Raw genomic sequence first — 72089 nt, 5'->3', positions numbered from 1 at the left:
AGAGCCTGATTGGTTTTGTGAGTTAGAAGAGGCACAGATAGATTGTTCGCTCGATTTTTGCTCGACCTAGCACTCGAACTAAGCTCAAGTAGTGAGTTCTCTCAAGGTGTGCTCAATAGTTGCCTCAAGCGAAGCTTGGACAAAAAGCTTGTTCTAGTCCACTCGAGCTAATGCTAAATTGGCTATTCGCTCGCAGCACGTTCGACATATGCTCGAGTGAAGAGCTCTATTTCGCCAAATTAGGGTTGTTAGCGCCGTTTGCTATATATATGTATGTTATTTCATATGTTATGTATCTGTGAGTGAGTGATCGAACAAAGAGTGAGGCAAGAGGTGTGAGAGCATATTGTGAGATAGAAAAAACTCTATTTTGAGAGAGTTGAGATTGTGTGAGTAGAGGGAAGCTCTTGTAACTCACTATGTGATTGTAATCTCCTCTAGAATAAAATTTCCTGCAACTCTTTGAATATAGGCACATTGTCGAATTATGTTAAATACTGTGTGTCGTGTTTGTGTGTTTGATTCCTGTGTTTCTGCAGTTATTTCACTATTTGTCTCATTATTATTGTGTGTGGGTCATGTGGTGTTTTTAACAACACATTCTTCCAAAACTTTTTAAAATCTTATGTCCAGGCTTATCATATGTTGCAACTAAAAAAAAGAGGATAAACTTTGGAAACGAGTTATATATATATATGAGTTATTAAAGAAGAGATAATCATATGTGAAGGATAAACTAAGTTTTGGGTTTTTTAAATTATGTATAATAGTAAATTATATTAAAAGGTTTTTAGTAATACATGAATTACATACTGAAAAAAAAAATGAATTACATACTGTACGTGTAGCTAGATATCCTGCCAGATGCAAATTTTTTCATTAAAAATATTTCATTGAGATAATTATAAAGTTTAAAAGAGAAAAATATAATACTAAATTATAACTTTATTCAAATTAATTACAATAGACAAAAAAAAAAAAAAAAAGCGACTGAGACCTAATGCTATCTTAATGCTCCTGCATGCATACTTTTGTACGTACAAATAAGTTGAGAAACGGACATTCCGTATAAATCAATCGTTAAGAAATTTAATTTTTTTTAACCTTATTTAGGATAATTGAGAAATAATATTTGCAATCATAAAGTGTGACATGTACTTCTTCTGAAAAGAAGTGAATAAATATAAAATCTACATGAAAAAATTAAATTTTTTAATAGTGAACCCAATTCTTTTTCAAAAGGAATATGCAAGGATTATAAAACTCGTAACAACATGTAACATTACTCATATGATCCAACTTTGATAAACATCCAGCTGCTTAATTATGAATTTGTATCATGAGCTTTAATTCATCGCACATGCTGTTTCACCCTTGTTTCATAATAGGGTTGAACAAAAATCTGAAAATCCGATTCCACCTCCTACTCCGCACCAACCCCGATAAGTTGAAGTCGGAGTTGAAATGTTTTTAACCAAAAAAATCTGAGTCAGAGTTGGAATTGAAGTTGGAGGTAGCAATGTACCGACTCCGGCTCCGATATTATACATATTTTATAAAAATTATGCATTTTTTATATATTAATTATATATATTTTGTATAACTATAACTTATATAATTACTTAAATTCAATAATATAATAGTATAAGTAAATTATTATAAAATAATATACTTATACTATAATATAAATAGATTAAATTGACTATTACTACCATGTAACACTAATGTATAATAACATGGAATACTAATTATATAACAACTATTGCATTATGTATAAACACAAATATATAAATTTATAATAACATGTAGTACTAATATATAATAACTAAAGTATAATAACATGTACGAGTAATGTATAATAAGATGTAATACTAATGTATAAACATTAACATATCATAACATATAATACTAATGTATAATAACATTAATTTGTATAATGATTTATTTTTTCAACTTTTGTTATGTTCTAATAAAATTGAAATTGAAAAACTATTTAAAAAAAAAAAACCAAAATCTGGAAGTCTAAATTCGATTAGTGAGAGCTCAAAATTGTCAAATGGACTAAGAAAAATAAATCTAGTACAAAAGTCTAAATTTGACTCTGCTCTGATAAGTTAGAGTCGGAATCGGATTGGAGGCTATACAAATTAGAGTCGAATTCAACCTCCAACAAAATCAGAGTAAGAGTCAGAAGTAAGGGAGCCGACATTGTGGTACTCAGCCCTACTTCACAACGTAGAAAAGGGCAAAAGCAAAACAAAAAATAAAATATAAAATATATGCAATCTTGTAGCACTTTTGTTTACCTGATAAAAACATTTAACTCATGCATGCGGTGTGGGGATCGAATGGAAATAATAATAATAAAGGAGTCAAGATCTGATCTTGAGATCCTACCTAATCCATGTTGCACCTCTCCATCGTTTAATTAATTAATTAGTACCCCAAGGGCCATAAATTGTACACGTTTTTGCCAAATAGGATAGGGTAGTTTGTTTGCTTTGTTTGGGGTTTAAAATAATCATAATAATAATAAATCCCTTTGCCAACACCCATGTTTATTGATTATATATGGAATGTCCCAGTCAACATGATCAGGGTGTACCTTAACTTGTATAAGAATAGAAAAATCCCGCACGTAATACCTAATATTTCATACGTGCAAATAAATAAATAAATGACCTCGGGTTGTTGCATGTCTACATCTGCCTTGATAACAATCTATATTCATGCATAAAAAACTAGCAATTAATTACAATTATACAAATCAAAGTCAAATTACTTGGTTATAACCAATATGCAAGACATCTGCAAATCATTTTCCCTGTTTGAGTATCAATTATTAGCATAATGAGCCAAATAACTTTGCTTGCTACAACCCAGAGTGGCCCTCGGTGTCCGTGTGAAGTTTGCCATAAGAAGATAGTACAATATTATACAATAAATGATATATTTACTCTCAATTGTCTTTGGTGGTTGAAAGCGTTCGAGATCTGTTTTGGTGGTAGTTGAAATATTATACAATAAATGGATTAGGTGATTGCAGAAGAGTCTCGTGCTGATAAGGAATTGGTAGGTGTGGTTTTGGTAGGTGGTTTTGGTAGGTGTGGTTTTGGTAGGTGCACACGTGAAATAATATCAGAAAGATGGAGCTGCTAATTATTGATCACGGCCAGTGCATGCCATACCCGGCCTGAATGTACCGCTGGCGCGTACCTTGGTGTGTATTTGATATTTTTTTTTTTGAAACCTTTTGTTGTTTATCAATTGTGGGATCCAATCCCAGCCAATTTCAACCTTTTCTATTTGCTTTGTTGAATAGAATTTTATGCAGTAGCTGAGAAAGAAAAACACAAAAGGAATTGAACGACAAGGGCTCATAATCACGCATATAAGGGTACCTACTACATATGGGGAAAGAACTTCATTTCATCTTGCATGTCGGATGACAAGTCACCTCAAGAATTTGATATCATCTGCAGCACCCGGCTCCAAGCATATATATATACACACACTAATGGAGGCGCAACGTGCAATGCACGTTTGTCTAGTTGGATTTTTTAATTGTTTTATAGAAATATATATAGAGAAATGTTAAACAAAGTTAAACAACAAGATAAATTATAAACCTGTTTTTTCCCTATCATCATTGTAGTTCTAGGTCATATTGGACAGGACCAATTGAGTCAACATTGAAATTTTTGTGTTGTTATTGGTTGAATTTGTCTGGGTCTGTTGTAAGTTGAATCATCCACTGTTTTTTCGAAGCTTGTAATGCCATATTTTCTATAAATGGTAAATGCTCCTGTATATTAAATATTTAATGAGATTAAATAATCAACAAATGTATGAATAATTTGCACATAGAAGAAAATTGAAAACTGAAAAAATAACACTGTTTTTTTATAAGCAATTTAATTATATTATTAGACTTTTTAAATTTAGAAATTTAAGTTATTATTTATGGTTTATATGTTAATTGTTGTAATATATAGTTAAATTATTTTATAGAAAATATAAGAGATGTCGTAAAGTATAATTAAGTATCTTTTGTTGAAAAGGAAAAAGTAGTAAAAATGAAGAACGTTACCTTTCCAGTGTGATTCATGAAATCAATTGTTGTGCAACCTAATGCCTCCTTTGCAAGTTCGCCAAACATAACCCCAGCTAATTTTCCTGTCCTATCATCAAGCTCAACATATGCCCTACAACTACAAATAATGAGAATATTTTTTTTTGTTAGGATTGGTAAAAATTACACAGAAAATTTTTTTTGAATGAATTATTAAGTAGTGAAGTTTGAAGAATATATACCGTGGTTGAGCAACACTTTGACGTTTGCAGTGATAATAAAGAAAGCTTTCATTTTGGTCATGCCCAGTTCCTTTGTTACAATTGATGCATGACATGTAAAAGAATATTTGCGCAAGTTGATAATGTTTATCTTTGCTTAGATCTAGAATTTTGCTTTCTATATTATATTAGAAACAATGTTTTACATAGCAAGAATGAACAAGAATCTAAAAATGGCATTGAGAAAAGTATTTTATCTCCATTGGTTGCAAACTTTTCAGCAATGCAGCAACATCTCAATTTTGTGTTATTTCTTGAACATCAACAGATGATAAGGATGTGGATGGATATTTCAAAGATTTTGCAATAATACTTTCAAACATTGAATCATTAATTGCTGCCCTTAAAAATTAAAAATGACATTTAATTTTAAAATGGAAAAAAAGTTTAGATCTTCAATGTATGTAGTTAAGTAATTTAAGATTAATCAATATTAATATAATTGTGCTATTTTTAACGCATTAATAAAAGTGAAATATAGATTTGTAACTGTTGATAAAAATATACTAATGAAGAATTGCTTAAATATGGATTATCATCTTTGCAACGGCTCTACCTCAGGAAGAAGAGGATTAATTGTAAATATACTTGCTGGTCGAGATGAGAGAGATAATCCTGTATTGTAAATACAGATAATTATTAGTTAGAAAATATATGATTCAGAAGAACATTTAAAAATGTTAATTATTAAAAGTATCATTATAAGACCGAACTCTTAGCTTTGTTACAAGTATAATTGGTTTCGCATCAATTATCTCAGAAATTTTTTGGCATTCGTCTTGAACAAAACGGCCCCACATTGTTAAGCAGATGGGATTTAGACTACGACATATAAAGTAAAAGAATCAATTGAAAATTTTAAAAATAAAGATTGCAAAGTAATTTTAAAACATTAAAGTGAATGAATTTTTTTACCTCTGATCTATATCATAGATTTCTTGAATTACAGTTGGTCCACTTGTTAATGTTATCTCTCTTGATGGCTTCATATGAATGGCAATCGCTAACAGGTCTGATTAATAAAGTTTAAATTATTAGTTTGTTGTTAATAAAAAATTTCAAAAGAAAATAATAAATTACCTATTTCTACAATCGAGTCTTTATAAGGATTTAACTCTTCGATAGGAATGAGATTGTACTTTGGCATTCCTACTTGATCTTCATTCTCTGGCACTTCTTCAATAATTGATTTGGAATTTAGAATCCATTGATATTCATGACTTTCAATCCTATATCTAGAATCCAATGGCTTAACATATGTGTTTGTAATATAATAAGATCGAAAAATCTGTAAAGAATCATTCCGTGATTCAATATCTGTACCAAACAACGTTGTTTGGACTCAATTTCCCTGTATCACATAAGAAAATATGAATAATTACTTTTTATGATAAAATATAATTACATAGAAGGTAAAAGATATATAATAAAAAATATAATGATTTTTTTATTGTAAAAAGAAGGACAATCACAAAAATAAATGAAGTACCTTTTGATCGACCAATGTCAAATTTTGGTATTTGACTGGTGAGTATTGCCCAGTTTGTTTGGGGGATTTTTCAGCCACAAGCATTTTTATTTTCCAGTTTCTTGTGGCTGGAGAAATATCTTTAATTGATGTATAAATGGTCCGTATGTTGAAAACTGACAACCTAGAAACAAATTAAATTTTTAAGTATAGGATATAAATTATACAGTTAATTAAAGTGCATCTAAAAAGGAACAGAAAAGAACTTTTTTTTATTGATTGACAAAAAGAAATTAGTAAAATATGCAACACAAAAAAAATGTAATGAACATTTAATTTGTTCGTAGTGGTTAAAAAGGAATTTTATAATTTTATTTAATTACCTGTATAATATCAATCAGAAAATGCCAATGTTAATAATTCTGTATACACAATATTTTTTATGCGATTGTTTTCTGATTCTTCAGCTGAGATTGGCTTTATTAAAATCTTGATTGCAGAAATAGTTTTAGCTCTTGATAAAGCCACATACAATTGTAAATGTGAGAAAACTGGATGAGATAAATATACCCCAACAAAATCCAATGTTTATCCTTATGATTTGTTTATATTCATTGTAAAGCTTAATTTAACAGGGAATTGAGTTCGCTTGAATGAGAAACCACTATTTTCATCAGGATTTGGTAAGAATTGGATTCTTGGAATAAAACTTTTTTTGCCACTGTGATGACCAACAACAATTTCTGCATGAATGACGTTACAATCAAAATTACGACAGTTAAATCGTGTTCCATTGCATAATCCTTCTGAAGGGTTAATGTTTCTGAGCAATATGATTTGACAACTTTGTTTCAGTAATAACTCATGAGGAGGAAGTCCATTTAGTGTTAGAGTATTCAAGAAATCTTCCATAACTGCTTGTTTAGATGCATCAATTGATTTATCAAAATTGTAATATCATTTTAGCTGCTCGGAAAATTTCTGAATTAACAAAGTATTTATTTCATCAACATAACTATTCTTTGGTGTCAATATAGCTTAATTCATCATAGTTGAAATATTTACTGAATAATCACAAATATTATAAAAAACAGCATCCACCAAATGATTCAAAGAAGCATTATTTTCATATAGGATTAACATGGCTACAGGGATTTTGACAAGTTCATCAATTGTGATTGGTGGCATCCCATTGCCTAATTCCAATATATATTTTGAAAAGTCTGGATCTAATCTTGCACGCATATTTTCAGTCAAATGAAACTTTGTCAATATTGGCTATAGGTAAGAAGAAACCAAGCTAGCATCAATTTGTTGTTGTCTTGTGCCTTTTTGAACCACAGGTAGAATTTGGTGAAATCTCTACCGAACACAACAACCTTTCCACCAAAAGATAGTTTTGAATCATTAACGTTTTTCAACATTTTATCCAGTGCTTCTATAGCTTCTTTTCTTGACATAGGAGTTTCATCTCATATAATTAATCTTGCTTTTTGTAATAGTTTTGCAAGCCCACTTTGTTTACTAACACCACAAATGGCATTTTTGTTAATATCTAACGGTATTTTAAACCGTAAATGTGCAGTTTGACCTCTAGGTAAAATTGATGCAGCAATACCAGATGAAACAGTTGCAAGAGCCACTAATTGTCTTGACACTAATTGTTTTGATCTTACTGTTGCAATGAGTGCTTTATATAGGAATGTTTTTCCTGTTCCGCCAAGTCCATCAATAAAGAATACAGCAGTTTCGTTTGACAAAATTTTTTTCAAGACATAATTGTAAACATTCTGTTGTTCACTATTAAGTAGTGTTGATGCAAGAATATATTCTTCTGGGATTGGAACAGCCAATTCATCATCAATTTCTCTAGATAAAAATTCATCTTCATCAAAATGAATGTTTTGGTCAATAAGATGTGGAAAGCAACACGGTCATGACCCTTGTAAATATATTTGTAAAAATACTTAACTACTTTTATTGTAGAACATATTTCGATGTTAATATGACAGTCAAACATCACAAGCAAATAAGGATTATATGGAACAACCCAACGATTATCCAAATCATGACCTCTAATTCTGACTGTTGTTCCATTGTTTGAACGTCTATACATTGGGAAGCAATAATTTCCAACAACAGTGTTTGACGCAAACTGTTTCGGGTAATTATTCTTGCAACAACCATTTTTTTCATGCATACATTTGTTGGATTTAGAATTCCGCACAGTTCATACATCATATGTTTAACAACAGCTGTATGTAGATGTCAATTCTTGTCTTTATCGGGCAACTCAACAGAGACAATCTCATCAAAAGATTCCGGTGAGTATAACTTCCAATCTTGACGCAATATAATCAAGAAATGCACATGTGGAAGTCCTCTTTTTTGGTGTTCAATAACATAAATATATGCCAAAACTTTTCCAATTATCTCCCATTTGAATAACTGATACTTTAGCTCCTCTAATTTTGCTATGAAGATTCGAGCAATTAAATTAGGTCGATTTTGAGTTTCTTCATGTGGTTGCAATTCATTTGAAATTTCTTTCCAGTTTGGGTTGCATGTGATTGTCAAAAAAACATCTAGTTTGCCGTATCGTTGAATCAAAGTCATCACTTCCATATATCTTTTTTGCATATCCATTGGACCTCCAATAAAAGATGAAGGCAGAATCACACACTTCCCAATTCTAGAAGCATTTGTCTCCCCAAGATTGACACTATCAATAATACCTTGATATAATACAGATCGAATGTATTGTTGATTGCTACGAAAATAATCTAACCTTGATGTTTCAATCTTAACATACATATCAACAACAAATTGTTGACGAAGTCGACCAGATAGTAGGAGGATGGATTTGATATTTTCTTTCATTTGTAACTTGTAGCAATAATATTCACGGCAAGAAACAATTGGATCTTTTCTTTTTTTTTCTTAACACTATAAAAAAAATAAGAAATAATTTAGAAAATTTCATTCCTAATGTGTAAATGGTGGGTTGTTATATAAAAAACGTAATGTAAAAAATTTAACATTCTTGTTCTCTTGTAAGTAATTTTTCTGCAGATGTTGATTGATGATGATCAATTGATTGGACTGTACAATTATCAGCAGATACAGATGGAGTTCTTTTGTTAATTCTTTATATACCTTAGTGCCATTCGACATCACCAAAGGGGAATAACAACGGATACCGAAGCATATCGTAACATCCGAAATAATATTGATTAATATGACTCCCACCAACATGGTTAAATACAAAAATATCACGAGGTGTTAACTGTTCTAGATCATCATTTTCAACCCAAATTGCAGCAACTTCTAATGATGTTGGGGCATTAAATACCCGTTGATCTAATCCAGGATCTAATCTTATACGGATTTTCTGATATTCTAAATCTGGTTGATCACCAATAGATCGAAAAAAATATGGAATATGGATTTACACGAAGAATATCCATGAGCTGAGTAATAATTGATGAATCCATTGTAACTGAATCAAGAATGCGATTTTCAAATTCATGTTCCGTATCATAGAAATACAATTGCAAATTAGAAGGTCGACCATTTGAAGGAACCAAATCAGAAGAGTAGTGATAGATTTGACCTTGAGCTCGAAATGTGTAAATTTTACTATTTCTTAGCCATAAATTTCTATCAAATTTAACTCCGAACGATGTGAAAGAAAATTTGTTGTTGTACGTTCGAACGTATGTTCGGAATTGTATAGATTCAGGAGTGTTTGAAACAAACAAACTATAAAGTTGATTAGGAACATCATTTGCAACCAAAGAAATTGACCCATCAGCACAATAAAAACTGTTTGTCTCATGGAAGAATCTCTTTGCTTTACAATGCTTACAATGTGGCACATCCGGCAAATAATTAGCTTCATATGGAATATTTTGTAATATTTGTCTATGCACAACAATATAAGAACGCGATGCACCTATTAAATTGGGGTAAAATTAAGACAATGAAATAAAGTTAATTAGAATCAGATGAATGATTTTCGCTTAGATTGATACTTTAAGTATGGTTAAAAGTAGAACGCAATGTCATAAATAAACCAATTATATTTTGACTCCTTACCAAAAAGACTTTTTGGTGGAGTCCTTTGAGAAGGTGATTGGATTTGATCAACAGAAAGAGCCTATTTTGGAGAAAAAATCATTGTTGAATAGAAAGCATATGATAAGATACGACAAAAAAGAGGTTAAATTAATAAACCTATGGAATTGTATGTTGTTCAGAAACCTCTACTGTTTTTGTCAGGGCATTTGTTGATTTTTGTGTCAACAAATCTATAGAGTAATTCAAACTTGTAGAAGAATCCAATAAAATATTTAATTGTGTAAATCCTTCTGAATCTGGCCCAACAATATCAACATCCGGAGGAACATTTGCATCTTGTGAGGAGGTCATTCCAACAATGTCAACATTTCCATGGGAAATTCGGTATCTTTTTCGTCGAGATTGTTGAGCATTATAATTTTGATCATTGCTGATAGATTGAAGATGATCATTTGATGTGCCATCAATTGATATAATCATTTGATCAGCATTAGACGACATTGAATCTTTCAGCTCAATCACATTTCTTTTAGCAGCCTTCCTCTAAGCATATTTTTCTCTAGCTTTTTGTTGAAGTTCAGTTTTTTTCTCTTCAGGAAAATCTTTATACGGGATTTTTTTTGTTGAATGTTTTTTAGAAGCTTCAAAAATATTTTTCTAAAATTTAAATTCAAGGGAAATTTTTTACAATTTATTGCCTTAATAAATTTTTTATAATTAACTAATAAAATCTTACCGCTCATTATAACAGGAGAGCAAACCACGGGCTGGAAATTACAAATTACAATAAAACTAAAAGCTAACCAATCAGTGATCACGATTTAATGTAAAATTCTCAACGAACAATGTAGTTTAGATTCTCTAAAATCTGTACTCATTCCAACCTTGAACAATACATAATAAATATGTCTAAGCATATAAAACTTGAACCAATATTATTTCAAAATATAGAAATAATTGGTAAATAAATATTATAGATTCAAAAATGCATGGAAAAAAAAAGAAACAATTTGTAATACATAACACAAAAGTACTTACAGTTTCTTTTCTAGAAGGAAACAATATTTTGTTGAATTTGAATCTTCTGGTTGAGTAAATAAACCCTATTTTTCAAAAAAAAAAAAAGTTATTTAAGAAAGAATATTTTCTTTATAATTTATAAAACAAAGGAAATTTTTTAAGTTCTTATAATTAATTTTGAAAGCAAATAATAAAAAAATATTTATAAAAAAATTTAAAAAGAATTGAAAAATAAAAGTTTAAAATATATTTTTAAATTAATCTAAAATATTTGTTCCTAAAATATCAAATCCAAAACAGAAAAAATATTTCTCTGTTATGGTAAAAAAAGAATATATAAATTATTTTTTAATTTATTATGCAAAAACGATATAAAATCTGCAATTTTAAAAATATTGATAATTTACGGGATTATTAGTTGGATTATTAATTGTTTGTTGCAATTAAAAACGTACAATTAAAAAATAAATATTTTGTTGTTATGAAAAAACGAAACTTGCAATTTTAATTTTCTAAATTGTTATAATTAATTTTGCAAACAAACAATCAAACATTTATTTATAAAAATTAAAAAATAATTAAAAAAATAAAAATTTAAAATCTATTCTTGAATTAATCTAAAATATTTGTTTTTCAAATATTAAATCCAAAACACAAAAAATATTTCTCTACAATTGAAAAAAAAAAAGAATATAAAAAAATAATAAAAAAATGACTTAAAGTTTCTCTGGATTGTAAATAAACAATGTATTCTGAATCTTTTAAAGTGTGTGCTAATTTTAACACTGAACAGTACATAATATGTATGTTTAAGCACATAAAACTTGAACCAATATTATTTCAGAATAAAAAAATATTTGACAAATCAATATATATATATATATATACATATATATATATATATAAATCTAAAAAAGCATGAAACAAATGAAACAATTTGTACAAAATAATAAAAAAATACTTACAGTTTCTTTTCCAGGAGATAACAATATTTGGTTGAATTAAAATCTTCAGAAACAGAAAATAAACTTTATTTTTTCAAAAAAAAAAAATTATGTTATTTTTGGGTGAGAATATTTTCTTTATAATTTTATAAATTTTTTTTAAGGTTTTATAGTTAAATTTGAAAGCAAACAACAAAACAAATATTTATAAAAATTTAAAAATGAATTACAAAAATAAAATATCAAAATCTATTTTCAAGTTAAATATAAAAAAAAAATCAAAAAGAATTTATGTTCTGAAATATCAAATTCCAAGAATAAAATCGGCCATATTTTTGAGAATGATGTAATAATAATTTAAATTTATAACGTTCATAAATTAAAATTAAAAATAAAATTGATCATGTCCTTAATAAAACAATTTTGGAATAAAACATTTGAATGGTTAAATTATTATTATTGAAAATGACAGTAAATATTAACAGTGTATTGGTTTGATCAGATGGTTACAATTTGTATAATGAATTTGAATTTGTTTCAATTTTTAATTCTGATCAACATATTTCTTCTAAATAAATTAATTTTATACCTGTAACATTAATAAATTGTATTTAACCATTGAGTTGTTATGGCTTGATAATGGCAAACAAAGTTGTAAGATATAAACGTACAATAAAAAATAAGAATTACACAGCAATTTCATAATTCGTTTTTCAAATAATAAAATTTTGGTTGAGTACAAAATGTAAGATTATGATTTAAAACTTGTTAACTTTCCACAACAATTTTAACGAGGAGAAATCAACCCTAATGTTATTTTAAATACCTCTTACAATTTATAAAATTCATGAAATTATGCTTAAGAAAAAATATATGTTTGTTCAAAAAACACTCATACATTATAAACACTCATACTAATTTCAAAACCCAAAATCATACAGATTATAGAAAAATGTTTAAGTAGACAAAATAGTTCAGGACTACACAGATTGCACGAGTGCTTTGTAAATAAGGTGAGCGATGATCTATACAAAATAATTTTTTGGCCTACTCTTCCATACGTTAAAAAATCTTTTTTGGAAAATGAAAAAGTAAATTGTAAATATTTCATTGAAATTTACACGAAACAAGAGGCAAATCACATTGGAATTTACATTTTAACTTTTGACAAAAATTTGCTTTAATATCAGTTTTTCATCCTAGTGTACCATTAACCATACTTTTCCAAACCAGTTGTACGAAATTTACATTAACAAAATTTTATCTTTGTTAAATAAAAAAAAAATTAACTTGAAATAATTTGTAAATTGTTTATTCCACATAGAAATGATAAAAAAAAAAAAAATACTCCTGAAAAATTAAGAATTTTAATCAAAACTGAAAAAAGTTAAATATTAAATAATTTTATTATTTTTTTAAGCTGTTTACAGATGACTACTTAGCAATACAAATAAAATTAAGAAAAATGAAACCATCTGATACATTGGGCTGTAAAAATGGAAAATTAAAAGAATACAAATAAATAACATTACAGATGCATTGAACAAAAGAAGTAATTGCTCCATTGCAACAAAAATCATTATAATTGCTAAAGCTCATTATAAATGCATTACAGAAAATACTGAGAACATTCCTCCATTACAGGAAAATGAACCTCTAAATAAAAATTGTTTGTCTGTTTTGTGAAAGTTTTAAACAGTAAGACGAGTGTCAATTTGAGTTCACAAGTGAATAAAAAAATGAATTTTACTTGACATATTTTTGCAATGGAGAAACATCCCAAATGTCTTATGTAATTCCATTATAACATTAACTCTTGCATTATAATGTATAACTAATATAACCATCTTAATAATAATAAAATAGATATTTCTTCTCTTTAGAAATCTGCTTAGTAAAAAACATTACCAAGCAGATTTTTTATACATTGATAACATATTAATTTGAAACATTCTAAATTTCTACACTTGCAATCGGGTTTTCTTCCATACAATCCAATCCTTTACATAAAAATACCAAATAAACAATCTCTCATAGAGCATAAGAGTTAGATTGTTTATGCATTTTGCCAGAATGCCATAAATTAGTATATCACAACTTAAAGAACCCAATAACTGGAGGATTAGTAAAATCACAATTATATCACTAAGGCGTAAATAATAATGCCTAAAACTATATTTACCTACCCAAAGATGTAGGAGATCAATGATAGGAAAACAAAATAGACAAAAACTTGAAAATTGGTAGTCAATTCTTTCACGCCTTTTTTGAACGTTTGGAAAAGTATAAAAAATTTTAGGATATGGCTTTTTAGCAGTATAGACGCTAAAATAAAAAGAATAAGCCAATCAATTTAATTTATGCTATTATGTAAAAATCTCTCATTGAACCAAGCATCCTTGCGTAGAAATGATTTTTTTGACATCATTTATTTCTTGCCACTGTTAAATAATCATGATTTTATAAATAATCTAGTCAAAACCTTAAACCATAACCTTGTTTTTTCATACAAGTTTAATAAAAAAGCACACAAAGGCATGGAAAGTCATGATTGGATATTAGCAAGTTAAAGATGCAAAAGTAAAGAAAATTACGCAAAGGCAATGCCTTCTAGGTAACGTAATCTTTTGTAACCATTGATAACAAAAGGTCATAACACAAAGAAAAACTATATAATATGTTAAAACATATTTGCATCATATAACTATAGATACAAAATTAAAGAAAATAATATAAAATATTTAAATATTTCAAAAATATTTAAAAAGGAAGCAATGCTTTGTTCTGAATAAGCAAACCCAACAACATAGAATCTTGGGAACAGCAAGTACAAAAAAAGTAAAAATGAGATTCAGCAAAACAAAACTTCCAACCATGTTAGACAAAGAACAACTTAAATTCAGAACACCAGTTGTTGATGTAAAAGTTTGTTGGCTATGATTAGATGACTAAGACATATTTGAATTATTGGATGAATGTAACTTGTTTTTATCTTTATCTACAAATATTTAAATTCAGAGATAAATAGATTAATAGATAAAGGTTTGTCTTTATTTTTATCTATGAATATTTGAATTCTAAGATAAGTGGTTAAATAGATAAAAGTTCAAAAGACTTTTGATCAAGATTGAATGTTCGAAAATATAGGAGATATCAAGTGATTTGAATAGAAGATTCAAAATGAAGATATCAAGCAGAAAGAGTTCGACCTATTAAGAAGTTATCCAAAACAGAAGCTGAACAGAAATTAGTTACTGCAGAAAAGAGTTATCGCGACATGTCAGCAATCCGTCAGAAGACGTCTTCGGGCAGATTCTATCCGTCAGCAGAATCCTACTGAAATTGGAACTCTTTTCAGATTATTTATTTAAAGGATCCCACTGGTTTGGATCCATAGAGATTCAGATCTATATATTTTCTAGAGCACTTTCTAGTGCATTGTTTGGTGAGAAAATTCCTTAGTGAATTTTCATATTAGTGATCTCTCTTTGAGTGTGATCGTGCTTCGTGCGTGAAGGATCGTGTGATTGAATTTCAGCCCCTAGAGTTATAGGAGGAAAGGCAATATTTGAAGATCGCTAGAGGTTCTGGCTGCTACCGCGATAGAAGACAAACGGGTCATTTGTCTGGATAAGTAAGAGAGTCAAGTTATAAAGGTTTTATAATTGATGAGTACTTGTAATTGATTTTCAAATAATAAGATTGACTTTCCTGAGTTTGGCTGCCCCGTAAGGTTTTACTTTTAAAGAGTTTTTTAAAGGGTTTTCCTTCGATATCAATCTTAGTGTTATGCAATTTATTTATTTTATGTTATTGTTTAATTATTAAATTAATTGCATGCTTGAATACTAACCAATTTGTTGAGTGAATTGGTAAATATTTCCGCTGCATTACAGGGGTACTTGGGTAATTTCAATTGGCATCTGAGCGTGGTTCATTCATTCAAGTGTGATCTGTGCCCCTGCAATATGTCATCCTTGCATGTCCCGCCACACTTTGATGGGAAAAACTATGCATATTGGAAAGTTTGTATGAGAGATTTTCTCAAATCGTTGGATGAACAAGTGTGGTATTCCATTGAAAAATGATGGACTAAACCAACAACAAGTATTGATGCTTAGACAAAAGATGAGATCAACAACTGTAATTGGAATAGCAAGGGACTGAATGCTATATTCATGGCTGTATCTACGGAAGAATTTAAGAGAATCTCCATGTGTGAGATTTATAAAGAAGCACAAGACATCTTGGAGGTTACACACAAAGAAACAAAAATTGTGAAAAATGTAAAATTACAATTGCTTACTTCAAAATTTGAAAAGATTAGAATGATGGAAGATGAAGGTTTTAATGATTTTTATACTAAACTTAACGTTATTGTTAATTCCGGGTTTAATCTCGGTGAGAAGGTGGAAGATTCAAGAGTCGTAAGAAAGATTTTGAGGTCTTTACCTGAAAGATTTCGGCCTAAAGTTACTGTCATTGAGGAAAGTAAGGATTTGGATGAAAAAGGGTTGAAGAGCTGGTCGGTTCCTTACAAACGTATGAATCCTCACTTCCTCAAACAAGAAAAGGTAAGTCCATTGCTTTAAAAACATTAAAAGATGATCAAAATGATTTTTTTGATGAAAAAAATTTTAACAGTGAGGATATAAATTTCATTGCAAGAAAATTCAGAAAATTTTTGTTTAACAAGAAAGCTAGTGGAAAACAAAAGCAAGGTAAAGAATTTTTTGCAAAGAAAAACTATTCTGAAAATTGGAATAAAGAAAATTTTGATAACAAAAATAAAGTAAAGTGCTATGAATGTTCGGGTTATAGCTATATAAGAATTGAATGTCCAAATTTCAAGAAAAGTAAAGGAAAAGCGTTGAATGTCACGCTTAGTGATAGTTCAATTTCTGAAAGTTCAAGCTCATCATCTGATGATGAAAAATCTTTTATAGTTTTTCCTTCTATTGTGAATGATTTTCTTAAGATTGCACTAACAAAATCTGAAAGTGGTTGTGATTACAGTGATTCGGATGTATCACTTGTTGATGCTGACCAAGAACTAAGTTTACATGAAGCATACAATGATGTGTGTGAAGAAGCGGTCAAATTAAAGAAACTCAACAAGAAGCTGTACAATAAGTTTACTACTGTGGAAAATGAGAAAAACAATCTCTCTAAGACATTAAAAACTTCTGATGTTGAAATATCAATATTAAAATATCAAAAGGTTGCACTTGAAAAAGAATTGGAAAAGTTTCAGGAGTACAAGCAGAAAACAACAACACAGAAATTAGAAGAGATGTTGAGTTCTCAAAAATCTAGTTATGATCACATGGGTTTGAGGTATATGACTTCCCAAGGTATGGAACTTAAAGGCTCATTATTCGCTGCCACTTCATCAAAAAGTATCATGTTTGTTAAAGGAAGTCAAGATGAGGAACCTCCAAAGAATGTCGTGTCTAAAACTCATGTTCCGAGAGCCTCACATGATAGATCAATAACAAAGAAGCCTAACTAAGGTAAGTCTGAAGGTAAGTTTACTCCTACTTGTCATCATTGTGATATTCTTGGCCATATAAGACCATATTGCTTTAACTTGAATAAAGTGAAGAAAAATGAAGGTGAAAGAAAGTTGAAAAGGAAGGAAAAGACTCTAGAAAATCAAGTTGATGAGATGAATCAATAAATTACCTTCATAACTCTAAAACTTGTTGAACTAGCAGAATTTTACTTTTACAATAAAGAAAAGATCATGCAAAGTGGTATTAATGAAAATAATATGCCAAAATTTAAAGCAAAGTGAGTGATCAAAGAAGATACCGTGTCACATTAATTGATAGGACCACTTGCATGTTCTTACATTCTTGCATTTCATTTTATTAGTCTAGGATATGCATTTTATTTTTTTGTTTTTAAGTTATGTTTATTTTTTCAGCTTTTTTTTTAATAAGAAAAATAATATAAAAAAAATTCTAGTTTGTTTCTAATTTTTTTTAGGAAGTACATGCTTGATATATTAAAGTTTTGAGCACATATGTTTTCACAAAATAAAATTTTGAACTTATGCATCTCTCGACTTTGTGCAGTTCACTTTGTGCATAGTAACCCTTTGAGTCATCTTGACAAAGATCATTTACAAAGCACTGTGAAAAACTTATGTGTATGCACCTTATAATTAAGTTTCATATTTATTATTGAGATGCTCACCATAGAGGGAGTTCATACCTTGAATTGACTAATACTAATTGAACCTAGTACAATAATAGATAGATCTTCCCTTGCCAAACATAAATAATTGATCTATATAAAAAAAGTCGATGTTACATCATTATGGAAAAAGATAAATATCATACACGGATCTATCCCTTAAATCCTTATAGAAAGAATCGTAGCTCAAATCATTGTGGAAAAAGATAAGCAAAAAAAATGGACATAAAAAAAAAAGGGTTGTGCAAACTAGTGTTTGGAGGAGATACTTATGTATCTAGGTCCTAACATAAAGTTTGACTTTTGAGGTGAGTGACAATCTCTTGGGAGCATCTACAAGAAGAAAATACTCATAAATAAATTTATCAAAAATATATTGAAGAGAAAAAGAAATAAAGAGTAATTTTCTATATAAGTTTGCTCACTCATACACTCACATGAACTTTGACATTGATGACCTTATGAGGTGTGAACATACATAGTGATTGTTGCAAGAGGGTGTACTTTATTGAAGGTTTTTTGTGAGTGATACTATGTTTAAATTAATATGCATCTAGGCATGTTACTTATCTCATTGCTTATATATATATATATATATATATATATATATATATATATATATATAAAAGATTTTGTCAAAGTTTATTTATTTATTTATTCATTTTTTTCAAACTACTTGCATTCATGCTCATACATCAGATGCATTTAACCCATGAAAAGTTGAGACACATGAGAGTTATGAGTCTTGTCAGATTAGTGACAAAAAGGGAGAGATATATTGGAGTATTGGTTTACTTCGGGTATTGATTTACTTCAGGTATTATTAAATTCGTATTGTGAGTTTTAGGGGGAGTTTGAATAAGTGTGTTGTTGAGGGGGAGTTGAATGAATTTTTATTGTTCTGATTAATAAAGTTTAATATTGAGGGGGAGAACTAAAATATGGATATAATTCAACTCCAAGACTAGAACATGCTTAGATTTTAAATCTTCTGAAATTTAATATTAGTTGTTGTTCTATGTTATTATCTTTTACCTGGAATCTCTACTCGGTCTCTTGGTCTACTGTTTGTGTTGTTGATAGGTTTTATATTACATTCATCAAATTGGTTTTGTCACCAATCCGCCAAAGGGGGAGATTGTTGATGTAAAAGTTTGTTGTCTAGGATTAGATGACTATGACCTATTTGAATTATTGGATGAATGTAATTTGTTTTTATCTTTATCTATGAATATTTAAATTCAAAGATAAATAGATTAATAGATAAAGGTTTATCTTTCTCTTTATCTATGAATATTTGAATTCTAAGATAAGTGGTTAAAAAGATAAAAGTTCAAAAGACTTTTAATCAAGATTGAATGTTCGAAAAGATAGGAGATATCAAGTGATCTGAATAGAAGATTCAAAAAGAAGATATCAAGCAGAAAGAGTTCGAACTATCAAGTGATCTGAATGTTCGACATGTCAGCAATCCGTCAGGAGATGTCTTCGCAACAGATTATATCTGTCAGCAGAATCCTACTGAAACAGAAACTCTTTTCAAATTGTTTATTTAAAGGATCCTACTGGTTAGGATCCATAGAGATTCAGATCTACATATTTTCTAGAGCACTTTCTAGTGTATTGTTTGATAAGAAAACTCCTTAGTGAATTTTCATAATTGTGATCTCTCTTTGAGTGTGATCGTGCTTCGTACGTGGAGGATCATGTGATTGGATTTCAGCCCCTAGAGTTCTAGGAGGAAAGACAATATTTGAAGATCGCCAGAGTTCTGGCTGCTACCTCGATAGAAGACAAACGGGTCGTTTGTCTGGCAAATAAGAGAGTCAAGTTACAAAGGTTACTTGTAATTGATTTTCAAATAATAAGATTGACTTTCCTGGGTTTGGCTGCCCCGTAGGGTTTTACCTTTAAAGAGTTCTTTAAAGGGTTTTCCTTTGATACCAATCTTAGTGTTATGCAATTTATTTATTTTATGTTATTGTTTAATTATTAAATTAATTGCATGCTTGAATACTAACCAATTTGTTAAGTGAATTGGTAAATATTTCCACTGCATTACTGGGGTATTTGGGTAATTTCACCAGTGAGTGAAACTTAAATATATATACAAACACAAAAATCATTTCAACATTAAACTAGAAACTAAGAAACAAAATACATAAAAATTAGGAATAACTACAATATATACATTTAAATTGAAAACATAATATCCACCGTAGGATCTGAAGTATATTCAAATCAAAACATCTAAATCAAAAAGACCAACGCCAACATAACAACAACATCTAATCTGTTTAAATATCAAACCAAAATTAAATTCAATTAAAGAAACATCTAATATAACACAAACCTTAAATGAACAGACCGCGAAAATAGTACTTCAATCTTGCCTGCAACAAAGATAAACAAATTAGAACAATTAAAAGTAGATAAGAAATGAAGCAAATTTCAGAACCAAGCCAGCACGAGCAAAAAACGACAATACAAAGATGCCGAATAAAAAAAATGTATAGAAACATCCACAAAGATCTTCAACTATAAAAAAGACAAGAAAAATGTTGAAAGATGTTACAAATCTGAATGGAATAACATAACTAAACGTTTAAAACATGAAAAAAATAATTCAAATGCAAAAATGTAAGAAATGCAAAATACAACAAAATTGCCATGTGATCTTAGACATAAGCTATATCACAAAAGAAGAGATAAACTGTGGCCTAATATATAAATAATGGAATGTTAAAAAAAAAACTAAATAAAACTTAAATTTTCAAAACTGCAAGTATTTAGAAATGAACACTGCACAATAGACAAACAACAAAAAATATTGAGGAACTTTAACAACAGAAAGCAGACACACAACACAAATAACTGTTTCCTATTATGAGTAGATAATAAGAGAGAATGATCTTGAATAAATCTCTAAATTTTAGCCTAATTACTTCACTGTCACAAACTCCCCAACCTTGACAACTCTCAAAGCTGGAGAGATTTTGAGAGCCAAGCAATTTGACAGACATTTCTTCAAGATAATTCTCCCCTATCGTCTATAGACAGGAAATTTCAAACATTGTTTGACAGAAGAAGAGATAAAAAAGTGGCCTCAGATTTAAATAAACAAATGTTAAAAAAAAAAAACTCAAAAAAACTTCGTTTTTCAAAATTGTAAATATTTAGAAACGAACTATCCACAACAGACAAACAACAAAAAATATTGAGGAACTTTAACAACGTAAGGTACAAACACATAACACAAATAACCAGAGTAACAAATCTGAACAGAACAACATAACCAACATTAAACCAAGAAAAAAACATATTCAAATGCAAAAATATAATAAATGAAAAACACAACAAAAATAACCCGTGGTCTCAGACAGAAGCTATTTCACAAAAGAAAAGAGATAAACCGTGGTCTCAGACAAAAAATGAAATGTAAAAAAAAATGAATAAAACTTCATTTTTGATAACTGCAAGTACTTAGAAATGGACTCTACACAACAAATAAACGACAAAAAGAACTGAATAAAACTTCATTTTCCAAAACTGCAAGTATTTATAAATCAACTCTGCACAACATACAAACGACAAAAAATTGAGGAAGTCTAACAACAGAACGTACAAACACACAACATAAATAACCAAAGTTACAAATCTGAACAGAACAATACAACCAAACATTAAACCACCAAACAAATATTCAAAATGTAAAAATATAAAAAATGATGAAAAACACTACAAAAATAACTCGTGGTCTCAAACAGAAGCTATATCACAAAAGAAAAGAGATAAACCGTGATCTCAGCAAACAATGGAATGAAAAAAAAAAAAAAAAAGAGGATAAAACTTCGTTTTTCAAAATTGCAAGTATTTAGAAACGGACTATACACAACAAATAAATGTTAAAAAAATCGAGCAACTTTAACGACAGAAGGACAAACACACAACACAAATCCCAGGTGGTCTCAGAGAAAAGCAACATAAAAAAAGAGCACAGATAAACCGTGGTCTCAAATATAAAGAATGGAAAGTAAAAAAAAAAATAGATGAATAAAAGTCTCTTATTAAAACTGCAAGTATTTACAAATGAACTCTACACAACAGATACATAACAACAAAATGGAGGTACATTTAACAATCGAAGGTATCGCAAAAATGAATGCCAAAATAAGGCCGCGAAAAAAATACATCAATATCACTGAAAGGCAATTTCATATACAGTTTTTCAGGAAAAGGGAGTGCATTATCGACCTCACAATCAAACTGAACATATCAAACGGTAATAAATATAACCTCCAACGCATAGAAACAAACTGTAATAAATCCAAGGGTAAAAAAAGATAGCACAGAGTGCACAAAAAGATAAAACGGAGGGGGCGGAGAATTACTGTAGCGACACTGTAGTTCAGAACTCCAAATCTAATCTTAATTTTTTAATACAAAACCCACGACCAAAGAGAAAATAGTGGAAGAGAATAAAAGAGCGAGGTAGTGTTTGATATACTCGACCAAAGAGAAAATAGCAGGAGAGAATAGAAATTGAGGTAATGTTTGATAAATGATATATAACAGTTTATATACTTGTGGACATAAAGTATGGATCCGGAAGGAAGGACGCACAAAAACAAAAGTAATAAAACAAGAAAAGACTTTTGCACAGAAAATACAAATTAAATTATTCAAATCTCCTTTTCCCATTCCCAATACACTGGCGATACAAAAACCCAAACACTCAACCCATCCTCTCAACCTGGCAAACATTTCAGACAGATCTAGAAAAGGACAAAGATATTTCAGAAGCTTCCTCGGGAACTCAAATTCAAAAACTGAATGTCACATACGTATAAAAATGAAACGAGAATGCACCAACCAAACTAAAAAAGAACAGTAGAACCAAGAAACTAAAAAGCTGTCAAATCGAATATTAAAAAAAAATCTTGAAAATTAGAATGTAGCAACCAAACGAAAAAAGAATAGCAGAACCAACAAAATAAAAGGAACAAAGAAACTAACAAGCTATCAAATCGCATATAAAAAAAAAAATCTTGAAAACCGCATAAAAAATATCTACATGAGTATTGAGAAAACATCTCAAAAATACAATTCTCAAAGCCACCAACAATAACCGGTAGACTTAGAGCATCATTAATGTGCTGACCACAGGATGATACATCCATTTAAAATAGACCCCCACTCCGTATATATGTAATAGGTAAAAATATAACCATAAAAAAATGAAAAACCATAAATAAAACAATTGTCTAAAATCTACAAAAAACAATAGTAACAAAAGGCATAACTTCAATAAAAATTCCTAAAAAAAAAAGTACATCATTGACCACGGAATCAATACTCAGACCCATAAGCAAATCCAACAAATCCATAAACAACATTCAACCACCACACAATAATACGACGGATAAAATACAAGAAGAACACGGAAAGACAATCTGCATTCTATATACTGCTTTTCACCAAAAGAAAGTGTATCATCGACCACAAAATGAAATCGAAAATAACAAAAAATGTAAATTTACTAAAACTAAAATAAACCAAACGATGTGCATCATTGACCACAAGATCAAAGCAAAAAAAACTTCAAACCCTTCCAAAACTAGTAAAAAAACCTCAATGTACCACAAAAAAAAAAAAAAAAAAACACAAGATACACCCAAAAAAACCCAAAACCCTTAAAACTCTTCCAAAACCAACATAAAAACTTCAATTTTGAACCCACAACAATACCCCCACTGAAACAAAACCGCAACTTTCAACCCACAAAAAATCGCAACTTTCAACCCGCAAAAAACAGCAACTTTAAACCCTTACTTTTCGACAAGCAGTACCGAAAGGGCAAAATGAAAAAAAACTAAAACGTTCAAAACAAACCCACACAGCACCAAGATCCATAAGTAGAAATCGGAAAGACAAAATGAAAAGCAAGGTAAATGTTCCAAACACCTTCAAACCGACCAAAATGTACCACCAAAAACCTCAAAAAAAGGCACAAGACACACCAAAAAAAAAAAATCGAAACCCTTCAAACTCTTCCAAAACTAGAAAAAAACCTCAACTTTGAATTCAAACCAGTAAAAAAAACCTCAACTTTGAACCCACAATAGATCCCCACCAAAACAAACAATCCCACACAAAGAACCACACAGAGAGAATGGCAGAGAAGGAGAAGACAAAACCTAGAGAAAGAGAGAGAGAAGACCAAATACAATGGACGGACGAAACGCCAAAATCAAAAGCCACCCAAACATCCAAACAAACCCACCTAAATATCCACCAAGGAAAAGACAAAAAAAACCCCCCATACACGGAAACAAAGGGAAAAAATGGAAGGACAAAAAAGGCAAAACGAATACACACGGAAGAAAAAAAGGAATGAAAAATTATTGTAGCGAACTGTAGCACACCAGTTCGCACTTATATAATAACTATATATATATATATATACATATACACGATTAACATATTTTTATTTAAAATTGCAATTGTTTTTTGAAGAAAAGGTTGTATTAAGATTTGAAATGCTCATGGACATCTTTTCTTTTAATCTTTTTGTTTTGTGCTCTCTCCATTTTCGTTGCCAACGAACGGCCTAGGATCCTTTTCTAGTCTTTGATAGCATCAAAGTTCTTTTCCTTTGGCCTTTTATAGGAGAAATATTTTGTCTATAGAGGGATCTTATAAAACTTGATTTATAAATTGAGATGACCTGATGTGGCATGCCAGACTGTGAAGTTCCCTTTAATGTATAATGAATTTGTGCATGCAGATGTATCGTCAGAGAATTTCAATGAGTGGATGAAAATATAACCGTTTAATATTCTAATTCAATCAATAAATGGGCGTTGAAGACCTAATAAATGGGCATCAAATTTGAAAATACAGCCGTTTAACGGAATGGAATAACATTTAACGGGAAAACAATGTAAACCGTTAAACCACGAATTGCCGTTTCATAGCCTCTTTATATATATAAAGATATATATGTTATTAATCACATCTTAGAACCAAAAAATAAAGAAAATCACTCAAATATTATTACTAAATTTTGATGACCTAATAAATTCTCAATATGTTATTTGATAAGTACATAAGACATTAGTAGATTAGTAATACTAATATTAATATATATTAGTATATAATTTATATTAATTATAATTTACATTTTATGACCTAATGCTAATAGTCTAATACTATATTTTACTATTTGTAATATACTTTAAGTCTATGTACAAATTAGTATAGAAATCACTTTACTAAATAATCACATAAACAATAATGATATAGTAATACTAATACTAAATTACTATTCTAATACTATCACTATAGTCTATCAATAATATAGTTATAATAAATTAAACTCACTATAACAATTAGCAAATACTAATATATAGTTATTCTAATCACTATAACTAATACTAATATTTATAATAATATTATAGTCTAATACCATCAGTAAATTAGTAATATACTAATTAAGTCAATGTATAAATTAGTATATAAATCACTATACTAAATAATCACATGATATAAAATAATGATATAGTAATACTAATGCTAAATTACTATACTAATACTATCACTATAATACTATCAATAATATAGTTATATTAAATTAAACTCACTATAACAATTAACAAATACTAATATGTAGTCTAAATCACTATAACTAATACTAATATATAGCTATGCTAAACTGCTACTACCTAATATATATTTATACTAATAGTCTAATATTAATACTATTATATAGTCTAATATATAATATAGCTATAACTAATATATAACTAATACTAATATATATACTAATACTAATAGTCTAGGATTAATACTATTATATAGTCTAATATATTATATAGCTATAAATAATACTAATAGTCTAATATAAACTATAGTTATACTCACATTAATATAGTTATATTAAATCACTATAAGTCTATAATAATTTTTTTAATAGGTTAAATCACTATAACAAAATATATATAACTATATATATATATAGTTATATTATTATATGGTATTAAATCACTGTAAGAAACGGCATCGTTTCCTCCCAAACCCTTAGATTTCTTTGAATTCGTTTCCCCCAAACCCCCCTCCCCCGAAGGCTTTAGTTTTACTTTCAGTTTCAGACTTTCAATTTCCCACCCCCTCCCTCAGAAACCCTAGATCCCCCCTCCAAGAATTGTGCTGCACATAACAGGCTAACACTAACAGCCTCCGTTGCATCCTCCAGTCCCTCTGTCGGCGCACCTCTCTTCCTCACTTTTTGCCTCTCTGCGACTCTGCCTCTCAATTTGCCTCTAGTTCCTCTCCGCCTCTCAGTCTCTGCCCAGTGCCCTCTTGTCTCTATCTCTTTGCCTCACTTTCTGAGTCTCTACACAGTCTGCACTTCCCCTCACTAGCCATCGCACATACCATGAGCTCACGGCTTCGATTCCTCACGATAATTTTTCATTATTATTATTTTTTTCATTTCACTTATTTAAGTTATTTGAAATTAGTTTGAAACCTGATATGAATCATTAGGGTTTTGTATTGTGTTTCTATTATTAGGGTTTTTGAATCCGAGATTTAGGATTTTTATGATTGATATATTGTGTTTATGTTATTAGGACTTTTGAATCCGAAGTTTTTGTGATTGACAGATTGTGTTTGTGTGATTGATAGATTGTATTTCTATTTTCATGATTCTCAGAAAGTTCTATGACTAAAGCCTAAGAATCTAAGCTTGGTTTTAAAAGATTAACTGGGTTGTTAATGGTCGAAACAAAATATGGTTCCTTTTGAAATAATCATTTATTCAAAACTAAGTTGTTAATGATTTTTATGTAATGGGTCTCATTTATTTTTCGTATTTTGCTTTGAATGTAATTGGACATTTTAAAGCAATTATATATATATATATATATATATATATATAAACATATTTTTAATGACAAACTTACATAAAACCAGAAAATCTGACAGGATCGGACCAGAAACTGATAAAATCAGAGATACCAATTTAGAAAGATAACCGGTGCATAATCGGTTTTGGAAAATGCAAAACCGATACCTACCGGTTTGGTCCTAAATTTTGTCCAAAACTAGACCGGACCGGACCGGTTACACCCCTAGAGATAAATAGTAGACTTAATGAAGCGTTTTATATATATATGAATACATATATATTGTTTTGGCTGCTGCAAAAAATATTTTATTTGCAAATAATCATTTTCAGCAATTAAAGTTGGTCGCAAATGATCATTTCTAGCAATTAAAATTGGCCAAAAATGATTATCTGTGACAATTTTTATTCGCTACAAAAAACCATTTGAAATTAGTTCTCTAAACAAAAATCCGTTTAAATGGTATTTTTGGCATTTGAACGGCTATAGAGACCAAAAAACTGTTCCAAACAAATCTGTCCGAATAGTACTATTTTTGGCTTTCGAACGCCTATTAAGGAAGAAATTTTTTTGGATCGCAAAATAATCGGTTTGAATGCTATTTTTGGAGTTCGAACGATTATTAGGGATGAAAATTTTCTCATCCCCAAAAGAAAGTCCATTTGAACAAAACAAAAATGACAAATTACGTCCTAAAAAAACTTATTGAGATGAAATTAATGACAAATTTCATCCAAAAAAAGCATTTTGAGATGAAATGACAAATTTCATCCCGAAAAAAACATTTTGAGATGAAATGACAAATTTCGTCCCAAAAAATTTTTCCGACAGACATCTTAAGTCGAATTTGCGACAAAAAAGATTTCATTCCAAAAGGTTTTTCGAGATGAAATTGAAACCTCTTGTAACGAGAATTTAATTGTCCCAAAAAGGTAATTTTGTTATAGTGCCTTCTATTGAACATGATGCATGTCTGTATTCTCGTCATCTAAAGATCAAGTTCATTTCGAGCAGCGCAATCTATTAATTTCATGACTATTTTCTCCAATATTGATAATAGCTCGATCCAATTGAAAAAAAAAAGGAGAAATAAATGCATAATTCTGAATGACAAGCTGATGATCAAAGACATGCGGGTGATTCTGCTCTTAAAAAAATGGGAAGGAAAGAAAGACAATGGATCGACATAATCCCGCGAATAAATTATAAGGTGGAACATAGTACGCCAAAATCTGAGTGAATAATACCTAAAATTAATATTAAACATATATATACTTTCACTGCCCAAAGTCTTGACTTTCTTGAAGCTCAACTACATATTTAGGTCACATTTAGATAGAGATACTGTTTCATTTTATCTCATTTTATAATTATAAGTTTTTTAAATTCTCACATAAAATATTATAAATAATTTAATTTTTTCAAAGTCTAGAACAATAATAATATTAAAAAATAATATTTTAATAATATTTTATTTAATTTTCAATTTTTATCTAAAACTATCTTATTTCAATAATATATCACTATCCAAACATGTCATTAGTCAATATATTGAGCGATTCAATTATCTTTATATAAGATGTTTTGGCCTGTAATATTGAACTTTGAAACATGGAATAATATATCATTTTCCAGCAAATTATACGTACGCACGTACGTACCACGACCATATAGAATTTTGATTTATTTGGATATATTATTGACCACCGTTCAATACCGCAGCAAGATCCCAAATTCTGAATACAGATTATTTTTTTTACATATCCAACAAAAACTAAATGATATGGAAAATAATCATTTATTGCAATCTCTCAACCAAGAAGGAAAAAACAGAGAGAGAGAGAGAGAGGGGAAATAAAAGACAAGTTTTTGCTTTTTCACAGCAATTAAATTACATGCATAGATAATCAAAGCTGAGCGAGAATATTAGTCATTCCGTGGCGTGGACTGCAAACGGCCTCCAAAGGCTTAGCCTTTGCCAAAACAAATCCCGGATCCAAGTTCATGTCTACCATGATCTCCTTCTCAACTCTTTCCCAGTTAAAGCTCTGAATAAGTGCACCCATTGCCAATGAATTTATTCGTAGTGCCAAGCCTGCACCGGGGCATTGCCTCCTCCCTGTCCCAAACGGGATGAATTTGAAAGCGTGATCTCTTTGATCTCCATTTATTTCATCAAATCTCTCTGGCTTGAACTTGTCAGGCTCCTCCCATAGCTTGGGATCTCTATGCACAGCCCATGCATTTGCTAACAGCATCGTCCCTCTTGGTATTTTATATCCCCCCACAGTGCAGTCTTCTGCAGAAAAATGGGGTAATAAAAGTGGCGTTGGGGGATAGAGTCTGAGTGTTTCGTTGATGACAGAACGAAGATAAGGAAGCTTGGATAGATCAGAGTCATTTAGCAAGCGCTCATGTCCAACATTCTCGTCAATCTCTGCTTTAAGCTTCTGCAATACCTCCGGATGATTCAGCAGAAGTGCCATTGCCCATTCCATACTTGTTGCCGTTGTCTCCGTTCCCGCAGCAAACATCATCTGAAACATTAATAAATGATCCAGTATTGTTAGAAAGTAGATCGAGTACTTAAACGGCCGCACCACAAAGCTATGCTAACTTCTTTAGTAAAGAAAATTCTTAACAATAAATCAGACGAATAACGTGAATGAGAGCTTCAGATGATCATCTGGGAAGGGAAATCTGTCTTTGCAGCTTCTTCTCCGTATATATGTCCAATTTACTCCCCAATACTTCTACGTACAGTCGCTTGGTGCAAGCGGTGGGGAGTCGCTGACACCACATCAGCCGAAAAAAAAAAACAAAAAGATAAAATGCGCAAAATAAGAACAGAGCTTTCGGGTTTCAGCATATGGCTGCAGTAAAGTGCTACCCAGACAAATTGGGTTACGGAGAAAGCAATTTTTCAAACAATTGGTGAAAAAAGTTTGAATTTTTTAAAGAGAAGTGAATCAAACGAACAAGAGAAAAGAATATTTTTTAAAAGAAAGGACTAGCCTCTAGTAGTGGAGATCTAAGAAAAACCCAAATTACTCAAAATTTTTTTTTTCTTAATAAATCTCACCTTATCTCAAGAAAAATACTCAGAAAATACAAGAAGAAAAAACTATAAAACAGATTAAGGATTGACCGAAACAGCTTCCAAATTTTGCAGATCGGTGTGAAATAAAAGAGAAAATAAGAACAAAGCACACCATGAAAGTAATTCAATAATATTACCAAGAAAATTAAAAATCAATCTTGAAAAGAGAATCCAGTCCAAGTTTGAGGACATCCACCAAACATGGAGTATCCATACAATGCGAGGAGAAACCCACCAAGAGATGTCTAAAGCAACAATAATATCAACAAGCTCAAAATCTCACACATAAACGACGAGCCATGTACTCAATAGATTAACTATTAAAGCTACCAAAGATGCCCAAGCAATCACAAAGGTCTTGAGCTGGGACTGCAAGAACAGCTGCACTAGGAATAGAAACCCAAAGTGAAAAAGCAACAGTAAGAGCCAGAGAGCCACCAACTCCGATAGCTCTGCAACTTCGTCGGACTATCCTAAGGGTTTCAGAATTGGAGCGGCAAAAATGTCTCCAATGCGGTTGTCATCCCTAACTGCATTTCCAGCTCTCAGAATATTTATTCAAATATCAAAGAGATGATTCCAACAAAAACAGAGTACTGGAATTTATGAAGTCAAACTAAACGGTGCATTTTGGATTTTTGTCACATTAGTCGTCGTTTGCACGACGCTTATAACAGGCGAGTGTATATAGCTTTTTTCTTTACTCTCAGGGTCAAAGAAGGATACACATACAATTAATGGCTAGTTTGATTTCGAAGATGAGATAAGATGAATTGAGATTAAAGTAAAAAAGTTGAATAAAATATTATTAGAATATATGTTTTAATATTATTTTTGTTTTAGAATTTGAAAAAGTTGAATTGTTTATTTTATTTTATATTAAAAATTGAGAAAATTGTAATGATTAAGTGAGATGAGATGAAATATTTTCTAAAAACAAACTAGGCCTAAGAGAAGAAGGGTAACTGTAGCTACCGTACTTTCGCTGCAATTGACTCACCATTAATAGAGCAGGGTTTGTTTGACGTGACTTTGACCTATGATGTATACGTCAAGGCATCGTTTGAGCAAGGTCAAGGCATTGTTTGATTTATAATGCGTTTGATCTCATCTCATATGATTATAAATTTTTTAAATTTTTATATAAAATAAAATAAATAATTTAATTTTTTTAAATTAAAAAATAATAATAATATTAAAAAATAATATTCTAATAATATTTTTTTTAACTTTTACCTCTCATTTAAAATCACCTCATCTCTAAACCCAAACCAACCTACTTGCTGAAACTCGTCGTATGACAGTTGTGACAAGGATAACGTAATCTAAGAAGAAGAAAAACATTTCTCTTGCTAATAATACTTGCTTACCTTAAATAGGATAATGCTTTTACTTAAATTACATTAGAATAATGTCCAATAAAGTCATAGGTGTGCAAAATTCGCATACTTTCTTTAAGAAATAGAGAAATTAAAATGTGTGACATGTATGAAAAATATTTTTTGGTTGACTCCATCTTTTAAAGAGACTGTGCGAGATTTACAGTACATCTTATACTATATTTAAGATTACTCTTTACATATTATTTTCATTGCTAAAAAGTGCCGGGAATTTGTTTTGAAAAGTAAATACGATTCAAAACCCATCCCGAAGAGAAAATATAGTAAAAAATATATCAAAGATTTTCTAAAGTTTTTATTCAATAATAATAAAACTTAGAGTGCCATGAGAGAAACTTCGAAAGATCTGTTTTATGCACATGTATATCTTTATCTATTCTAGCCTCTACGTCCTTGAAGAGAACTTTAGGATCTAATCTATCGTGAATATATAACATTAAGTAATAATTAATGAAAAATACTTATAGCAGTATTCACTTACCAAAATGATGCTTTTCATGACATCATCTGAATAGAATTCAGGCTCTGATTTATGAAGAGATGATAGAGCTTCAATCAGAGTCTTCTTCTTTCCCACGTCCTTTACGGGAGCGGTATTCAAAGAATTGGTTTGATTCTTTCGCTTAATCTCTTCTATCAGAGGCCCGAAAAATCCCTCCCTCTTCCTGTGCAACTTCATCATTCTCTTCTCCAACCCTTTGAAACCAATCCACCTCAAAACTGGAATGAAATCACATATATTCATTCCCAAGTTTGCAAAGAAAGTTTCCTTCATATCTTTGAGATGTTTATTTCCCATATCCGTGCCAGCAGCCTCCTCTCGTACACATTGCTCATCATTGACCATCCTCATCATTACATTGAACATCAGAAGTGAGAAAACATACCTGCACTCCACTTTCTGGGGTTCCCTATTCGAGACTTTGAACAGTCTGCGGACAAGGGAGTAAACTTCTTCTTGTCTGACGGTGGAAGACTTTTGAAGGCTGTTCTGAGAGAAAATCTCGATGCTCACAATCCGTCGTAGGTTTCGCCATAAGTGACCGTAGGGAGCCCAGGCTGGAGCATTTAAGTTGTAAGTCAAAATATCACCTGCCATGGTGTGGGGACGATTTGCAAATATGATGTCGTTCTTGGTGAAGCATTCTTCGACAGCAGAGGCAGAAGATATGACGATGCAAGACCGGGAACCAAATTTAAGAGAGAGGACCGGACCGTACTGCAAAGACAAGGTCTGTAATGTTTGGTAGAGGGGCGGTTTAAGGAGGTGCAGGTGGCCGATTATGGGCAGAGAAAATGGACTGGGTGGTGCATTTCGGTTGTGCTTGTATACAAGCTTGATGATAACAATGGAGATCAGGAAGAAAGCAGCGTAAGACATTATGTTTTCCATGGCTAATTAGCAACAGGTCGATGATGATGATCAGTAGTAATTCATCATGGCGCTGGGTTCTCCCTTGAACCCATACTCTAGTTGTGAAATAAATATTGCTTCATGTTACTGTGCACCCAATGGAGTAGTACTGCAGCCTCGTTTGGTTAAACACTTTAAATGAAATGAGATAACATGATATTAATTTTGTTAAAAGTTAAATAAAATATTATTATAATATAATTTTTTAATATAATTATTGTTTTGAGATTTGAAAAAGTTGAATTATTTATTATATTTTACGTGAAAATTTAAAAAAATTGTAATGATTAGATTAGATGAGATGAGATGAGATGAGATATATAGTTGAACGGTGCTATAGTCACCGAAATAGTGTCCCGAATAGAGTCACCTAATAGTGCATTTCAATTTTTTATTTTCATTTTCTTTTTTTTAATGTATTTTTTAATCATTATAAACAATTTTTTTTTTTAAAATACACATCATTATTAAAAAATACTTTCTTATCAGTAAGTAAAAAAAAAAAAAAAAGCAACTCATTCGAGACACTATTTGGATCCCAAATTCAGGATCCAAAGCATTTCTAGATATAGTTTGCCCTCAAAAAGAAAAGTACTGACAAACATATAACTATATATCAACTACGTTTATAATTATTTACATAACTATGTTTGGAAGGAGGATTATTTTTATAAAAATAATTTATAAAATTAATACTACTATATATATATTTATTTCAAAATATGTATAAAAATATTATAAAAATAATTGTTCATGAATGATTACTCCTTTAAAAAAGAAAAGCTTTTGTGAATCGATTCAAAAATCTGTGACGTGTACTTAAGTCAGGAGAAATATATGTTATTTTAACTAATTAAAGTAAACAAAATGTGATTGTCACTTGTTTGATGGATAGTTGCCATTCTTATTAATCCGATTTGAAAGAAAGTTTTGCCCTCACCTGCGAGTCGCACGCATTAATCTAAAAAAATAAAAATAAAAAATGATAGTAATTTTTATTTTTTATGTACTTTATCATTCTCAGCGTCACATATTTATATATATTGCATATTTCAAATAACTGTTTTCATTTAGTCACGTAAATGAAAATCATTTAAAATATATAAAATATGATAAGAATAAGATGTAGAAAAATATCACTCTTATATAAAAAAAGATATGATATTCCTGTGTCCTCAGCTTGAATGATTGAGATTTGATCTTTGTCGTAGGTGAGATGTTTGGTGAGCGGTAATTCAAAAGAAAAGTAGGTGCACGAGGTAGCTTGTTTACTTGCCCAACAAACTGTCTTGGTGTTGAAGAAGTACGTACCGATCGACTGGTCTTCTGCAAATAAATCAATAAACAAAATAGAGAAAAAACGATATCCTAGCAAGCAAGCAAGCATGCACACACATGCACCAGAGTATTTAAAAAAAAAGAAGAAAAAGAAAAAGAAGTAATATTACATACAATCATAGAATGCGCAACTATCACACAATTGTTTTAAAAAAGAGTAGAGTTCACTATTAAAAAATTAATTTATTTTTTCATGTGATTCCATATTTATTCATTTTTTTTTAAAGAGATTGCACGACACTTAAGTATTTCACGATTGCAAATATCATTTTTTAAAAAAAAAAAATGTCCATCGATTCCTGTACCTATGTCTTCAGCATATTAACTTTCCTAGCTTGGAAGGAAATAATTTGATAATTTTCTATATACATACATATATATATATATATATATATATAATGCATGTATGTATGTATATATGTATGTGTGTATGTATGTGATCTCGTTTGGGTTCATGTGTGGTAATGTAAGAGTTATTAATATTCTCTACATTTATAGTTAGAATTTAGCTAAAAATGTCATCTGATTATGTAATTAATATGCTTCCTATACATCGATCGCAAATAATTGGATTATGTATAGATTTGTTAAATTATTAAAATTATATTTTAATAATTCTTTGTAATTTCCTTATTTAACATATAATATATAACGGTCATATTTTTTTAAATTCAATGTTCATATTTATTAATATTTTATCGAAATGTATTTTTATTTACACTCATTTATTTTACTATAATTTTCAAATAATGATAGCTTTTATTTATGAACATTACAATTGTCAGATGCACTATGCTAACCGAAGTCATGAATAAAACAAGGATGATAATTATACGCTGCAAACACAGAAGGTCAATATCTTCTAATTAGTTTGTTTTGGTTGATTGGCTCCCATGGCGGTCTGTCCAACCTTGCCCACGGCAAAACAACTCGAAAACACAAAACAATTCCAAAACAATAATAAATCCACAGAATCATATATTCATCCACAAAAAAACAGAAAAAAAAAAACAACAACAACAAATCTTAGGAAAGAACCACGACCACGAATGGTTGTGAATCTCTTTGCAAACCCACACAGCCATTCATGGCTATGGTTACACGGCCACGCTTCAAGGAGGAGAAGAAAAAGTTAAGGAGAAGATGAGGAGAAGAAGGAAAGGAGAGGAGAGAACTGGGGCACCGTTGTGCCGACCAGAGGGAGAGATAGAGAGACAATGATGGCGGAGAAAAAGTGACTGAGAGAGGAAAGATAGAGAGAGAGAGAGAGAGAGAGAGAGAGGGGAAAGAAGAGTACAGGGAGGGTTAGGTTTTAAGTTAAACCTAACCTTGAAACAACGTTGTTTACGTCATTTCGTTTTTAAAAAATAAAACCTAAGATAAAATGATATCGTTTTGGAGAAAACTTTCCACAACGATGGCATTTTATTAAAGAAAATTATTGGTATTTTTAAATATATATATATATATATATACATATATATATATATATATATATATTCCTAGGAACAACCAAGTGGGTCTTCTTAATATTGATAAAGTTTGTTTGATTAATGGATTTATTCATCCGAAATGGATTTCAAGTCAAAATTATTGTTATTCATGTGTATGAATTCAATATTGTTACTATGATTGATTCATGGTCTAATATTAATTGTATTCAATAAGGTATAATTCCTAGTAAATATTATGAAATGTCCACCGAAAAATTATTTTCTGCTAATGGTTCTCAAATGAAAATTAAATATGAATTGAATAATGATAATGTTTGTCAAGAAAATGTTTGTTTTAAGATTCATTCTATTCTCTTAAAAAACATGACTCATAAAGTGATCCTTGATATGTCTTTTATTTCTACTTTATATCTATTTTTTACTGATTATGATAGTATTACTACTGCGTTTGGTCAAAAAATAAAATTTAAATTTGATTATAAATTTGATGTTGATAGTGATTACTGCTTGAATACTCTAATTTGTGCTAAGACTAAACATTTGAATTTCCTAACAAAAGAAATCAAGTATAAGGTTGCTGAGCAATTATCTGATAAATTGCTACAAAAAAGATTAATAATTTCGTCACAAAACTCATTGATGATATTTGTTTTGATCTTCCAAATGCTTTTGGAAATAGGAAGAAACACATTGTTATTTTACCCTACGCTAAGGATTTTTCTGAAAAACTATTCCTATTAAAACTAGACCAATTCAAATAAAGAGTAAGACTTTAAAATTTTGCAAAAATGAGATACATGATTTGCTTGTTAAGAGGATTATTAGGAAAAATAAGGCACCTTGGTCATGTGCTGCTTTTTATCTCTAAAAAAATGCTGAAATTGGGAGAGGAACGCCTAGCTTAATCATCAATTACAAACCTTTGAACATATTGGAGTGGATTAGGTGCTCTATCCCTAATAAGAATGATCTAATCTAGAAAATAAGTGATACTATAGTTTTCTCAAAATTTGATATGAAGTCTAGTTTTTGGCAAATCCATGTTAGTGAAACTGATAGGCACAAAACTGCTTTCACCACTCATTTTGGATATTATGAGTGGAATGTTATGTCTTTTGATCTTAAGAATGCTCATAGTGAATTCTAAAATATTATTAATGATGATGTTCTTATCTACTCCAAATCTATTGATGAACATTGAAAATATTTGTATTCGTTTCTCTATATCATCAAACGAAATGGTCTTGTTGCTTATGCTAAAAAGTTGAAATTGTTCCTAACGAAGATTCGTGACCTTGGTAATGATATTTCTAAAAGAAAAATTCATCTTATTGATAGAGCTATCCAATTTGATGCTAAACTTCTTGATGTGTCATCATTAATAAAGCACATTTACAAATATTTATTGATCCTTTGAACTATGTTGCTGAATTTTATAGAGATCTGAAGAAACATTGTAAGCCACTGTTTGAAAGGTTACAAACTAGTTTCTCATTTGCTTTGGCCTCCCTTATCTCTATCCTTATGTCATTGTTAAAACCAATCAACATATTCTACCACTCCTAATAGGGATATTACCACAAGAATTGATTACGTTGAAAACCAATACCAAAACTTGTTTTATATTGAACCCAACCGGTCAATATACACTAATCGCCTAAAGTTGTCTTTAATTATTTTCCCCTAGTTTCCATTAGGTCCTTGAACATACCCAGAAAATCCTTCAATTGCACTCCTCAATCCTTACCCAAGCACAATCCATCTTGATTAAACCTATCTTTAGTAAAACCAACAAAACCAAACTGATCTATCACAGTGTTTACATATTAAACCTTATCACTGAAGAGAAATGAGAAACCCATATTTATGTTACAAAAAGGATCCCCGATTTTGATGTCACCTATTGTTATTATGACTACATCGAAGCTCGATTCAAATTCATGTTATTTCAAGATGTTGCAATGCCTTATTCTTGGTTCATCAATTTTGATAAGAAATTTAATTCCCAATTTGGTCCCATTTTGGAATGCTTCCCTTATAAACTCAATGGTGCTATCAAATATTTTTCTACTATTTTCTTGTTTCCCTCCATTTCTACAAAGAACATAAGGTTTCTTGGATCCTAAAGTGGTGTTATGCAAAAAGAAGATGATATTCTTGCTCACAACAAGTACGTCAAATGGCAGGATAGGTTTTCCCATACTCAAGATGTTATTGAAAATGTTACTAGGGATTTCTATCTTGCTTCTCCAAATATAGAAAACATCTAAGAATTCTCGTATGCTAAAACTATGGCTCAGACGCTTGTATATCCTATTGCCCATTCAGTACATCAACTTGCTTCATCTGATGAATCTAGTAATTCTTCTAAGTCCAAAAAGAAATCTTTTCTCTAAGGACTTAAGAAAAAATATGTAATTTACTTATTAAACTCAAGGATGATGATGATGATGATGATGATGATGATGATGATGATGATAATTCTAAATTTAAGTTCAAGGCATCCTTTGAAACCTCTGATGATCATAGTAATCCCTATGAAGATGATATATTTGGACATGATCCAAAAACCACCCCAAGTTTATCTAGAGATTGATTGTCACACTTCGTGATTCCTGTTGCCTTTTTTTGCTTGTTGAAGACTATTATTGCTACATTTTGTGATTCCTACTATTTTTTCTGTGCTTCTAATGAATCATTTTTGTTTAACATGTAATTTTTCTTTTCATCAAAGGTAGCAATCTTCTTTTTTCTTTATTACTAGAAGAACTATAATCATTATACAAAGCACTCAAATAAATTTAAAAAGCTCTGTTTATCATAGTTAATTGGCTGTGAATAATAACAATAGCAAAATCAGAAGTAGGAAGAGACATGGAATAGGTTTCCTATTGCCTTTGATGGTGTTAATTATATTCCTTTACCATCTATATTTATTCCTACTCTTATATATTCTCATGCTTCCGCCTTTATACTACTACTTTATTTATATACTTTATATTGTTTCACTACCGTTGTTGGTATCAAAGCCAACTCATTTTGGCTGCTGATAATTGTGTTGGTTCCATATCTTCTATTTGTTCATCGATCTTCTTTTCTCACTTATATCTTACTCTGTTGTGTCTATCTCCTTGATCCCATTGGCACCGCCCTTATCTTAAAGTGATTCCCATAACCGAACAGTAAGGCTTGAGAGAAAGAGGGCATGAGAGGTAGAGGGTTGATTAGAGTATGTGTTATGAAACGCACTGACTGTGAGAAAAAGAAAACATGATAAGTATTAATCTTAGGATTTTAGTAAGATTTACGATGAATACAATGTTTACATCCAACTGATCTGTTAGCTCCAAATCTACTATGCCCCCTGATATTATTAATGAGGAAGACTATTCTGTTAAAGAAAATGATTGTACTGATTTAATTCCAAAGATTAATGCTAAAGGTATTTAAAAACTAGTTGGATTTAATTTACTTTTAAAATTGAGTTTAATGTTAAGACTATTGAACATACTTAAGCTATTTCTACAACTCATGAAAAATGTTGCATAAACAAAAAATCCATTGATGATTTTTTTGGCTAAAGGATATAAATTCTTACATATTAATTTTGTTCAAGTGGTCATTAAGCCTTTTACACAAAAAGGAATCAATGCTTCTCATGAGATGCTTTGCTTAGGAGATAGTATATTAAAATTTTTTGAAATTAGTATACTTGGTATGATTATATCATCTTTGTTTAATGGTCCTGTACATTTTGATTGTTTTCTGGACCTAACCCTTGCATTAAATGATCCTAACGTTTCTCAAAGCCTTAACTTTAAATATTTTGACATCTAATTACGATATGGATGAAAGGAGCAATCCCCTTACTATTGTTTATCGCATTTATTATAGAGTATTAAAAACTAATCTTAATCGTAAAGCTGTTTCGAAAACTTCTGGTGATAAAACCTTTTTAATCTAAAGTTTTACTCCTGATGCTAAGATCCAAATTCCAAAAGTGATTCATTGGAAGGATATCACTCTTTCTAATGAATGGTTATTGGAACATGAATCTCAACCTGTTAAGTTTGTTTCTAATGAAATTAATTTTGATAATATTCAGCAATATCTTGACAGTTCTGTTAAAATAAGTTTTGATAATAAGGCTAATAAACCTCTGTTGTTCAATGAAATAACAAATTCTTTCGCTGGGTCCACTGCCTTAGAAAATTTGGCCAGAAGAGGCCAAGATCTCAATGATTTCCTAGAAAGTACTACTAAGCCTGATTTAAAACTAAAAGGAGTTGTTATTAATGTCTCCCAAGTAACCATTGCTTATTTGATGGTAGAAGTAATCATGGTTTAAGATGATGGCCTAACTTATTTCGAGGAAATTTGTGATTTAATTAAAGACAAATGATATAAAGGGCTTGCACGAGGCTTATGCACTTTTTTTTTTTAGGGAATAAACATAATTTCATTTCATAAAGAAGTTATATATGTGACTCAAGTTACAAGCCAAACTAACTCTTGTTGTAAGATTTCCCGTACACAAATATATTTGCGACGAGCATTGTCTGAACTCTAAAAAAACTCTAAAAAAAGAGTATCAATCTCTGTATAAAACAGAGGTAAAACCAACCCGCATCCACACTCCATCATCCAATGGATGAGAAGTAAAAATCACACCCATCCTCCAAGAGGAGGGAGGAACCAACACTACTATGAACACAAGTGCAATCGCCTATTTCACTTTATTTTTCCTACAAATAAAAAAACCCAACAAACAAACACCAACAAAACACACCGACATAAAATCAAAAGTACAGAAAATGGAAACAACAACCAAACACCAAACAATAGAATCGGGAAAAGCATAAAAGGGAAACATTGGTGGTGTGTGAATGACATGCACCACTATGGGAAGGAGCCAATCAGTCATTCAAGATAGTGCCGGAGTCACTGGGCCCTGAGCTGCCACGCATGGCATCAACGGAAGGTGATTCGTGGTGGCTCGATTGCAAGATTGGCAAGTGAGGATTCTCCCGATGGTGCACGTGTAGGAAGATGGTTACTGAGAAGCTCGAATCGAATCGACTACCCTCCCTTATAAGTCGAAAAAAAAGGGGAAAAAACCAAAAAACTATCGGAGACACAGGACTGGCGGTAGAGAAGGAGGAGAGGGAGAGGAAGAAGGAGCCGAAGCTCCCCTTCCCCCTAGTTGGGTTCAGACGAGAGAGGGTTTCTAGAGAGAGAGGCTCTGGTTTTAGAGAGAGAGGGTTTAGCTTATATATTTAAGACTTGTATATATCATTTCTTTTATTAAATATGGTTTATAAATTGGCTATAAACTACTTAAATAGACCTGTATATATCATTTTTCATAATTGTTTTGACAAAAGAAAAAATCTAATATAGTCGGGTTGCTTAAGCGCCGGGAATCGCGGCTGAATGTGGAAAATGAAGCACACCATTTTGTGTTTGTTGTAAAACGGTGCGTTTCATATCAAGACCAATGCCCATGTCTCCCTCCCTTAATTCATCTCCACGTCTCCCTCCCTTCGTCTCCCTTCATCTCCACCTCTCCCTCCCTTCGATTTTTCCCCCTTATTTGGGTCTGTGCTAAGTGAGGTTGGGAAGCTCAAGTACCTCCAAACCTTAGATTTATCTTAGAATTTCTTCAATGAGTCTTTACCTAGTTCAATTATTCAATGCAAGAGACTTAGAACCCTTGATTTCAATAAAAATAATCTCACTGGTACTCTACGGGAAGGATTTGGAACTGATTTAGTTTTTCTGGAAAAACTTGATCTTTCATTTAATAAATTCAATGGTTCCATTCCTAGTGACTTGGAAAATTTGTCCAGCTTGCAAAGTATCATTGATTTGTCTTACAATCTTTTCTCTGGTTCAATCCCAGCCAGCCTTGGAAACCTTCTTGAGAAGGTTTATATTGATCTTACATATAACAATTTGAGCGGCCTATACCCCACAATGGTGCTCTAATGAACAGAGGGCCAACAACTTTTATTGGGAATCTTGGGTTTTGTGCCCCTCCATTGAAGAATACTTGTTCTTCAGATACACTTGGTGCAAGTTCCCATTCCTTCATTCCATTTTTGCTGAAGAATGTACTTGAGAATCCTAATGATAGTGCTGGAAAGAGCCAGAAAACAAGAGGGTTAAGTAAGAGCGCTGTAATTGCAATTGTGGTGAGTGATGTAATTGGCATTTGCCTCGTGGGGTTGCTATTCTTCTATTGTTATACAAGGGTTTGTGTATGTGGTAAAGGTAAGGAAGATCACCCCTCCCATTGAAGACAAAGACGAGACCCACAAAGTTCACCAAAATGCTCAAATGTCTCTCGAAGTCGAGACCCACGAAGATCACCCCTCCCTTCGAAGACGAAGAGCACACTTATTTTCATCTGTTTTTCATTTTTTTTTATATAGCAGGTTGACGCGGCAGACGACTCCCTTGCGATTATATCTCCTAACTGTACGTAGAAGAATTGTTGACAAAATTACTTGATTATTGAATACAAAATACTTTTTAATTTTTAATTTTCAACATTTTCATCTAATCATTATTCGAATGGAAAAATCAATATAATTTTTACAAACTTAAAAAAATACAAAAATTCATACAACTTTTACAAACTTTAAAATAAAAATAATATTTAAATTTTACAATATTTTCATTTACTTTTTTTCCTCTTTTATCTTTGCCAAACACGATTTGAGGCGTTAGATTGATTCTACTAGCAGAGCAAGCTCGCTCCCATACAAACAAAAGGATATAATAAACCTCCACATTCATTAGTTAATCTGGAAGCACAATATCATTCTTGCTTCGCCATGGAAAACCTTTACTGCTACGCTGCTTTCTTCCTCTCCATTATCTTCATCATCATCACCAGACTTGTATACAAGCATAGCCCAAATTCACCACCTGGTCCGTTTTCTTTGCCAATAATAGGCCATTTCCACCTCCTTAGACAACCACTGTACCAAACTCTACACACCCTATCGTTTCAGTACGGTCCTGTCTTGACCCTTAAATTTGGTTCTCGGCCTGTCGTCGTCGTATCTTCTCCTTCCGCTGTCGAAGACTGTTTCACCAAGAACGACATAATATTTGCAAATCGTCCCCGCTCCATGGCCGGTGATATTTTGACGTACAACTTAACTGCTCCGGCCTGGGCTCCATACGGCCACTTGTGGCGGAACCTCCGACGCATCCTGAACACCGAGATCTTCTCTAAGAATAGCCTCCAAAAGTTTTCCATCATCCGAGAACAAGAGGTTTACTCCCTCGTTCGCTTAGTGTTCAAAATCTCAAATGGATCAGAACCCCAAAAAGTGGAATGTAAGTATTTGTTCTCTCTCCTGACTTTCAATGTAATTATGAGAATGCTCACTGGGGAGCCATGTGTTGGAGAGGAGGCTGCAAGTACAGATCTAGGAAAGCAGCAGCTCAAAGACGTGAAGAGGATTCTTTTTGCATTTTTGGGAATGAATATATGTGATTACATCCCAATTTTGAGGTGGGTTGGTTACAAAGGGTTGGAGAAGAACATGGTAAGATTGCGAGGGAAGAGGGATAAATTCTTGTGCCACATGATAGAAGAGATTGAGCAAATAAAAAATAGTCCTTTGAATACTAAGAAGGGGACTTTGATAGAAACTCTGCTGTCTCTTCATGAATCAGAAAGTGAATTTAATTCAGATGATATCATCAAAAGCATCGTTTTGGTAAGTGATAATATAAAATTTTCTGATTATTCTTGATTTATGTCATTTTGTATTACCACTTTTTGGCCTTCAATTTTCTTTTCGAATCACTATTTCAAAAAACACATGAATTTCCATCAGTTTTGTAGTAAAACAGGATGCATTATGTGTAAGCTAATTAAGTAAGTTTCAAATACTCGTTTAGTTCTATCTGAGCATTTTGTTGGTTTTATCAAAGCTAATTAATCCTAACGTTAGCAAAACATTTATTACTTCAGATGATGTTTGCCGCGGGAACAGATACAAATATAACAACGATGGAATGGGCAATGACACTTCTGCTAAATCATCCAGAGGCATTGCAGAAGGTTAAAGTGGAGATTGACAACCAAGTTGGACATGGGCGCTTGCTAAATGACTCTGATCTTGCCAATCTTCCTTGTCTTCGTTGTGTCATCAACGAGACACTTAGACTCTATCCCCCAACGCCACTTTTACTACCTCATTTTTCTGTAGAAGATTGCACTGTTGGGGGTTATAAGATACCGCAAGGGACAATGCTATTAGCCAATGCATGGGCTGTGCATAGGGATCCCAAGCTCTGGGAGGAGCCCGATGGCTTCAAGCCAGAGAGATTTGAAGGATTCAATGGAGAAAGAGACGCTTTCAAATTCTTCCCATTTGGGATTGGGAGGAGGGCATGCCCCGGTGCTGGCATGGGCCACCACCTAAATTCTCTAGCCCTTGGTGCACTCATCCAGTGCTTTGACTGGGAAAGGCTTGACAAGGAGATGGTGGACATGACTCCTGCTTCAGGGTTTCTTTTGGCTAAGGCCAAGCCTTTGGAAGCTCTCTGTAGTCCCTGCAATTCCATGACAGAGATCCTCTCTCAGCTTTGATAACCTGATCTACGTGTAATATATTAAACTATCTTGCTTCGGACTGAAGTTCCTTCTGTTAAAATAAGATCTCTCCCAAAAACGTTCAAGTGCAGAATGTGTTAAAATCTGCATTCTAATTTGGGTCTAGATCTTTTTGTTAAGGATATAATATGAGGAAATAAATCTACTATCATGATGATAGATTAATTGAAATGCATATTTAATTATTTATATTATACATTGAATTCTTCCCCACGTGCAGCCTAAAACAACTTGTATAATCTCACAAAAAGTATGTCAGAAGATCTCTCCATACCTCTCAACCAGGGAGATAGTTCTCTTATTATTTAGTAATAGTTCAATGTATTCACAACTTATACTGGTTGATAAATTATCTAAGTACTCTATCTAGTAGCTCCGTACTTGGGGGTGAACCCTTTTTAACCTTAAATCCACAAAATATAAAACTTTGATACCATATTCTTCCAAAAATCAAATACCTCAAAAATACTTCTAAAGAAAATAAACTCAGACACTACTACATATTCTCTAAAATCTAGGGCATAAACTTTAAAAAGCAATAGTAATATTTCACAAACATTTCAATCCTAAAACAATATGGACAAAAGACCTTAGGCACAAGCATAACTGAAAAAACATAAAAAACAGAAATATAGGCCATGTTTACCGCCGTGGCAAGGTTGTGCATATTTAATTAGGCAAACAAAACATAAATTACTTTATCGCCAAAGTAGTTGCATAGCTCAGAACAAAAGCCACAATCTTACACCTATGGCAAGATCAAAATAGAGGCCACATTATATACCCGTGGCAAGGCTAGAACGGAGAATGCTATTATAACCCATGACAAGGTCGGTAACAAAAGGATAATAGAATCTTTTGCCTAAGAGTTTAAGAAACAATGCAATAACAAAATAGTATACTGAATAGATAATATAATATGATTAGATAACAATTTCAGACTTCAAATTCACATTTTATGCAATAGAGAAACAGAGTAAAAACAATCTGCCCATATCTACACCAGTCATGATAAAATGTAATATTTTCATGTTGAATATAAGGAATGGTGCAGAAAATGATTGAGGTTGTTTTCATAATAAAATATGCATGTTTTCATAAAATCGACCCCAGTCAGTTTTTGACAAAGTCTAACATAGGAGCATCACTTCTTGGACATTTTAACATCTCTCAATTGCCCCATAATAGTACCAAGTGAATATCAATCCACAACTAAATGAGATTAACACGATCTATAAGCTAATAGAATTAAACTAACACTGCTAAAATAAGACAAACATACTAACTCCACAACAATAATCCCATAGTTCTAGTACTTCTCTCTCTGTCAAGTACCTTCACTTAACCCAAGGGTGACAGTAGCTCTTGTACAATGGTTTTTGTTTTGAGTTAATTTTGTTGCTGTTTCAATGAGTTCTAATTAAGCATAAACCTGAGATGTTAAACGTCCAGATCCGTTCAACCTCACTGATCACCACAACCCAAAGCATCTCAATGGCAAACAACCCCAAAAGAATCCGTTTTAAATAAACTCCATTGTCGCCAATCATAGACACTTTAAAATTCACATACTCCACCATACTCATGTATCGCTAATTCAATTAGCACCAATCTTATTGCAACAACTAAAATTCCTGTAACACCCTGTATTTTAGTGTATTTTTATTGAAGATTATTTTTATTAATTCAAAAATTTATTCTCTTGTTTTAAAATTGTCAGATTTTTAAATGGTTTATTTTATGATCTTTAATTGTGAAAATTAAATTTGATATGTTTCCTTAATATATTATTGTTATGCATTTAGATTGTTCTTTGTTTTTAAATTAATTTATTGTGGGATTTTAATATTTTATTTTAAATTTTATCATTAGGTTTAAATTATTTTAATTGAGATGCGGTTTTGAAATCCTTTTCGTTGGACCATTTTTGTAACCCAAAATGTGAGGATTGAACTTCATTTCTTTTCCTCCATTTTTCTTTTTCCTTTTTCTTTCCTCTTCTCTTTCTTTTTCTCTCCTCTCTCTCTCTCTCCCGTGCGAAGCCTCTCCTCTCTCCCTCCCCGTCCGTTTCTCTTTTCTCCTAGCCCCCCGCCGCCGCGCCGCCGTCACCAGCACTGCCCAGCCCATTAGCTCCCCCTCCCTCCGGCGACCACCCCCCTCCATTCCTAGCTCCTCCCACGCCACCGTTAGCCCCCATGCCCATCACCAAGCTGCGACACCCTTTGAGCTCGCGCATCGCCGTCGCGCCACCTCCGGCCACCATCTCTTCACCACTTCATCCTCGACCTCCTAGCAACCCAATACACCCATCCTTAGCCTCGATCTACCACCGGTGAAGCACATCCATCAACATTTCTGTTTTGGCCTTTGTGGTTTTCGACCGCCCTCTACGCCGCCACCCACGGCCAACCACCACCACCACTAACTTCACCGACATCCCTAAGCCCTACACTATCAATTTCAGGTCTTGGTTCGTCCCCATTCAAAAGTGGGTTTTTGAGACCCACGGCCACAGTGTATATTGCACTGTTACGTTGCTGAGCTGCCACTTCTTGCATGTCCGTGATCCTTCGAAAATCATTATATAGTACTGTAAGTATTTTTCCAAAAAACTATCGTAATTTAAATATATTTTTGCACTAACTCCTATTATTGTGATCTGGTAGGTTATGCCGAACTGAGTCCGAGGAGTACGGGGGTCGGATGGATTGGAGGACGGAGTTGTTGTGTGTTTGGTTTGCATTGTGAGTTGTTGATTGTCGGTTATGGCGTCGTTCATGTACATGGCATATTTGCACGCATGATCATGTTTGTAAAGGAAATTGGGTTTTCGTGTAATTGCATTCATGTTCATGTGTTTATTGAAAACTGGGTTTTCATGTGTTAAAGGATTTTTGGGTGCGTGTGTATCACGACCCAAGCCGAGATGAGGCATTATCTCGGTGGAGCTCATCTGGTCACTCGGGAGCGGAATATATTGAGTGACGTCCCTTGAGTTGTCGCTGAGCGACAACAGGATCAGACGAGATGGTTTCGTGTCGACTCTGTGGCCCCTCTGCTAGCGGGGGCTAGAGGATGCTTGACCACGAACGCGCTGGGCATCGCTAGTTAGCCCGGACATGCGGATGGTCCCTAGGGGAGATCATGGTGCATTGGTAAAATGGATTAATGGGCTGTTTTCTGGGAAAATAGCGTGTGTTGAATAAAAGGATTTTATGTGATTCATTTTCTGGGAAAATGAGGTTTTATTGATTTGGGTCATTTTATGGGAAAATGACAGATTATTATTTTTGGGCCAAAATGAGATTTTGGCGTGTTGAAAAATATCTATTTTCAGGAAAAATGATATTTTTGGATCTGACGCATATTTCATCATATGCATGCATGTTAGTTGCACTAATATGTTTTTATCTCGTGGTTGTTTGGTTTATACTTACCTGCGGTACCGTTCTATGGTAACGCATATTTTGATACAGAGGAGGATGAGGGTGAGCTTGAGGATTCGGCTCCGCCCGAGGAGTGATTAGGATCACTCGTATTTGGTTTGAGACTGGTATTATATTTTATTTGGGATGACTGTATAACTCTTTTAATCGTTTTACTTATGTAAACTTGTATTAAAAATTCTGTTACTTAGTTGACTTATTTATATTATCTGCTGCGTTGTTTATTGTACACTATTGCATGTACACACACTTGACACTTTCGTTGGGATGCATGACCGTGTTGTCATCATCCTGGCGTCTCGATTTCCTTGTCTCCTTACATGGGGGTCGGGGGTGCCACAATACCAAATAATCCAAATCCAACCATTTTAACCACCTTCACATGTTCAAACCAACCATCAATGAAATCCATCATAGATTCTAGGAATTACCTGTTGTTCGATGGTGGCAACTTCATACTAAGGGGGTAGCGATGTTGTATAGTAACTCAAGGGGTCACGGATGAGAGGATGCAGAGATGAGAGGGAGCAACAAAGAGTGGGAATATTATGAAAGATTGAGGGAAGTGAGAGAGTGACAGAGAGAGAACAATTGAGAGAAAGAAAGAGAAAATAGACACAGATGGAGATTTACTAGTGATTGGGCACTAAAATAGGTGATAGAGGGTACAATGGATGACGAGTTGGATTGGCGTGAGTTATCAGCAACATAGTAAACAACAAACCAATATTAGTGTACAAACACGAGCCAATTACAGAATGTTGAAAAAAGTAGTCTAAAAACTAATAATGGAATTTCATAAGCATTTCATTAGAATAATAATATAGACAAAAGACTTTAGACACAAGCATACTAAAACAATATTAGAAGTAGAAGCAGATGCCATGTTTACCCTCATGACAGGGTTGTACATCTCTGCAGTTAGCCAAGCATAACAGAAACCACATTCTCTCCAAAGTGAGTGCACCCAAAACAAAGGAAATGACAAGGTTGTGCATATCTAGGGTTATCCAAGCAAAAAGAGAAACCAAATTGTCTCCAAAGTGAGCGCACTTAGCATAAAACATATGTTTTCCCCGTGGTAGGGTTGTGCATATTTGCTATTAGCCAAACATAACAAAAATCACTTTGTCTCCAAAATGAGTGCACTCAGAATAGAGGCTACAATTTATACTTGTGGCAAGATGAGGACAGAAGCCATAACTTTAGACCCATGGTAAGGTTAGAATAGAGGCCACATTATATACCCATATGAAGGAAAGAACAAGGGCCACAAGTATAATCCGAGGCGGGGCCCATAATTAAAGCAAAATAGAACTTATGCCTCATGGTTTTCAGATACAATGCAATAACATAGCGACATACTTAATAGATAATATCATAAAATAAGATAGAAATTTCACACATCATATTCACATTTACGTAGTAGAGAAACAAAGTAAAAAGAAAATACTCATGTCTACACTAGTTATGACATGAATATTGAATTTTCATATTCATATACAAAGAATAGTGCCCAAGTATTTCTAGTTATGACATGAATATTGAATTTTCATATTCATATACAAAGAATAGTGCCCAAGTATTTCATTTTCATTTTAATATACAAGGAATAGTGCAGAAAATATTTGCACTTGTGTTCATAACAAAAATATGCAAGTACATTACAAAATCAACGTTAGTCAATTTTTGGCAAAGTCTAGCATATGAGCACCACTTAGTTGACTTTTACAATACACTATATAAGTTTTGAACTTGAGCATTAGCAGTATCACAACCTAATTAGGAAAATATCACTAAAGCATTAAAAAATCATACAAAAAAGAAACCAACCTAACACAATTCAATAACCAAGACCATAGCTCAATAAGAGCCAAAATCCACTGATTTAACCAACTACAATCAATCTCAATGTTGTAAACATCCACCCTAAAATTTTTATTACTAGAGACATGAACGCCAAAAGTACATAACCCCTTAAAACTTATTCTTCCACTTTGTTTGAATATGCTCAACACAAACTCTCACTCAAACAAAAATCAATCTTTAGTACGTCAATTTACACTTGCTCAAACACTACCATTAACCCAACAACAGAACAATAAACTCCACAAAAATCTCACAGCTGTCTAATTTATCAGCAACCCAGATTAGCCATTTAGAGAACATGAACACGGGTAATGAGAGTATCTTATTGGCGCAACAGTTGATGATGGAGCTAGGTGGTGGTTGTGTGTGCAATACAAGCAAGCAGCTTGCTAGCATGAGGCTAGGGCTGGCAATATATGACATGACCGTGAGCCCGATGCGAATACGACACTAAGTGGGTTTGGGTTTGATATAAATGTGTTTGGATTAAAAGGGTTGAACCGATAAGATATGATTAATAAATGGCTCAATTGCGAGTTAACGAAACCCTCAATCAACCCATATAAAATGGTTCAATTATATTTTCTTGAGAATATGTAATAAGAATTTTAGTTTTTGACTACTTAATATCTCAAGCTTTCAAAATTTTTTTGTTAATATATATATATTTTTTATGAAAACCTTAATTTTCTTTTATATTATTGGTTTTGATATTGATAATAAAATATTTATCATAATCTGGTTGAGATTGTAAATGATTTATATAGTTATCAATGTTATATATGAGATTATATAAATTTCATTAAAAAAATAAATATATGGGTCACCTCAACCTATTTATATGAAACATGTTGAATTGGGTTGAAACGGACTTAAATGAATGAAATTGGTTAATTGAATAATGCTCAAGTTAATTCAATCAAAGTTAATTACTAAGAGGATTAAATGAGTTGTGTCAAGTCACCCGTTATTTATATGGGTTGTGTTAGGGTTTTAAGGTCAAATCGGTTTGATTAAATAGGTCGTGTTCGGGTTGACTTGTATAGGTTAATACCTATGACTTGATATTACATGAATATGACCCATGGACACGAATTGCTACCCCGACTCCATTGGTTAGTGCAACTATCCTATAGCCTAGAAAGAGAGATCGAGAGTGAGAAAGTAACAAAACAGAGAGGAGGGTTTTAGAGAGAGAGGGATTGTCATAATCTAGATTTAAATAGTTGTTAAGGTTTAGTGGACAATTTTGGGATAACATTACTAGGCCAATATTTTTAGAAGCCCATTTAAGGTTTATTGGATAATTTTGAATAAGCCATGGTCCTAAAATTTATTATGATATATTATCTAATTATATTGGGCTCAATAATTATATTTAAAACCCTTTTAATATTTATGGAGCAAGCAAGACATATTCGGCTCATTTTGGAAATTTAGATTGGCTCATTAAAGTTGTTGAGTGATGTGGCCCATAAAATTATGGGTAAGCTTTATAATATAGTTGAACCCATTAAATGGATAAAGCTAGACCCCAAATGAGAATCCAATAGAAAATCCTAGGACCAATTGGCCAAACTTATAGACCTATAGACCAACCCAAGGCCAAAGACGTAGGAAAGGACCCATAAACCAATTGCAAAGAATACCCTAATCGGTCTCAAATACTCATCAGACCATGTATATATAAGCCCCCCATGCACCAGGTATCACCTTTAACCTAGAGCTAGGGTTGCCACATGCACTATCCTCCCCAAAAAGAACTCCACCACTTGCCGCCGGTAACAACCCAAGCACAAAGAATGTTCGATCCTTGACGAATTGGTATGCAAGTGGCAAGTAAGGTAGATGGGAAGCTGCAGGTCATTGATTGAGGCAATGATTGAGATTGGAGCTAGGTTAAAAGTATTGAGGATCATGGGCTCATGAGGTTGTAAGTGTCTGTTGGCCTTATTTTACTATTTTAGTTAGTTGTGGTTAATTCCTATTGGTTGTAGTTCTTATCCTTCTCTATGTGAATTTCCAGTTATGCCTAGTTTCTTAGGATATCCAATATAAAGAGAAAGCGTATGTTGTAAGGGGTATAGAAAATTTAATCACTTTTCTACTTTCTTCCTTGCATGAATAAAAATAATTCCATCAAAATCAAAACCAATGTTCTCCAAAAATAAATTCCTAACACATAGAAACCATTAAGAACATCATATATAAATATCAAGACCATTGGATCATGTTTTCATAGCAAACGTTTAGAACTCCACCAAAACAAAAACTGTTTTGACACATCCAATTTTCAACTTTTCAAAATCATGCAAAAATTTTTATAAAATTATTAGCATGCAATAAATCCGAACCTTACTTGCATACTAACATATTAACACTTCACCATAGCAAGACCTACCTAAGACTTCATCAAACGCTCATCAAAATATCAAAATTCCACACAAACATCTAGACTATTGCCCAGTGTGGCCTTTGCACGTTCAAACTAGACTTTCACCAATCAAAATTCCATGAAAATTTTTCATGAGGTTATACATTGGGATAAAAAATGCATGAAGGAAGTTTCATGAGATTTGACTTGCAAAGGACTGGAAAATGCAATGCAAGAACTACCAAGAAAATTGTCTGATGCTCTCACCTGAGTTCTCTCAAAATAACCAACTGATGAAGAAAATGCATTGGGAATGATTTATAGGAAGAGAGGCCTGACATGAGGTGGTTGATTGACCTCTTGATCAAGGTTTTGCAGCCAAAACTATGGGCTACTCAGCCTATGTTATTGGATGGCTGCTGCAGAGAAGGGTGGGGTGGTTTTAGGTAGCTTTTTAGCCTCTCATCCAAGCACTATTTGGGCTTACATGTCAGTCATAGGGCTGTCTTGGGTGGTGGGGGAAGGTTGCTCAAGAAGATTTTGATTAGAGGTGGTTTCTGATGGGCTAAAATGGGCCGGCCGAATGGGCCTCATCTTAAAGTATATTTGGGGTTTGATTTAGGGTTTTGGTTGGATCAAGTCTAGATTCAATTTTTCTTGGTCTAATGAAATTATTAAGGTATAAAAGGGTCAATGAGGGTTAATAGCATATATCTGAGTGATTAATGGCACGTCAAAGTGATTTAATCAAGTGATTAAATAACTTAAAGTCAAGGTCTAGAAGGTTTTGATCCCTGACGAATTGGCACGCACAAGGCAAGTAATGTAGATGGGAAGCTGTGGGTCGTTGATTGAAAGAATGATTGAGATTAGATTTAGCTTAAAAGTAGTGAGGATCGTGGGGCTCATGTAGTTGTAGTGTCGACGGACCTTATTTTACTATATTAGTTAATTTTGGTCAATTGTTATTGATTGTAGTTGTTATCCTCTTTTATGTGAATTTTCAATTATTCCTAGTTCGTTCAGAGCTTGAGTATAAGGATAATGTAGACTTTATAAGGGGTATTGAAAATATTAATCAATTTTCTACTTTCTTTCTTCTACCTCTAGAAGTTTCTCACCCTCTTAGTGAGATATTATTTCCTTTTCCTACTGTTTAGTGGTTACAAAGAATGACAAGCCTTTCCTCATGTAGCACCTCCGTCTCTTCCCGTCATGGCTCTAGAACCATGAACCCAACTAGGAACCTGGAGCTGCCATGAACATCCATCCAGCAAGCATCAAGCCGTAGCACATTGCTGGCTCCACTGTTTAGACACTATATGGTGCTGTTGCACATATCAAATATATAGATCTAGTTACTTTAAATGAACTCAAACCACCACTGAGAAAGCCAGCAACTTGTCCCACAGAATAAGCTCACATCCCCTATTTTATTACACTAGAAACAAAGCACGACTTTTCCCCCACCATGATCGTAGGTGTATCAAAAAGCTACTACTACCCTCCTTTTGTGTTCCAACATAGTTACACCACCGCTCAACCATACTCAGCCGTAAGCCACCAACATCCGACACAAAAGTCTGCAAGCCTCAACTGTAAGATGTATGGGAGAAGAGGGTTGAGTAAGACTGAAGTAGTGTTTAAGGACTGAAGGAATCGTGCTTGAGGAAGGGAAGTGAGGGTTACAAGTGAAGGAAAATCGGTGCACTTGGCTTTAATGAAATGGTGCGCAGTGAGGAATAACAAAATTAACGAACTGGAGTGCGAATGCTGCATTTTATTCCATAAGTGAAGAAGAGTGTTTTGGCTTAGGAGGGAAGAAAGGCAATGGAGGCTTAACGGTGTCGTTTATTTCTCTTTTGTGTAAACCGAAGTGTCTTTCTTTTCATGATTATGTTCTTGTTCCAATTCTTTTCTTGTTTTGGGTTGGCGTTGGTATCTTGTGTGATACCTTACAATTAGTATCAGAGAGGCTGATCCTCTCATGGCGGAAGGTACAAGAGGAGCTCTGAAGTCACAGTTTGATGGGTTGGAGAAGCAACATGAAGCTGTTCAAAGATAGTTGGATGACCATCATCATGCAATTCACAATATTACAGAGAGGTTAGAACAACTTTTTGATATGCTCAAGTCTTTGGGTGAAAGTAGACAAGTTGTAATGGTAATGGTAGTGGGGTTCTTGAAGAAAGATCAGTTTTGCCTCGTGGGTTGAGGCTTGATTTTCCACACTTTGATGGAAATGATCCTGCGGGTTGGGTTTTTAAAGCCACCTAATTTTTTGACTTTCATCAAACTCCCTTGAATTAGAGGCTTTTAATGTTAGCTTATCATATGGAAGGTGAGTCCTTGATTTGGTACTAAGATGCCTTAGATGGTGGAGTCTTTAATGGGTGGGATATATTCATCAAGGCTTTGCAAGTTAAATTTGGCCCCACAGCCTATGATGACCCTATGGAGGCCTTGACACTCTCAAACAAATCACTTTTGTGACCAACTATAAGGCTCAATTCGAGGCTTTGTCTAAAAAGATTAAGAGCTTGTCAGAAATGCATAAATTAAGTTGTTTCTTGAGTGGTTTGTATGATGAGATTTGGTTGCAAGCTCAATCCCATTAATCTCAATGTAGCCTTTGGATAAGCAGAAATCCAAGAGGAGTATATAATGGCCACCAGGAAGTCAATGAGGAGTATAGGAATTAGATTTGAAAGAATGCATTTCGATGCACCATCTGAGATGTATATGTCTCAAAAGACAGTAGAGCCAATTAAAAAGGTTTTGTCTACACAGATGGATGAGAAGAGGAGGAAATGATTGTACTACCACTGTCATGAAAAGTGGAATCCAGCACACGTGTGTAAAAAACCTAAGGTGGATGTGTTACATGGGGAAGAAACATTGTTTGAAGATTCTATAGTGCAGGAGGGCAGTGAGGATGAGACTGTACTAGGTGAAAAGGTGGCAATGAAGTTGAAAGTATGAAAATTTCCATTCATGCACTGTCGGGATACATTAGCAACAATTCTATGAAGTTGCTGTGTAGAATTGGTGAGTCTTCAGTATAGATTTTAGTGGACCTTGGAAGTACTCATAACTTCCTAGATCCACTAGTAATCAAGGCAGCTAAGTTGAGAGTTGAAAAATAGGTCAGCGTGCAAGTTAAAGTTGCCAATGGTGACAGTATCTTGAGTCAAGGAAAATGTGAAGACTCTTAAGATCCAAGGATCTAAATTCAAAATCCCTTTCCATGCGGTAAGATTGGGGGGATGTGATGTGGTGCTGGGAGTTCAATAGTTGAGAACATTGGGACCCATTAATTTTTATTTTTCAACTATTGCTATGAGTTTCAAATTGGGATAGCTAGTTGTACTTTTACAAGGCTTGAAAAATGTGTAGACTTAAAGGTTAAAATCGGGGAAGGGTGTTTGAAATCTTCCTTAGTGAATCAACATGGTTGGTTCCTGCAATTGATGGCACATGATTCTCAACAAGTAGTTAACAGTGGGGTTAGTGAAGTTACTTTAGTTATTGATGAATTTGCTGACATATTTGTTGAACTAGTGGGATTGCCTCCTAAAAGGAGTTTTAACCATCAAATTCCTTCGAACGAAAACAATGGACACATGCAAGTCAGACCCTATAGATATCCACACTAACAAAATACAGAAATAGAGAATATAGTGAATGGTTTTTTGAAATCAAGAGTGGTGAAGCCTAGACAAAGCCATTTTTCTTCACCTATCTTATTTGTTAAGAAGGTTGATGGATCCGGGAGAATGTGTATGGATTATCATGCCTTGAATCATGAAACCATCAGAGACAAGTTTCTTATACCTATCATTGATGAGTTACTTAATGAATTGTTTGGTGCAAAGTTTTTTTCAATACTGGATCTTTGGTTAGGTTATCACCTTATTAGAGTGGGGGAAGTGGACATTGAGAAAACAACATTTAGAACTCAAAAGGGCCACTATGAGTTCTTAGTAATATCCTTTGGTCTTACTAATGCACTTGCAACTTTTCAAGAGCTGATGAATGACATAGTCAAGCACTTCTTAAGGAAGTTTTTTTTGGAGTTCTTTGATGACATCCATATTTACAACAATCCCTTATCTGACCATTTGAGACACTTGAGGGTGGTTTTGAAGGTACTGAGGCATAACACTTTATACGCAAAGAGTTCCAAATGCAAGTTTGGACTGGAAGAAATCGACTACTTGGGCCATGTATTTCTTCTAAGGGTGTGAGTGCTGATCCTTAAAAAATAGCAGTTATGCTTAAATGGCCAGTTCCTAGATATTTGAAGGCATTGAGAGGCTTCCATGGTCTTTCTGGTATAGGAAGTTTATAAACAATTATGGCTCCATAGTAGCACCATTAACTAATCTATTAAAGAAGAATGCTTTTGATTGGAATGACGCTGCTACTCAGGCCTTTAGCAAGTTGAAAAAGGCAGTTAGTGAACCTCCTGTCTTGAGGTTACCAAATTTCTCTAAGGCCTTTACAATAGCGTGTGATGCTTCTGGTGTAGGGTTGGGGCTGTCCTTATGCAAGAAGGCTAGCCAATTGCCTTCTACAACAAACCCTTGAAGGGTAAGGCTTTCTTGTTATCTACATATGAGAAGGAGCTTTTGGCTCTTGTGTCTGTTGTGAGCAAGTGGAGGCCCTATTTATTGGGCCAAACTGTTAAGATAAAAATAGGTTGACAGGCTTTGAAATATCTCTTGGAGCAAAGGGTTGGAACATAATTTCAGCAAACGTGGTTATCTAAGTTAATGGGCTATGACTTCACCATTGACTACAAAAAGCGTAAGGAAAAGGTAGTGGCAGATGGGCTCTTGAGGAAGGCTGAAGATGAGTCTACTTCCTTGGCCTTGATTACTTTTCCTACCCAATATGGATTGAAGAACTTAAGAGTAGCTATCAACTATCTTTTATTATCAATGATATTGATTCTAAGCTTCAACAAGGCTTGGAAGGCCCTAAGCAAACAGGGCCTGTTGTTGAGGAAAAGCAAACTGGTATTGTTTCTTAATTCTCCTTGTCAAGCTAAAGTCTTACAGCATATTTACAACACCCCATAGGTTGGGCATGTGGGGCAGAAGAAAACACTACATAGGGCCAAGATGGATTTTCTTTTTTTTTGGAAGGCATGAGAAGTGACATTCGAAACCTTCTTAAAGAATGTGTTACATGTAAGACCAGTAAGCATGAAAACTTGCATCCAACAAGGCTTTTGCAGCCCCTACCAATTCCTCATTCTCCATGGTTGGACATTTCCATGGATTTTATGGAAGGGTTGCCTTCATCTGATGGTTTTTCTATGATATTTTATGTTATTGACAAACTAACCAAGTTTGCTCATATTTTTTTTCTTTGTCCCATTTATTCACAGCAAGCAAGGTGGCTCAAGTATTCTTTTCAGGAGTTTTTAAATTGCATGGTATGCCCAAGACAGTGGCTTTAGATAGGGACCCTATTTTTATAAGCTCATTATGGAGAGAATTGTTTAAGCTTCAAGGCACTTCTCTTCATTTCAGTTTTGCTTATCATCCACAATCAGATGAGCAAATTGAAGTTATCGGCTTGAGGAAGGGAGATGGAGAGAACAGAGAGGACGTTGGATTGGTGCAAGTGTTGATGGTCTTGTGAGAGAATGGAGAGGATGAGTGTTTCGCCAAGGAGAGGGAGAGGGAGAGGGAGAGGGAGATGCAGGTGCAGGTTTGGTGCAGCGAGAGGGTTACGTGTGGAGAAAGAAATATATGAGAGATAGGTTCCCTTTTCTTAGATGACTTACGTATTATAATATGATTGGCTGGTGTGAAAATAAATTTTAAATCTATCCGACTCGAAGCTTTTTCTTTATTAAAAAATTAGAAATAATTTACCTTCATTGCAGCCTGTGTTGGTAGGTGAAAAACAAATATAAAATTACAATAATGTCCCTAATATTTGGCTTCATCGGAGTTGTGGAAAGGTAGAAAAGACTGCAGGGAGATATCGAAAACGACAAGCGTGTCCCTAATGTTTCAAAGCTAGAAATTTACCAAAGTATCCTGAACATTCATTCCGGATAGAAATGCATATCCCGGCCAAAATGTATATTCCGGCCAATATACCGGAATTTGCCCGAAAATATCAGAATATTCCGAATATAATCAGAATTTGACCCCAAAACAAAGCACAACAGCTGTCTCGACAAAAACTGAATTGAAAATATGGGTCTGTGCGCGCGCAGAGAATGCTTTAGGGAAAGCAAATTCACATCCAAGATCTTTCATCTACTTTTCTTTTGGATAACCACCAGTCATCGATCAAACGGTCTCACCACCGACGAGTGGAAGTAAATGTGTGGCACATCCAGCGAGTAGTTGGCATTTTCCCAAGAGGAGATTCCTCATGAGTCATGAGGGTATTAAAACGGTAATTTCCAGGCAACCTAGACCGTGAAGTGCTACTACTAGTCTACTAGTACTGATCAATTTATCTCTTAATTCGCCATGGAAAACCTATTCTCTTACCTTGCTTTCTTCTTCTTCGTTATTCTTATCATCAAACTTCTATACCAGTACCCCAACCCTAATTTACCTCCAAGTCCATTTTCTCTCCCAATAATTGGCCACTTCCATCTCCTTAAACAACCTGTATACCAAAGCCTAAAGACCCTATCCTTGAAATATGGTCCTGTCTTATTTCTTAAATTCGGTTCTCGGCCTGTCCTCGTCGTATCTTCTCCTTCGATGGTGGAAGAATGCTTCGCCAAGAACGACATCATATTTGCAAATCGTCCCCGCACCATGGCTGGTGATATTTTGACTTACAACTCAATTGTTGTAGCTTGGACTCCATATGGCCACTTGTGGAGAAACCTCCGACGCATCGTCAACCTCCATATCTTTTCTAAGAAAAGCCTCCAAAACTTTTCCATCATTCGGGAAGAAGAAGTTTACTCCCTTCTTCGCATGGTGTTCAAAGTCTCGAAAAGAGATCCACAAAAAGTAGAGTTCAGGTATTTTTCTTCACTTCTAATGTTCAATGTTATCATGAGAATGGTCACTGGAAAGCCATGTGTTGGAGAGGAAGCTGCAAGCACTGATCTGGGGAAGCAACAGCTCAAAGATATAAAGGGTATTATTTTTGCATTTTTGTCAATGAATATATGTGATCACTTTCCAATTTTGAGGCGGGTTGGTTACAAAGGGTTGGAAAAGAGTATGGTAAGGTTGCAATGGAAGAGGGATAGATTTTTGACCAACTTGATTGAAGAGATCAAACAAATGAAGACCAGTCATTCAAAAAATGAGAAGAGGACTCTGATTGAATCTCTATTGTCTCTTCATGACTCAGAAAGTGAATTTTATTCCGATGTTGTCGTTAAAAGCATCGTTCTGGTGAGTGATAATATAAAATGGGATAACCTTACAATTTCTTTACGAGTGTTTTACAGCTCATTTTCAATCATATAGTGGATGATCTCGTGACATTTAAAACTATTCAAGCTATTCAAGTAAATTTCTCGGTTGGCACTAGAAGCCTATTAATTTTTGTGTCGATTTCTTTTTTATATTACCAATTTTAATGTCATAATATCTTATTATAGGATGGAAAGTATCAGGTGATCTGCTGGAAGTCATATAAATTAATAAATTTTCTTGAGATAGGGCCTTTAAAGTACTACTTAGATCTAGCTTCTAGCTCCAAGAAATCGTGAGTGGCTTAGAGTTTTACCTGAGAATTAATCATAACTTTGCTAGAACATTAATGCTTCAGGTGATGTTCACCGCGGGAACAGATACAACAGCTACAACCATGGAGTGGGCAATGTCACTTTTGCTAAATCATCCAGAGGTATTGCAGAAGGTTAAAGCGGAGATTGTAAACCAAGTTGGGCATGGGCGCTTGCTGAATGACTCTGATCTTGACAAGCTTCCCTATCTTCGTTCTGTTGTCAACGAGACACTTAGACTCTATCCTCCAACGCCACTTTTATTACCTCATTGTTCTGCAGAGGATTGCTCCGTTGGGGGTTATACAGTACCAAAAGGGACAACACTATTGGCGAATGCATGGGCTGTGCATCGGGATCCCAAGCAATGGGAGGAGCCCAACAACTTTAAGCCAGAGAGATTTGAAGGATTCAACGGAGAAAGAGAGGGTTTCAGATTCATTCCATTTGGGATTGGGCGGAGGGTATGTCCCGGTGCTGGCATGGCCCAACGGGTAATTTTACTGGCCCTTGGTGGACTCATTCAGTGCTTTGACTGGGAGAGGCTTGACAAGGAGATGGTGGACATGAACCCAGCTTCAGGATATCTTCTGTCAAAGGAAAAGCCTTTGGAGGCTCTTTGTAGTCCCACCCATTCCATGGAAAACCTTCTCTCTCAGCATTGATTACTTCTGCGTGTAATAATTAGTTGTGCTTAAATTAGATTTTGTCTAGAGTTCCTTTGTTACAACCTTTCAACTCAAAAAAAAAAAAAAAAAAAAAAAATTAGTGGATGTGTGGAAAGGAAATGAAATGATCAAGATCTGTGTAAATAGTAATGATCAAATGGTTTGTAAATAATAGTGAAAATATTATATTATTTTATGAAATTTTAGAAAAGTAGATAGAGAAAGTTGAATAAAAATATTATAAAGTTAAAATATTATAAGAATATATTATTATTATTTTTGTTTTGAGATTTAAAAAAGTTGAATTATTTTTTGTGTTTTATTTAGAAGTTTGAGAAAATTGTAATGATTATGTAATAATTAGATGAAAAAATTAAAAATTAAAAATTGAAAAATATTTGTGTTTGAATAATGTTTGAGAAGGAAATGAGATGAGATTAGATGAGATGAAATGAAATTATCCCATCTTCCAAACAAGCCAGACTTGTCTTTAATGATGGCATATTGTATGGTCAGAGTCTCAATGCATGTCACACGTCCCTCAGCCCTTCAGCTTGAGAATAGATGCCAAAGTCACCAAAGTGATCATAAATCACTGTGTTACCAAAGTGATCACACTCAGAATAGATGTTATGTTTATCCCAATGATAGGGTTGTGCATTATGCAAATAACCAAGTAGAATATAAATCAGTTTGTCACCAAAGTGATTACACTCGGAACAGATGCCACCAGTTTACATGTATGGCGAGGTCAGGATATAGGCCACCATTTTATATCTGTGGCAAGGTTAATTAGAACATATGCCATTTTATACTCATGGCAAGACGAGAACAAAGGCCGTCATTTTACACCCATAGCAAGGTTAGAACATAGGCCAAATTATATACCCCTGGCATGGCCATAACAGAGGCCACCATTATATATCATGGTAGTAACCGTAACAAAAGAAAAACATAATCTTATGCCTCAGGATTTTTTGATATACAATGAAATAACATAATAGTATATTGATAAGATAATATTATATAGTTGGATAAAATACTTTAAATTTCATCATGTTCACATTATACGCTGTAGAGAAATGTAGCGCAATAATTGTCTATGTCTACACCAGTCATGATAAAAAATCACATTTCATTGTTCAGATACATAGAGTGGTGTTGACAATAACCGATGTAGTTTTAATCATAAAATATGCAAGTTTCTCAAAATCAACCTCGGTTAGTTTTTGACAAAGTCTAACATGGTAGTACCACTTAGCTAAACTTGTTTTCTAAATTCCCTCACAATAGAGCCAAACAAATATCGATATGCACCTAAACACAATTACCACAATCCTGAGTTAACAAAGTTGAACACTATTTTCAAGAAATAAAACAGATCATGCCTAAACCTCTAATGACCTCGACTACATTAAATACACTTAAAACCAAATGGAGTTTCATATAATTGTTATTAAGGCTTATTTCTTCATGTAAATTGACCAAATATAGCATTTGACATTCATACATAATCTCTATCATAATCCATCCACATCTAATAGCCACCTTTATATAGCTTCATCTTTGTTAATTTTACCAATAAAAGATGGCAATTATTTGCCTTATTCTAATAGAAATTGTGAATTAACTAGACCTCTTCGAATCATTATTAAATTAGAAAATATAAATCAATAGTTAAATACGAAATATAATTTGAACTAAACACTAATTCTGCCGCATCAATTCTTCCCTGTGACATTTCGTTCCACTTTGGGGTACTAGCAGAATTTTAACAATTCATGGCTGCCATTTGTGGGTTTCTTTGTTTGGGAATCGAAGTGGGTCTGTATGGGTCCGGGCTTGTTGAGTGCGTGGTTTATTATTATTATTTTTTTGAATAATTCATCACAATTTTCTCACGAATAGTTAGTATTGATATTTTATCTAGATTGTGAACTACATAATTAATTTGTAATAACTACCCAACTTCTAGAAAATGTCAGTTTTTGTTTTGGATACACTCACCCAACAAAATCGGAGCAAACACAAAATCTTGTAAGAAGTTTTCATTACAGCCCCTTGCCAACAAAAGAGTATGAGAAATGATACGTGCAGTATTAGGTTATGCAAGCTCTATGCATTCTCTTTAAAAAAAAGTGAGTAAATTTGAAATCTACACATTAAAATTGTATCTAGTATTACTAAAGAAAAAAAGAAAAAGAAAAAGTAAAGTCTATTATAGTAAATTACAGCATTACACAGAAGAAAAGTGAAGTTTGTGATAGTTGTAACTTCTAGACCCAACACCAAGCTCAGGCCAAGCCCCATGTATTATAAAATTTAATTTATTATTCTATTTTTATATTTTTTTAATTTTTGATTAATATATTAGGAAGCCCAAATTAGACTAGTCAGTTGATTTTGAAAATACCTCTAGGCCAATAAATTATTGTGGTAGAATATACAAGTATTATTGGGCTCAATAATCAAATGGAATCCCATTTAGCATCATGTGGGCCCTATATTTAATTGGTGATAGGTTTTACTATTATTTTATAATTCAAGAATTTGTTTAAAGTCCATGAGTATTTTATTGGACAAGTTGACCTCATTTTGAAAATTAAGATGGAACATTAAGATTTGTTGAGTGATTAAGCCGTAAAACAAGCACAATAAAAACCCAAGAGAAAACCCCAAGGCCAGTTTGTGTATAAATTCCAAGCCATGGCACGTTTCTTCCTCCTCTTCTCTAAGGTTCCCAGCTTTCTATATCTATATCTATATATATATATATATATATATATATATAAATCAACGCACACACTTGAGTATACAAAACCAATCATAGCAGACTTCATAGATGGACGGTTGCACCACCCCCAACAACTTCAAGATCCTCTCAAGTTTCCCATGCTTGAAACCTCTCAGCCTCCACGTTCCTTTTATCAACATAGCTAAAAATAATGCAGAGAAAAACTTCCTTGCGTTCTCATTGAAAGATGTTGGTATTTATATAGATAGTAGCAGTAAAGTAGAAAGGTAGAAAGGCTATACAGAAAATAGAAAATGGAATATTGTTTGTACAATTTGAGAGAATTACTAACTAACTTGTCTACAGTTCTATTCTAGAAGGAATGAGAAGATATATTGGTCTGTTGTTATACGTGGCGTGGTGCATGACTTTGCCATTCTGTTATTGCCGAGCTGCCCTGTATGCATTCCATTTGTTTGTCACAATGTGCTGTAGATGAGTCACTAAGTATAATATGCCTACTCGAGTCCAAATGGGTGTCAACCATATTGAGACTCGATAAAAAACAATGAAACTTTTCTGAAACAATTGGTTTGGTGAGCACATCAACTATTTGATCATTGGAACTGCAAAAGGAGACTTGTAAATGTCTTGGCAGCCACCCTATCTCTAACAAAATGGAAATCAATATCTATGTGCTTGGTCTTGGCATGATATACTGGGTTCACTGAGAGGTAAGTAGCTCCTATGTTGTCACACCACAAGGTAGGAGCTTTAGGCAGAAAAATTCCTAGATCACGAAGGATTGTTCGTAATCAGATGGTTTTAGCTGCAGAAGGTGCAAGAGATTTATACTCTACCTCAGTTAATGAGCGAGCCACAGTGCTTTGATTTTTGGAGCTCCAAGAAATAAGGTGATGACCCAAGTAGATGCAGTACCCTCTAGTTGATCGACGGTCATCAGGGCAACCCCCTTAATCAGATAGTATGCATGAAGCTAAAAACTGGATTGAGTCTTGAAAAACAGTGAGATACCTAAGGATTCGTTTGACTGCACTCTAGTGAGAGGTTTTGGGAGTATGCATAAATTGACAAATTTTGTTCACTGCAAAAGAGATATCAGGCCGAGTTAAAGACAAGTATTGAAGTCCTCCAACAATGCTTTGATAGAGAGTAGCATCTTCAAAATCAGAGGGATCAAATTTTGACAACTTAAAAGAGGCTGCCATCGGTGATGAAATGGGTTTGGCAAGAAGTATTTTGCTTCGTATGAGCAAATTTTTAATGTATTTCCTTTGTGATAGTAGCAAACCAGCAGGCATATGATCAACCTCGAGCCCAAGAAAATAGGAGAGGGTGCCGAGGTCTTTAACTGGGAAGGCACGAATCAAATCATGAATAAGCTTCTCAATGGCAGATTAATGTGAAGAGGTAAGCACTATATCATCAACATAGACCAAAAAATAAATTTGAATACCATTGTAATTGAGAATAAAAAGAGAGGGATCTATCTTGGAGGAGCTGAATCCATAGTCAAGTAACCAAGTGCAGAGTTGAGCAAACTATGCTCTCGGGGCTTGCTTGAGACTGTATATGGCTTTATGTAATTTGCAGATGAAAGTTGGGTGTGCAGAATCCACAAAACCCTGAGGTTGTTGCATATAGACTTCATCAGTTAAAGAACCATGCAGAAAAGTATTTTGAATGTCAAGTTGTCTCAAGGACTATTGTCGTGTAACTACTATAGACAGAATCAGTCGGATTGTGGAAGGCTTGACCACAGGCCTAAAGGTCTCGTGGTAGTCCAAACCATGCTGTTGATGAAATCCCTTTGCAACTAAACAAGCTTTCCTCCTGTCAAAAGAGCCATCTGCTTTAGTTTTTGTGCGGAAGACCCACCTGCAATGAAGTACATTAGCTGTGGGAAAAGAGGGTACTAAAGACCATGTTTGATTTTGCTGGAGAGCTGTAAATTCTTGTTGCATAGCTACACTCCATTCATCTAACTTAGAGGCAGTTGAATAACTTGATGGTTCATCAAGAACTGAAACATTGGTAGTGAAACAATACGGAGAGGGAAAAGGTATGGTGCCATCCATGAAAGTGCGGGGTCTAAAGGAGTTTGTTTGGGCACGTGTGATGATGGGAGAATGAGGTGGTATGAGAGTTAAAAAAAGATGCATTTTGAGGAGAATGAGCTAGAGAAATTTCAGACACAGGGGATGAGTGAGGTGATGAAGAGGAAAGTGTGGGTGATAATTCTGGAAGATGAGGAATTGATGGGCATGGGCCAGGTCCACGAATGGAAGGAAGGAAAAGTGGCAGTGAGGCCTTTTCGGAAATAGAGGAGGAACTGATTATAGTGGGCTGTGTAGTTGAAAATGGAAAATAGACCTCATTAAAAACCACATCTCTAGAGATGTACATTCTAATTTTGCTGACATCTAGACACTTATGGCCCTTATGTGAATGGTTGTAACCCAAAAAAAGACATGAAATGGATTTAAAACTAAGTTTATGTGAGAGATAAGGTCTGAGATTGTGCCAACATTCACGCCTAAAAACTTTTAAAAATTTGTAGTCAGGCTCACAATTGTCTACAAGAAAATGAGGGGATTTATTTTTAAGGATTTGTGATGGAAGAAGATTTATTAAATAGACTGTAGTCTCAAAAGCATCAGCCCAATAAGTGAAAGGTAAAGAGGAATGAGCCAAAAGTGCTAATCCAGTTTCAACAATGTGTCGATGTTTCCTTTCAACGAGTCCATTTCGTTGATGCGTGTGAGGGCATGAGAGTCGATGTGTAATACCAAATTTTTGACAAATGATAGTAAGATGTTTGAATTCTCCTCTACCATCTGTTTGAAGAGTGATGAGTTTGGCATTAAATAATCTTTCAATGTAAGGTAGGAATGTAACCAATATATTTGCAACATCCGCTTTTAGTTTGAGAGGAAAGAACCAAGTATAACGTGTGAATTGATCAACAAAAGAAAGATAATATTTATAACCAAGTCTAGAAACATAAGGGGATGGATCCCAAATATCAGCACAAATTAACTGTAAAGGTCTAGTAGAAATAGACCGACTATTACAAAAAGGTAATTGATGACTTTTAGCAAGTGGACATTCTGAACAATAAAAGGAAGAATTATTTGAAGTGAGTGGTAGGCACTTTGAGTGAAGAACACGTGAGACGAGAGCATGAGAAGGTTTCCTAGCCTTCGGTGCCACTGAGCCAGACTTGTCCGTTCACCAAGGTTAGCAGATGGACTGGAAGATGATGACAACTTAGAAGGAAAAACATCGAGCCCATTATGAGTAGGCCCTGTGAGGAGCAATTTCTTGGTCTTGTTGTCCTTCACAGAGAAATGAGATGAGTGAAACTCAAAATAGCATGAATTATCAATACAAAACCGTAAAACCAAAACAAGATTTTTTTATAATGTTTAGAACATGTAGTAAATTGTGAAGGGAGAAACTGGAGGAATTAATAGAGAGATAAGAATCACCAATATTTTGGATGGGTATACCAGAGCCATTGCCAACCTTTATTGAGTCACTACCAGTGTATTATTCAGATGAAATATTCAAGTTAGAAAAATCATTAGTAATATGATGTGTAGCAGCTAAGTCAGGATACTAGGCAGAATCAATTAAGGAGTCAGGAGCAGTGTAATGAGTTGAAAATGACTTTGGAGCTTCAAACTAATAAGAGAGATCAAATCGAAAATGACACTGTAATGCAACGTGTCCAAACTTGATGCAAACCTAACATGTAGGTGGAGCTTTGTTGAATGGTTGGCGAGAAGGTGAGTTAGAGGAGAAATTACATCTTCCACGATTGTTGTTGTTGAAGTAGCAGCCCCTGCCTTGACCTTGTGTGGCGCCCCCAATCCCCCTTATATAAATACACAGGGATCGAGACACCAGGATGCTGACAACACGGTCACACATCCCAACGAAGTGCCAGTGTGTGTACATGCAACAGTGTACAAATAAAATAACGCAGCAGATAGTCAACTAAGTACCAAAATTTATTTACAATTAAACATCAGTAAAGATTTAAATAGCAGTTATACAGTCATCCATAAAATATATTACAATAGTTTCAGATAAACAAATGAGTGATCCCAGATCACTCCTCAGGCGGAGCTGTCTCCTCAGGCTCGCCCTCCTCCTCCTCATCTGCATCAAAATCTGCGTTACCACAAAATGGTATCGCAGGTAAGTATAACCCAAAATAACAACGTAATATAAAATGCATTAAATGCAACTAACATGCATGCATGTGGCGCCCCCAATCCCCCTTATATATATACACAGGGATCGAGACGCCAGGATGGTGACAACACGGTCACACATCCCAACGAAGTGCCAGTGTGTGTAAATGCAACAGTGTTCAAATAAAATAACGCAGCGGATAGTCAACTAAGTACCAGAATTTAATTACAATCAAACATCAGTAAAGATTTAAATAGCAGTTATACAGTCATCCCTGAAAATATTTTACAATAGTTCTAAATGTACAAACGAGTGATCCTAGATCACTCCTCAGGCGGAGCCGTCTCCTCCGGCTCGCCCTCCTCCTCCTCAGCATCAAAATCTGCGACACCACAAAATGGTCTCGCAGGTAAGTATAACCCAAACAACAATATAATACAAAATGTATTAAATGCAACTAACATGCATGCACATGAAAACATGCATTTTCCACAAAACATTATTTTCCCCGAAAATGATAAATTTCCAACACACACCAAAATCCCATTTTGGTCCAAATTATCCGTAAATCATTTTCCCAGAAAATGATTTACCCAAAAATCAACTCACACTATTTTCCCAGAAAATAGTGCATTAATCCCAAATGCACCATGCATTATTTCCATATGCACCATGGTCTCCCCTATGGACCATCCGCACGTCCTGGCTTCGCAGCGGTGCTCAGTTCCGCGCCCAGCGCGTACGTGGCCAAGCACTCACACTACGCAACGAGCGATGCCCAGTTCCGCGCCCAGCGCGTACGTGGCCAGACATCCTCTAGTCCCCGCCAGCAGAAGGACCACGGAGTCGGCACGAGACCATCTCGTCCGAACCCATTGTCGCCCGGCGACAATCCAGGGGACGTTACTCAGTATATTCCGCTCCCGAGTAACCAGAGGAGCTCCACCGAGTTAATGCCCCATCTCGGCTTGGGGTCGTGATACACACGCACCAAAAATATTAACACATAAAATCATAGCTTTTCAAAGCACATGAACATGAATGCAATACACGAAAACCCAGTTTTCTTTTACAAACATGATCATGCATGAAATGATGAAATGCACATGTACCAACACAATATCCAAACAACCCATCAACAACAAATATCCAATCAACCAAATCAACCAAACAACTCCAATCACAAATCCATCCGACCCCCGAACTCCTCGGACTCAGTCCGGCATGCCAAAAACACAGTGAAATGGGTTAGTGCAAAAATACATTTAAATTACGAAAGTTCTTTGGAGAAATACTTACAGTGCAATATAATAATTTTCCGAGGATCGCGAAGTTGAAAAAGGCGACGTTTGAGCAACACCACAGTGTAAAATACACTGTGGCCGTGGGTCACAATTACCAACTTTCCAACGAGGACAAACGAAGACCCAAGATTGATAGGGTAGGGCCTAGGGAGGTCGGTGAAGCTAGTGGTGGTGGTGGTTTGCCGTGGGTGGCGGCGCAAGGGGCGGTTTTAGGCCCGAAAAGTGCAAATCGGAGATGGACTTGGTGGGGCTTCACCGGTGACGGATCGGAGCTGGGGTTGGGTCCAATGGGTTGCCAAGAGGCCGGGGATGAAGTGGTAGGAAGATGGTGGCCGGAGGTGGCGCGACGGCGGCGCAATGGAGGAAAACGTGCCGCGGCGTCGTGGGTTTCGTGGGCTTCGTGGAGGCTAACGGCGGCACGAACGGCGGTGATACTGGTGGGGTAGGACGGCCGGCGGCTGGGGAGTCTAATGGGCTGGGCGGTGACGACCACCGCCGGCGGACGGCGGCGCTGGGAGTGGATAAGGGAAACGGGCGGAGGAGAGGGGAGGAGAGAGAGGAATCGCGCGGGAGAGGAAGGAATAAGGAGAAAAGAAAAAAAAGAAAAAAAGAGGAAAAGAAAAAGGAGAGGAAAGAAAAAGAGGGAAAAAGAAATGAGGTCCAATCCTCATAACTTGGGTCACAAAAATGATCCAACGGAAACGATTTTAAAACCACAAGTTAAATAAAATAGTTTAAACGTAATGGTAAAGTCAAATTGAAATAATTAAATCCCACGGTAATTAATTTAAATATTAAAAGCAATGTAAATGCACAACAATAAATAAATATTAAGAAAGCACATAAAAATTAATTTTCACCAAATAAAAATCATAGAAATAAACTCACTAAAATCCAACCAAATTAAAATAAGAGAAATTATTTTAATTACATAAAAATAATTCCTTCAGTAAAAATACACTAAAATACGGGGTGTTACATCCTCCCCCCCTTAAAAAAAATTTCGTCCACGAAATTGGCAAGGTCAAATATTGCATCAAGACAAGATCAAGATTCAACCAAGAGAATACTTAGAACATACCGTCAAAATCAATCAAACAAGTATGGATATTGCTCCCTCATGTCGGCCTCTCTCTCCCAAGAGAAATCTTGAGCCAACGGATCACCCCACGCCACTTTCACCATAGGTATTACCTTGGACCTTAACTCTTGCTCTTTCCAATCTACGATCTGGGTCGGGGCAACTTCATAAGTAAGATTGGGCCGCAGTTGAATGCGTTCGGGATCCACAAAACGTGGCTCTTGCTGTCCAAAACTCTTCTTCAATGAGGACACATGAAACACGTCATGAACATCACCAAAATAATCTGGCAAGGCAACCCTATAAGCAACAAGTCCAACCTTCTCTACGATCTGAAAAGGGCCAATATATCTTGGACTAAGCTTTCCTTTCTTACCAAAGCGCTTAACCCCTTTCATAGGAGAGACTTTAAGATAAACCCAATCTCCTTCTTCAAATGATAAGTCTCTTCTTCTTGTATCTGCGTAACTTTTCTGGCGATTTTGCGCTTCAGCCATCTTCTTCCTGATAAACTGAACTTGATCCTTCATTTCTTGAATTAACTCAGGCCCAAGTAATTTGTTCTCGCCAACTTCATCCCAACATAAAGGCGATCTGCATTTCCGTCCATATAAGGCTTCGTACGGGGCCATCTGGATGGAGGAATGAAAACTGTTATTATAAGAGAACTCAATAAGTGGTAAGTGATTCTCCCAACTCCCCTGGAATTCCATGACACAAGACCGTAACATATCCTCCAGAGTCTGAATAGTACGCTCTGATTGGCCGTCTGTTTGGGGGTGATACGCCGAACTAAACTTCAATTTAGTGCCTAATGCCGCCTGCAAACTCTTCCAGAAATGGGACGTGAATCGCGGGTCTCGATCTGACACAATACTCTTGGGTATTCCATGCAAACGCACTATCTCCTTGACATATAACCGAGTCAACTTACCCAACGAGTCAGTATTATTAACAGGCAAGAAATGGGCACTCTTGGTCAACCGATCCACAATCACCCAAATGGAGTTCTTCCCACTAGGAGTCCTCGGCAACCCCACCACAAAATCCATGGAAATATCATCCCACTTCCATTCCGGAATAGGGAGAGGTTGGAGTCTACCAGCAGGTCTCTGATGTTCAGCCTTCACCTGCCGGCATGTGTCACATTTCTCAATAAACAGGGCGATGTCCGACTTCATTCCTTCCCACCAGAAATTCTTCTTTAAATCCCTATACATCTTTGTGCTTCCTGGATGAACCGAATAAGGAGCTGCATGAGCTTCTGCTAAAATTCGCTCTTTAAATTCAGAGTCTCGGGGAATCACTCTACGATCCCGAAACCTAAGAATGCCATCCTTATCCAAGCTGTAATGCAAGGGTCCTCTAGACTTTCTGACTCTTTTCCTGATAGCCAACAGATTAGGGTCCTTTCTTTGAAGAGTCTTTAATTCATCAAAATCCACTACTCGGACATCCAAGACTGAAGATAATAATTCTTCTTGCTGTGAACTCTCGATAAGAAGTCTCCTCATTCCACAAAGGAGAGAGTCCACATCTGAAGATTCCGCTTCATCCACTTGTTGTGACTTCCTACTCAAGGCATCAGCGACTAAATTTGCTTTTCCTGGATGATACTTGATTTCACACTGATAGTCGCTAATTAGCTCTAACCACCGTCTCTGCCTCATGTTTAGATTCTTCTGAGTAAATAGATGCTTCAAGCTCTTGTGATCAGTATAAACTTCACAGGCTTCGCCATACAGATAATGCCGCCAGATCTTAAGCGCAAAAACTATTGCCGCCAACTCCAAATCATGCGTGGGATAATTCCTTTCATGAATCTTCAGCTGACGAGATGCATAAGCAACAACCCGTCCCTCTTGCATAAGAACGCATCCCAACCCGAATTTGGATGCATCACTGAAAATCACAAATGGCTTGTGTGGCTCCGGAAGTGCCAAAATAGGTGCCGTTGTCAATCTTCTCTTCAACTCTTGAAAACTTCTCTCACATTTGTCAGACCATACAAACTCAGTATTCTTCCTAGTCAAGGCAGTGAGAGGTCCTGACAGCCGAGAAAAACCTTCCACAAATCTTCGATAGTAACCGGCAAGTCCCAAGAAACTTCGTATCTCACGAACTGTTGAAGGGCGAGGCCACGACAAAACAGCTTCTACTTTACTGGGATCTACAGCCACCCCTTCTTGAGAAATCACATGTCCAAGAAACTTAACTTCTTCTAACCAGAATTCACACTTGCTCAGCTTAGCGTACAATTGATGTTCTCTTAATTTCCCAAGTGCCAGGCGAAGGTGACAAGCATGCTCTTCAAAATCTCGAGAATAAATCAAAATGTCGTCGA

General features: G+C 33.9%; 3 protein-coding genes across 3 annotated transcripts; 2 read left to right on the top strand and 1 right to left on the bottom strand.

Annotated features, from left to right (window-relative positions):
* Positions 1 to 28651: 28651 nt before the first annotated feature.
* Positions 28652 to 32984, bottom strand: LOC121242901 (cytochrome P450 81C13-like). Its single transcript, XM_041140905.1, has 2 exons — positions 31957 to 32984; positions 28652 to 29512 (listed from the first exon to the last, which is right to left on the bottom strand). Exons 1-2 carry the CDS (start codon positions 32866 to 32868, stop codon positions 28883 to 28885), a joined length of 1542 nt encoding a protein of 513 aa, XP_040996839.1. The 5' UTR covers positions 32869 to 32984; the 3' UTR covers positions 28652 to 28882.
* Positions 32985 to 42476: 9492 nt separating this feature from the next.
* Positions 42477 to 44458, top strand: LOC121242900 (cytochrome P450 81C13-like). The gene is made up of 2 exons (XM_041140904.1): positions 42477 to 43417; positions 43675 to 44458. The coding sequence occupies exons 1-2, from the start codon at positions 42521 to 42523 to the stop codon at positions 44293 to 44295; spliced, it is 1518 nt and encodes a 505-aa protein (XP_040996838.1). The 5' UTR covers positions 42477 to 42520; the 3' UTR covers positions 44296 to 44458.
* A 13868-nt stretch (positions 44459 to 58326) lies between these two features.
* Positions 58327 to 60449, top strand: LOC121242899 (cytochrome P450 81C13-like). The gene is made up of 3 exons (XM_041140903.1): positions 58327 to 58420; positions 58464 to 59399; positions 59779 to 60449. The coding sequence occupies exons 2-3, from the start codon at positions 58509 to 58511 to the stop codon at positions 60397 to 60399; spliced, it is 1512 nt and encodes a 503-aa protein (XP_040996837.1). The 5' UTR covers positions 58327 to 58420; positions 58464 to 58508; the 3' UTR covers positions 60400 to 60449.
* The last annotated feature ends 11640 nt before the right edge of the window (positions 60450 to 72089 follow it).

This window comes from Juglans microcarpa x Juglans regia, chromosome 8D (assembly GCF_004785595.1).
Source record: "Juglans microcarpa x Juglans regia isolate MS1-56 chromosome 8D, Jm3101_v1.0, whole genome shotgun sequence".
Classification (NCBI taxonomy): domain Eukaryota; kingdom Viridiplantae; phylum Streptophyta; class Magnoliopsida; order Fagales; family Juglandaceae; genus Juglans; species Juglans microcarpa x Juglans regia.
The sequence above is the reverse complement of the archived record's forward strand: the minus strand, read 5'-3'. Positions and strand labels throughout refer to the sequence as shown.

Coding starts and splice junctions, on each gene's coding strand:
- LOC121242901 (XM_041140905.1), bottom strand. CDS start 32,868: ATGGAAAACATAATGTCTTACGCTGCTTTCTTCCTGATCTCCATTGTT. Junction 29,513..31,956: donor TCATGAAAAGCATCATTTTG/GTAAGTGAATAC, acceptor TTAATGTTTCAG/ATGATGTTTGCTGCGGGAAC.
- LOC121242900 (XM_041140904.1), top strand. CDS start 42,521: ATGGAAAACCTTTACTGCTACGCTGCTTTCTTCCTCTCCATTATCTTC. Junction 43,418..43,674: donor TCATCAAAAGCATCGTTTTG/GTAAGTGATAAT, acceptor TTATTACTTCAG/ATGATGTTTGCCGCGGGAAC.
- LOC121242899 (XM_041140903.1), top strand. CDS start 58,509: ATGGAAAACCTATTCTCTTACCTTGCTTTCTTCTTCTTCGTTATTCTT. Junction 59,400..59,778: donor TCGTTAAAAGCATCGTTCTG/GTGAGTGATAAT, acceptor TTAATGCTTCAG/GTGATGTTCACCGCGGGAAC.